Genomic DNA, 72,089 nt, shown 5'->3' with positions numbered 1-72,089 from the left:
GATCTCTAACCCTAGCCCTCAACATAACCCTAACCCTAGGTCCAATTGGAACCCTAACCGGATCTCTAACACTAGTCCTCAACCTAACCCTAACCCTAGGTCCAATCGGAACCCTAACCGGATCTGTATACGTAGCCCTCAACATAACCCTAACCCTTGGTCCAATCGGAAACCTAACCGGAACTCTAACCCTAGCCCTCAACATGACTCTAACCCTAGGTCCAATCGGAACCCTAACCGGATCTGTATACCTAGCCCTCAACATAACCCTAACCCTAGGTCCAATCGGAAACCTAACCCGATCTCTAACACTAGCCCTCAACATAACCCTAAGCTAGGTCCAATTGGAACCCTAACCTGATTTCTAACCCTAGCCCTCAAGATAACCCTAACTCTAGGTCCAATCGGAACCCTAAACGGAACTCTAACCCTAGCCCTCAACATAACCCTAACCCTAGGTCCAATCGGAACCCTAACCGGATTTCTAACCCTAGCCCTCAACACAACGCTAACCCTGGGTCCAACCGTAACCCTTACCGGATCTCTAACCCTAGTCCTCAACATAACCCTAACCCTAGGTCCAATCGGAAACCTAACCGGATCTCTAACCCAAACCCTCAACATAACCCTAACCTTAGGTCCAATCGGAACCCTAACCGGATCTCTAACCCTAGCCCTCAACCTAACCCTAACCTTAGGTCCAATCGGAAATCTAACCGGATCTGTATACCTAGCCCTCAACATAACCCTAACCCTAGGTCCAATCGGAAACGTAACCGGATCTCTAACCCTACCCCTTAACATAACCCTAACCCTAGGTCCAATCGGTACCCTAACAGGATCTCTACACCTCTTCCTCAACATAACCCTAACCCTAGGTCCAATCGGAAACCTAACCGGATCTCTAACCCTAACCCTCAACATAACCCTAACCTTAGGTCCAATCGGAACCCTAACCGGATCTCTAACCCTAGCCCTAAACCTAACCCTAACCTTAGGTCCAATCGGAAATCTAACCGGATCTGTATACCTAGCCCTCAACATAACCCTAACCCTAGGTCCAATCGGAAACGTAACCGGATCTCTAACCCTACCCCTTAACATAACCCTAACCCTAGGTCCAATCGGTACCCTAACAGGATCTCTACACCTCTTCCTCAACATAACCCTAACCCTAGGTCCAATCGGAACCCTAACCGGATCTCTAACCCCAGCCCTCAACATAACCCTAACCCTAGGTCCAATCGGAACCCTAACCGGATCTCTAACCCTTGCCCTCAACATAACCCTAAACCTAGGTCCAATCGGAACCCTAACCGGATCTCTAACCCTAGCCCTCAACATAACCCTAACCCTAGGTCAATAGGAACCCTAACCGGATCTGTATACCTAGCCCTCAACATAACCCTAACCCTAGGTCCAATCGGAACCCTAACCGGATCTCTAACCCTGCCCACAACATAACCCAAACCCTAGGTCCAATCGGAACCCTAACCGGATCTCTAACCCTAGCCCTCAACATAACCCTAACCCTAGGGCCAATCGGAACCCTAAACGGATCTCTAACCCTAGCCCTAAACATAACCCTAACCCTAGGTCCAATCGGAACCCTAAACGGAACTCTAACCCTAGCCCTCAACATAAACCTAACCCTAGGTCCAATCGTAACCCTAACAGGACCTCTACCCATCGCCCTCAACATAACCCTAACCCTAGGTCCAATCGGAACCCTAACCGGATCTCAAACCCTAGCCCTCAACATAACCCTAACCCTAGGTCCAATCGGAACCCTAACCGGATCTTAACCGTAGCCCTCAACATAACCCTAAGCCTAGGTCCAATCGGAACCCTAACAGGATCTCTAACCCTAGTCCTCAACATAACCCTAACCCTAGGTCCAATCGGAACCCTAACCGGATCTGTATACCTAGCCCTCAACATAACCCTAACCCTAGGTCCAATAAGAACCCTAACCGGATCTCTAACCCTAGCCCTCAATCTAACCCTAACCTTAGGTCCAATCGGAAACCTAACCGGATCTGTATACCTAGCCCTCAACATAACCCTAACCCTAGGTCCAATCGGAAACGTAACCGGATCTCTAACCCTAGCCCTCAACATAACCCTAACCCTAGGTCCAATCGGAACCCTAAACGGAACTCTAACCCTAGCCCTCAACATAACCATAACCCTAGGTCCAATCGGAATCCTAACCGGATCTCTAACACTAGGCCTCAACACAACGCTAACGCTGGGTCCAATCGTAACCCTTACCGGATCTCTAACCCTAGGCCTCAACATAACCCTAACCCTAGGTCCAATCGGAACCCTAACCAGGTCTGTATACCTTGCCGTCAACATAACCCTAACCCGAGGTCCAATCGGAACCCTAACCGGATCTCTAAAACTAGCCCTCAACATAACCCTAACCCTAGGACCAATCGGAATCCTACTTGGATATCTAAACCTAGCCCTCAACGTAACCCTAACCCTAGGTCCAATCGGAAACCTAACCGGATATCTAACCATAGCCCTCAACATAACCCTAACCCTAGGTCCAATCGGAACCCTAACCGGATCTTTAACCCTAGCCCTCAACATAACCCTAACCCTAGGTCCAATCGGAACCCTAACCGGATCTGTATACGTAGCCCTCAACATAACCCTAACCCTAGGTCCAATCGGAACCCTAACTGGATATCTAACCCTAGCCCTCAACATAACCCTAATCCTAGGTCCAATCGGAACCCTAACCGGATCTCTAACCCTAGCCCTCAACATAACCCTAACCCTAGGTCCAATCGGAACCCTAACCGGATCTCTAACCCTCGCCCTCAACATAACCCTAACCCTAGGTCCAATCGGAACCCTAACCGGGTCTGTATACCTAGCCTTCAATATAACCCTAACCCTGGGTCCATACGGAACCCTATCCGGATCCCTAACCCTAGCCCTCAACATAACCCTAACCCTAGGACCAATCCGAACCCTAACCGGATCTCTACCCCTCGCCCTCAACATAACCCTAACCCGAGGTCCAATCGGAACCCTAACCGGATCTGTAAATCTAGCCCTCAACATAACCCTAACCCTAGGTCCATTCGGAACCCTAACCGAAACTCTAACCCTAGCCCTCAAAATAACCCCAACCCTAGGTCCAATTCGAACCCTAACCGGAACGCTAACCCTAGCCCTCAACATAACCCTAACCCTAGGTCCAATCATAACCCTAACCGGATATCTAACCCTAGCCCTCTACATAACCCTAACCCTAGGTCCAATCGGTACCCTAACAGGATCTCTAACCCTAGCCCTCAACATAACCCTAGCCCTAAGTCCAATCGGAACCCTAACAGGATCTCTAACTCTAGCCCTCAACATAACCCTAACCCTAGGTCCAATCGGAACCCTAAATGGATATCTAACACTAGCCCTCATCGTAGCCATTAACCGTAGGTCCAATCTGAACCCTAACCGGATATCTAACCCTAGCCCTCAACATAACCCTAACCCTAGGTCCAATCGGAACCCTTACAGGATCTCTACCCCTCGTTCTCAACATAACCCTAAACCTAGGTCCAATCGGAACCCTAACCGGATCTCTAACCCTAGCCCTCAACATAACCCTAACCCTAGGTCCAATTGGAACCCTAACCGGATCTCTAACACTAGTCCTCAACCTAACCCTAACCCTAGGTCCAATCGGAACCCTAACCGGATCTGTATACGTAGCCCTCAACATAACCCTAACCCTTGGTCAAATCGGAAACCTAACCGGAACTCTAACCCTAGCCCTCAACATGACTCTAACCCTAGGTCCAATCGGAACCCTAACCGGATCTGTATACCTAGCCCTCAACATAACCCTAACCCTAGGTCCAATCGGAAACCTAACCCGATCTCTAACACTAGCCCTCAACATAACCCTAAGCTAGGTCCAATTGGAACCCTAACCTGATTTCTAACCCTAGCCCTCAAGATAACCCTAACTCTAGGTCCAATCGGAACCCTAAACGGAACTCTAACCCTAGCCCTCAACATAACCCTAACCCTAGGTCCAATCGGAACCCTAACCGGATTTCTAACCCTAGCCCTCAACACAACGCTAACCCTGGGTCCAACCGTAACCCTTACCGGATCTCTAACCCTAGCCCTCAACATAACCCTAACCCTAGGTCCAATCGGAACCCTAACCGGGTCTTTATACCTAGCCGTCAACATAACCCTAACCCTAGGTCCAATCGGAACCCTAACTGGATCCCTAACCCTAGCCCTCACCATAACCCTAACCCGAGGTCCAATCGGAACCCTAACCGGATCTCTAAACATAGCCCTCAACATAACCCTAACCCTAGGTCCAATCGGTATCCTAAGAGGATCTATACCCATCTTCTTCAACATAACCCTAACCCTAGGTCCAATCGGAACCCTAACCGGATCTCTAACCCTTGCCCTCAACATAACCCTAACCCTAGGGCCAATTGGAACACTAAATGGATATCTAACCCTAGCCCTCAACATAACCCTAACCCTAGGTACAATCGGAACTCTACCAGGATCTCCACCCCTCGCCCTCAACGTAACCCTAACACTAGGTCCAATCGGAACCCTAACCGGCTGTCTAACCGTAGCCCTCAACATAACCCTAACCCTAGGGCCAATCGGAACCCTAAACGGATCTCTAACCCTAGCCCTCAACATAACCCTAACCCTAGGTCCAATCGGAACCCTAACCGGATCTGTATACCTAGCCCTCAACATAACCCTAACCCTAGGTCCAATCGGAACCCTAACCGGATCTCTAACCCTAGCCCTCAATCTAACCCTAACCTTAGGTCCAATCGGAAACCTAACCGGATCTCTAACCCTTGCCCTCAACATAACCCTAACCCTAGGTCCAATTGGAACACTAAATGGATATCTAACCCTAGCCCTCAACATAACCCTAACCCTAGGTACAATCGGAACCCTACCAGGATCTCCACCCCTCGCCCTCAACGTAACCCTAACACTAGGTCCAATCGGAACCCTAACCGGATGTCTAACCGTAGCCCTCAACATAACCCTAACCCTAGGGCCAATCGGAACCCTAAACGGATCTCTAACCCTAGCCCTCAACATAACCCTAACCCTAGGTCCAATCGGAACCCTAACCGGATCTGTATACCTAGCCCTCAACATAACCCTAACCCTAGGTCCAATCGGAACCCTAACCGGATCTCTAACCCTAGCCCTCAATCTAACCCTAACCTTAGGTCCAATCGGAAACCTAACCGGATCTGTATACCTAGCCCTCAACATAACCCTAACCCTAGGTCCAATCGGAACCCTAAACGGAACTGTAACCCTAGCCCTCAACATAACCATAACCCTAGGTCCAATCGGAATCCTAACCGGATCTCTAACCCTAGCCCTCAACATAACCCTAACCCTAGGACCAATCCGAACCCTAACCGGATCTCTAACCCCAGCCCTCAACATAACCCTAACCCTAGGTCCAATCGGAACCCTAAACGGAACTGTAACCCTAGCCCTCAACATAACCATAACCCTAGGTCCAATCGGAATCCTAACCGGATCTCTAAACCTAGCCCTCAACATAACCCTAACCCTAGGACCAATCGGAACCCTACTTGGATATCTAAACCTAGCCCTCAACGTAACCCTAACCCTAGGTCCAATCGGAACCCTAACCGGATATCTAACCATAGTCCTCAACATAACCCTAACCCTAGGTCCAATCAGTACCCTAACAGGATCTCTACCCCTCTTCCTCAACATAACCCTAACCCTAGGTCCAATCGGAACCCTAACCGGATCTCTAACCCCAGCCCTCAACATAACCCTAACCCTAGGTCCAATCGGAACCCTAACCGGATCTCTAACCCTTGCCCTCAACATAACCCTAACCCTAGGTCCAATCGGAACCCTAACCGGATCTCTAACCCTAGCCCTCAACATAACCCTAACCCTAGGTCCAATCGGAACCCTAATCGGATCTGTATACCTAGCCCTCAACATAACCCTAACCATAGGTCCAATCGGTACCCTAACCGGAACTCTAACCCTCGCCCTCAACATAACCCAAACCCTAGGTCCAATCGGAACCCTAACCGGATCTCTAACCCTAGCCCTCAACATAACCCTAACCCTAGGGCCAATCGGAACCCTAAACGGATCTCTAACCCTAGCCCTCAACATAACCCTAACCCTAGGTCCAATCTGAACCCTAAACGGAACTCTAACCCTAGCCCTCAACATAAACCTAACCCTAGGTCCAATCGTAATCCTAACAGGACCTCTACCCATCGCCCTCAACATAACCCTAACCCTAGGTCCAATCGCAACCCTAACCGGATCTCAAAACATAGCCCTCAACATAACCCTAACCCTAGGTCCAATCAGAACCCTAACCGGATATCTAACCCTAGCCCTCTATATAACCCTAACCCTAGGTCCAATCGGTACCCTAACAGGAACTCTAACCCTAGCCCTCAACATAACCCTAACCCTAGGTCCAATTGGAACACTCAATGGATATCTAACCCTAGCCCTCAACATAACCCTAACCCTAGGTACAATCGGAACCCTACCAGGATCTCCACCCCTCGCCCTCAACGTAACCCTAACACTAGGTCCAATCGTAACCCTAACCGGATGTCTAACCCTAGCCCTCAACATAACCCTAACCCTAGGGCCAATCGGAACCCTAAACGGATCTCTAACCCTAGCCCTCAACATAACCCTAACCCTAGGTCCAATCGGAACCCTAAACGGAACTCTAACCCTAGCCCTCAACATAACCCTAACCCTAGGTCCAATCGGAACCCTAACCGGATCTCTAACCCTAGCCCTCAATCTAACCCTAACCTTAGGTCCAATCGGAAACCTAACCGGATCTGTATACCTAGCCCTCAACATAACCCTAACCCTAGGTCCAATCGGAACCCTAAACGGAACTCTAACCCTAGCCCTCAACATAACCATAACCCTAGGTCCAATCGGAATCCTAACCGGATCTCTAACCCTAGGCCTCAACACAACGCTAACGCTGGGTCCAATCGTAACCCTTACCGGATCTCTAACCCTAGCCCTCAACATAACCCTAACCCTAGGTTCAATCGGAACCCTAACCAGGTCTGTATACCTAGCCGTCAACATAACCCTAACCCTTGGTCCAATCGGAACCCTAACCGGATCCCTAACCCTAGCCCTCAACATAACCCTAACCCTAGGACCAATCCGAACCCTAACCGGATCTCTACCCCTCGCCCTCAACATAACCCTAACCCGAGGTACAATCGGAACCCTAACCGGATCTCTAAACCTAGCCCTCAACATAACCCTAACCCTAGGTCCAATCGGAACCCTAACCGGATATCTAACCATAGCCCTCAACATAACCCTAACCCTAGGTCCAATCGGTACCCTAACAGGATCTCTACCCCTCTTCCTCAACATAACCCTAACCCTAGGTCCAATCGGAACCCTAACCGGATCTCTAACCCCAGCCCTCAACATAACCCTAACCCTAGGTCCAATCGGAACCCTAACCGGATCTCTAACCCTTGCCCTCAACATAACCCTAACCCTAGGTCCAATCGGAACCCTAACCGGATCTCTAACCCTAGCCCTCAACATAACCCTAACCCTAGGTCCAATCGGAACCCTAACCGGATCTGTATACCTAGCCCTCAACATAACCCTAACCCTAGGTCCAATCGGAACCCTAACCGGATCTCTAACCCTCGCCCTCAACATAACCCTACCCTAGGTCCAATGGGATCCCTAACCGGATCTGTAACCCTAGCCCTCAACATAACCCTAAAACTAGGTACAATCGGAACCCTAACCGGATCTCTAACCCTAGTCCTCAACATAACCCTAACCCTAGGTCCAATCGGAACCCTAACCGGATCTGTATACCTAGCCCTCAACATAACCCTAACCCTAGGTCCAATCGGAAACCTAACCGGATCTCTAACCCTAACCCTCAACATAACCCTAACCCTAGGTCCAATCGGAACCCTAACCGGATCTCTAACCATAGCCCTCAACCTAACCCTAACCTTAGGTCCAATCGGAAACCTAACCGGATCTGTATACCTAGCCCTCAACATAACCCTAACCCTAGGTCCAATCGGAAACGTAACCGGATCTCTAACCCTAGCCCTCAACATAACCCTAACCCTAGGTCCAATCGGAACCCTAAACGGAACTCTAACCCTAGCCCTCAACATAACCATAACCCTAGGTCCAATCGGAATCCTAACCGGATCTCTAACCCTAGCCCTCAACACAACGCTAACCCTGGGTCCAATCGTAACCCTTACCGGATCTCTAACCCTAGCCCTCAACATAACCCCAACCCTAGGTCCAATCGGAACCCTAACCAGGTCTGTATACCTAGCCGTCAACATAACCCTCACCCTAGGTCCAATCGGAACCCTAACCGGATCCCTAACCCTAGCCCTCAACATAACCCTAACCCTAGGACCAATCCGAGCCCTAACCGGATCTCTACCCCTTGCCCTCAACATAACCCTAACCCGAGGTCCAATCGGAACCCTAACCGGATCTCAAACCTAGCCCTCAACATAACCCTAACCCTAGGACCAATCGGAACCATACATGGATATCTAAACCTAGCCCTCAATGTAACCCTAACCCTAGGTCCAATCGGAACCCTAACCGGATATCTAACCATAGCCCTCAACATAACCCTAACCCTAGGTCCAATCGGTACCCTAACAGGATCTCTACCCCTCTTCCTCAACATAACCCTAACCCTAGGTACAATCGGAACCCTAACCGGATCTCTAACCCCAGCCCTCAACATAACCCTAACCCTAGGTCCAATCGGAACCCTAACCGGATCTCTAACCCTTGCCCTCAACATAACCCTAACCCTAGGTCCAATCGGAACCCTAACCGGATCTCTAACCCTAGCCCTCAACATAACCCTAACCCTAGGTCCAATCGGATCCCTAACCGGATCTGTATACCTAGCCCTCAACATAACCCTAACCCTATGTCCAATCGGAACCCTAACCGGATCTCTAACCCTCGCCCTCAACATAACCCTAACCCTAGGTCCAATCAGAACCCTAACCGGATCTCAAACCCTAGCCCTCAACATAACCCTAACCCTAGGTCCAATCGGAACCCTAACCGGATCTCTAACCCTAGCCCTCAACATAACCCTAACCCGAGGTCCAATCGGAACCCTAACCGGATATCTAACCCTAGCCCTCAACATAACCCTAACCCTAGGGCCAATCGAAACCCCAAACGGATCTCTAACCCTAGCCCTCAACATAACCCTAACCCTAGGTCCAATCGGAACCCTAAACGGAACTCTAACCCTAGCCCTCAACATAAACCTAACCCTAGGTCCAATCGTAACCCTAACAGGACCTCTACCCATCGCCCTCAACATAACCCTAACCCTAGGTCCAATCGGAACCCTAACCGTGTCTGTATACCTAGCCCTCAACATAACCCTAAACCTAGGTCCAATCGGAACCCTAACCGGATCCCTAACCCTAGCCCTCAACATAACCCTAACCCTAGGACCAATCCGAACCCTAACCGGATCTCTACCCCTCGCCCTCAACATAACCCTAACCCGAGGTCCAATCGGAACCCTAACCGGATATCTAAACCTAGCCCTCAACATAACCCTAACCCTAGGTCCAATCGGAACCCTAACCGGATCTCTAACCCTTGCCCTCAACATAACCCTAACCCTAGGTCCAATCGGAACCCTATCCGGATCTCTAACCCTAGCCCTCAACATAACCCTAATCCTAGATCCAATCGGAACCCTAACCGGATCTGTATAACCAAGCCCTCAACATAACCCTAACCCTAGGTCCAATCGGAACCCTAACCGGATCTCTAACCCTAGCCCTCAACATAACCCTAACCCTAGGTCCAATAAGAACCCTAACGGGATCTCTAACCCTAGCCCTCAATCTAACCCTAACCTTAGGTCCAATCGGAAACCTAACCGGATCTGTATACCTAGCCCTCAACATAACCCTAACCCTAGGTCCAATCGGAACCCTAAACGGAACTCTAACCCTAGCCCTCAACATAACCATAACCCTAGGTCCAATCGGAATCCTAACCGGATCTCTAACCCTAGGCCTCAACACAACGCTAACGCTGGGTCCAATCGTAACCCTTACCAGATCTCTAACCCTAGGCCTCAACATAACCCTAACCCTAGGTCCAATCGGAACCCTAACCAGGTCTGTATACCTTTCCGTCAACATAACCCTAACCCTAGGTCCAATCGGAACCCTAACCGGATCCCTATCCCTAGCCCTCAACATAACCCTAACCCTAGGACCAATCCGAACCCTAACCGGATCTCTACCCCTCGCCCTCAACATAACCCTAACCCGAGGTCCAATCGGAACCCTAACCGGATCTCTAAACCTAGCCCTCAACATAACCCTAACCCTAGGACCAATCGGAACCCTACTTGGATATCTAAACCTAGCCCTCAACGTAACCCTAACCCTAGGTCCAATCGGAACCCTAACCGGATATCTAACCATAGCCCTCAACATAACCCTAACCCTAGGTCCAATCGGTACCCTAACAGGATCTCTACTCCTCTTCCTCAACATAACCCTAACCCTAGGTCCAATCGGAACCCTAACCGAATCTCTAACCCCAGCCCTCAACATAACCCTAACCCTAGGTGCAATCGGAACCCTAACCGGATCTTTAACCCTAGCCCTCAACATAACCCTAACCCTAGGTCCAATCGGAACCCTAACCGGATCTGTATACGTAGCCCTCAACATAACCCTAACCCTAGGTCCAATCGTAACCCTAACCGGATCTCTAACCCTAGCCCTCAACATAACCCTAACCCTAGGTCCAATCGGAACCCTAACCGGATCTGTAAATCTAGCCCTCAACATAACCCTAACCCTAGGTCCATTCGTAACCCTAACCGGAACTCTGATCCTAGCCCTCAAAATAACCCTAACCCTCGGTCCAATTCGAACCCTAACCGGAAGTCTAACCCTAGCCCTCAACATAACCCTAACCCTAGGTCCAATCGGAAACCTAACCGGATCTCTAACCCTAACCCTCAACATAACCCTAACCTTAGGTCCAATCGGAAACCTAACCGGATCTGTATACCTAGCCCTCAACATAAACCTAACCCTAGGTCCAATCGGAAACGTAACCGGATCTCTAACCCTACCCCTCAACATAACCCTAACCCTAGGTCCAATCGGACCCCTAAACGGAACTCTAACCCTAGCCCTCAACATAACCATAACCCTAGGTCCAATCGGAATCCTAACCGGATCTCTAACCCTAGCCCTCAACACAACGCTAACCCTGGGTCCAATCGTAACCCTTACCGGACCTCTAACCCTAGCCCTCAACATAACCCTAACCCTAGGTCCAATCGGAACCCTAACCGGGTTTGTATACCTAGCCCTCAACATAACCCTAACCCTAGGTCCAATCGGAACCCTAACCGGATCCCTAACCCTAGCCCTCAACATAACCCTAACCCTAGGTCCAATCGGAACCCTAACCGGGTCTGTATACCTAGCCCTCAACATAACTCTAACCCTAGGTCCAATCGTAACCCTAACCGGATCTCTAACCCTAGCCCTCAACATAACCCTAACCCTAGGTCCAATCGGAACCTTAACCGGATCTCTAACCCTCGCCCTCAACATAACCCTAACCCGAGGTCCAATCGGAACCCTAACCGGATCTGTAAATCTAGCCCTCAACATAACCCTAACCCTAGGTCCATTCGTAACCCTAACCGGAACTCTAATCCTAGCCCTCAAAATAACCCTAACCCTCGGTCCAATCCGAACCCTAACCGGAAGTCTAACCCTAGCCCTCAACATAACCCTAACCCTAGGTCCAATCGGAAACCTAACCGGATCTCTAACCCTAACCCTCAACATAACCCTAACCTTAGGTCCAATCGGAACCCTAACTGGATCTCTAACCCTAGCCCTCAACCTAACCCTAACCTTAGGTCCAATCGGAAACCTAACCGGATCTGTATACCTAGCCCTCAACATAACCCTAAACCTAGGTCCAATCGGAAACGTAACCGGATCTCTAAACCTACCCCTCAACATAACCCTAACCCTAGGTCCAATCGGACCCCTAAACGGAACTCTAACCCTAGCCCTCAACATAACCATAACCCTAGGTCCAATCGGAATCCTAACCGGATCTCTAACCCTAGCCCTCAACACAACGCTAACCCTGGGTCCAATCGTAACCCTTACCGGACCTCTAACCCTAGCCCTCAACATAACCCTAACCCTAGGTCCAATCGGAACCCTAACCGGGTCTGTATACCTAGCCCTCAACATAACCCTAACCCTAGGTCCAATCGGAACCCTAACCGGATCCCTAACCCTAGCCCTCTACATAACCCTAACCCTAGGTCCAATCGGAACCCTAACCGGATCTCTAACCCTTGCCCTCAACATAACCCTAATCCTAGGTCCAATCGGAATCCTAACCGGATCTCTAACCCTAGGCCTCAACACAACGCTAACGCTGGGTCCAATCGTAACCCTTACCAGATCTCTAACCTTAGGCCTCAACATAACCCTAACCCTAGGTCCAATCGGAACCCTAACCAGGTCTGTATACCTTTCCGTCAACATAAACCTAACCCTAGGTCCAATCGGAACCCTAACCGGATCCCTATCCCTAGCCCTCAACATAACCCTAACCCTAGGACCAATCCGAACCCTAACCGGATCTCTACCCCTCGCCCTCAACATAACCCTAACCCGAGGTCCAATCGGAACCCTAACCGGATCTCTAAACCTAGCCCTCAACATAACCCTAACCCTAGGACCAATCGGAACCCTACTTGGATATCTAAACCTAGCCCTCAACGTAACCCTAACCCTAGGTCCAATCGGAACCCTAACCGGATATCTAACCATAGCCCTCAACATAACCCTAACCCTAGGTCCAATCGGTACCCTAACAGGATCTCTACTCCTCTTCCTCAACATAACCCTAACCCTAGGTCCAATCGGAACCCTAACCGAATCTCTAACCCCAGCCCTCAACATAACCCTAACCCTAGGTCCAATCGGAACCCTAACCGGATCTTTAACCCTAGCCCTCAACATAACCCTAACCCTAGGTCCAATCGGAACCCTAACCGGATCTGTATACGTAGCCCTCAACATAACCCTAAGCCTAGGTCCAATCGTAACCCTAACCGGATCTCTAACCCTAGCCCTCAACATAACCCTAACCCTAGGTCCAATCGGAACCTTAACCGGATCTCTAACCCTCGCCCTCAACATAACCCTAACCCTAGGTCCAATCGGAACCCTAACCGGGTCTGTATACCTAGCCCTCAACATAACCCTAACCCTGGGTCCAATCGGAACCCTAACCGGATCTCTACCCCTCGCCGTCAACATAACCCTAACCCGAGGTCAAATCGGAACCCTAACCGGATCTGTAAATCTAGCCCTCAACATAACCCTAACCCTAGGTCCATTCGGAACCCTAACCGGAACTCTAACCCTAGCCCTCAACATAACCCTAACCCTAGGGCCAATCGGAACCCTAAACGGATCTCTAACCCTAGCCCTCAACATAACCCTAACCCTAGGTCCAATCGGAACCCTAAACGGAACTCTAACCCTAGCCCTCAACATAACCCTAACCCTAGGTCCAATCGGAACCCTAACCGGATATCTAACCCTAGCCCTCAATCTAACCCTAACCTTAGGTCCAATCGGAAACCTAACCGGATCTGTATACCTAGCCCTCAACATAACCCTAACCCTAGGTCCAATCGGAACCCTAAACGGAACTCTAACCCTAGCCCTCAACATAACCCTAACCCTAGGTCCAATCGGAACCCTAACCGGATCTCTAACCCTAGCCCTCAATCTAACCCTAACCTTAGGTCCAATCGGAAACCTAACCGGATCTGTATACCTAGCCCTCAACATAACCCTAACCCTAGGTCCAATCGTAACCCTTACCGGATCTCTAACCCTAGCCCTCAACATAACCCTAACCCTAGGTCCAATCGGAACCCTAACCAGGTCTGTATACCTAGCCGTCAACATAACCCTAACCCTAGGTCCAATCGGAACCCTAACCGGATCCCTAACCCTAGCCCTCAACATAACCCTAACCCTAGGACCAATCCGAACCTTAACCGGATCTCTACCCCTCGCCCTCAACATAACCCTAACCCGAGGTACAATCGGAACCCTAACCGGATCTCTAAACCTAGCCCTCAACATAACCCTAACCCTAGGTCCAATCGGAACCCTAACCGGATATCTAACCATAGCCCTCAACATAACCCTAACCCTAGGTCCAATCGGTACCCTAACAGGATCTCTACCCCTCTTCCTCAACATAACCCTAACCCTAGGTCCAATCGGAACCCTAACCGGATCTCTAACCATAGCCCTCAACCTAACCCTAACCTTAGGTCCAATCGGAAACCTAACCGGATCTGTATACCTAGCCCTCAACATAACCCTAACCCTAGGTCCAATCGGAAACGTAACCGGATCTCTAACCCTAGCCCTCAACATAACCCTAACCCTAGGTCCAATCGGAACCCTAAACGGAACTCTAACCCTAGCCCTCAACATAACCATAACCCTAGGTCCAATCGGAATCCTAACCGGATCTCTAACCCTAGCTCTCAACACAACGCTAACCCTGGGTCCAATCGTAACCCTTACCGGATCTCTAACCCTAGCCCTCAACATAACCCCAACCCTAGGTCCAATCGGAACCCTAACCAGGTCTGTATACCTAGCCGTCAACATAACCCTCACCCTAGGTCCAATCGGAACCCTAACCGGATCCCTAACCCTAGCCCTCAACATAACCCTAACCCTAGGACCAATCCGAGCCCTAACCGGATCTCTACCCCTTGCCCTCAACATAACCCTAACCCGAGGTCCAATCGGAACCCTAAACGGAACTCTAACCCTAGCCCTCAACATAACCATAACCCTAGGTCCAATCGGAATCCTAACCGGATCTCTAACCCTAGGCCTCAACACAACGCTAACGCTGGGTCCAATCGTAACCCTTTCCAGATCTCTAACCCTAGGCCTCAACATAACCCTAACCCTAGGTCCAATCGGAACCCTAACCGGATCCCTATCCCTAGCCCTCAACATAACCCTAACCCTAGGACCAATCCGAACCCTAACCGGATCTCTACCCCTCGCCCTCAACATAACCCTAACCCGAGGTCCAATCGGAACCCTAACCGGATCTCTAAACCTAGCCCTCAACATAACCCTAACCCTAGGACCAATCGGAACCCTACTTGGATATCTAAACCTAGCCCTCAACGTAACCCTAACCCTAGGTCCAATCGGAACCCTAACCGGATATCTAACCATAGCCCTCAACATAACCCTAACCCTAGGTCCAATCGGTACCCTAACAGGATCTCTACTCCTCTTCCTCAACATAACCCTAACCCTAGGTCCAATCGGAACCCTAACCGAATCTCTAACCCCAGCCCTCAACATAACCCTAACCCTAGGTCCAATCGGAACCCTAACCGGATCTTTAACCCTAGCCCTCAACATAACCCTAACCCTAGGTCCAATCGGAACCCTAACCGGATCTGTATACGTAGCCCTCAACATAACCCTAACCCTAGGTCCAATCGTAACCCTAACCGGATCTCTAACCCTAGCCCTCAACATAACCCTAACCCTAGGTCCAATCGGAACCTTAACCGGATCTCTAACCCTCGCCCTCAACATAACCCTAACCCTAGGTCCAATCGGAACCCTAACCGGGTCTGTATACCTAGCCCTCAACATAACCCTAACCCTGGGTCCAATCGGAACCCTAACCGGAACCCTAACCCTAGCCCTCAACATAACCCTAACCCTAGGACCAATCCGAACCCTAACCGGATCTCTACCCCTCGCCGTCAACATAACCCTAACCCGAGGTCCAATCGGAACCCTAACCGGATCTGTAAATCTAGCCCTCAACATAACCCTAACCCTAGGTCCATTCGTAACCCTAACCGGAACTCTAATCCTAGCCCTCAAAATAACCCTAACCCTCGGTCCAATCCGAACCCTAACCGGAAGTCTAACCCTAGCCCTCAACATAACCCTAACCCTAGGTCCAATCGGAAACCTAACCGGATCTCTAACCCTAACCCTCAACATAACCCTAACCCTAGGTCCAATCGGAACCCTAACCGGATCTCTAACCCTAGCCCTCAACCTAACCCTAACCTTAGGTCCAATCGGAAACCTAACCGGATCTGTATACCTAGCCCTCAACATAACCCTAACCCTAGGTCCAATCGGAAACGTAACCGGATCTCTAACCCTAGCCCTCAACATAACCCTAACCCTAGGTCCAATCGGAACCCTAAACGGAACTCTAACCCTAGCCCTCAACATAACCATAACCCTAGGTCCAATCGGAATCCTAACCGGATCTCTAACCCTAGCCCTCAACACAACGCTAACCCTGGGTCCAATCGTAACCCTTACCGGATCTCTAACCCTAGCCCTCAACATAACCCCAACCCTAGGTCCAATCGGAACCCTAACCAGGTCTGTATACCTAGCCGTCAACATAACCCTCACCCTAGGTCCAATCGGAACCCTAACCGGATCCCTAACCCTAGCCCTCAACATAACCCTAACCCTAGGACCAATCCGAGCCCTAACCGGATCTCTACCCCTCGCCCTCAACATAACCCTAACCCGAGGTCCAATCGGAACCCTAACCGGATCTCAAACCTAGCCCTCAACATAACCCTAACCCTAGGACCAATCGGAACCATACATGGATATCTAAACCTAGCCCTCAATGTAACCCTAAACCTAGGTCCAATCGGAACCCTAACCGGATATCTAACCATAGCCCTCAACATAACCCTAACCCTAGGTCCAATCGGTACCCTAACAGGATCTCTACCCCTCTTCCTCAACATAACCCTAACCCTAGGTACAATCGGAACCCTAACCGGATCTCTAACCCCAGCCCTCAACATAACCCTAACCCTAGGTCCAATCGGAACCCTAACCGGATCTCTAACCCTTGCCCTCAACATAACCCTAACCCTAGGTCCAATCGGAACCCTAACCGGATCTCTAACCCTAGCCCTCAACATAACCCTAACCCTAGGTCCAATTGGATCCCTAACCGGATCTGTATACCTAGCCCTCAACATAACCCTAACCCTAGGTCCAATCGGAACCCTAACCGGATCTCTAACCCTCGCCCTCAACATAACCCTAACCCTAGGTCCAATTAGAACCCTAACCGGATCTCAAACCCTAGCCCTCAACATAACCCTAACCCTAGGTCCAATCGGAACCCTAACCGGAACTCTAACCCTAGCCTTCAACATAACCATAACCCTAGGTCCAATCGGAATCCTAACCGGAACTCTAAACCTAGGCCTCAACACAACGCTAACGCTGGGTCCAATCGTAACCCTTACCAGATCTCTAACCCTAGGCCTCAACATAACCCTAACCCTAGGTCCAATCGGAACCCTAACCAGGTCTATATACCTTTCCGTCAACATAACCCTAACCCTAGGTCCAATCGGAACCCTAACCGGATCTCTATCCCTAGCCCTCAACATAACCCTAACCCTAGGACCAATCCGAACCCTAACCGGATCTCTACCCCTCGCCCTCAACATAACCCTAACCCGAGGTCCAATCGGAACCCTAACCGGATCTCTAAACCTAGCCCTCAACATAACCCTAACCCTAGGACCAATCGGAACCCTACTTGGATATCTAAACCTAGCCCTCAACGTAACCCTAACCCTAGGTCCAATCGGAACCCTAACAGGATCTCTACTCCTCTTCCTCAACATAACCCTAACCCTAGGTCCAATCGGAACCCTAACCGAATCTCTAACCCCAGCCCTCAACATAACCCTAACCCTAGGTCCAATCGGAACCCTAACCGAATCTCTAACCCCAGCCCTCAACATAACCCTAACCCTAGGTCCAATCGGAACCCTAACCGGATCTCTAACCCTTGCCCTCAACATAACCCTAACCCTGGGTCCAATCGGAACCCTAACCGGATCTGTATACGTAGCCCTCAACATAACCCTAACCCTAGGTCCAATCGTAACCCTAACCGGATCTCTAACCCTAGCCCTCAACATAACCCTAACCCTAGGTCCAATCGGAACCTTAACCGGATCTCTAACCCTCGCCCTCAACATAACCCTAACCCTAGGTCCAATCGGAACCCTAACCGGGTCTGTATACCTAGCCCTCAACATAACCCTAACCCTGGGTCCAATCGGAACCCTAACCGGATCCCTAACCCTAGCCCTCAACATAACCCTAACCCTAGGACCAATCCGAACCCTAACCGGATCTCTACCCCTCGCCCTCAACATAACCCTAACCCGAGGTCCAATCGGAACCCTAACCGGATCTGTAAATCTAGCCCTCAACATAACCCTAACCCTAGGTCCATTCGGAACCCTAACCGGAACTCTAACCCTAGCCCTCAAAATAACCCTAACCCTCGGTCCAATCGGAACCCTAACCGGATCTCTAACCCTTGCCCTCAACATAACCCTAACCCTAGGTCAAATCGGAACCCTATCCGGATCTCTAACCCTAGCCCTCAACATAACCCTAATCCTAGGTCCAATCGGAACCCTAACTGGATCTGTATACCTAGCCCTCAACATAACCCTAACCCTAGGTCCAATCGGAACCCTAACCGGATCTCTAACCCTCGCCCACAACATAACCCAAACCCTAGGTCCAATCGGAACCCTAACCGGATCTCTAACCCTAGCCCTCAACATAACCCTAACCCTAGGGCCAATCGGAACCCTAAACGGATCTCTAAGCCTAGCCCTCAACATAACCCTAACCCTAGGTCCAATCGGAACCCTAAACGGAACTCTAACCCTAGCCCTCAACATAAACCTAACCCTAGGTCCAATCCTAACCCTAACAGGACCTCTACCCATCGCCCTCAACATAACCCTAACCCTAGGTCCAATCGGAACCCTAACCGGATCTCAAACCCTAGCCCTCAACATAACCCTAACCCTAGGTCCAATCGGAACCCTAAACGGATCTCTAACCCTAGCCCTCAGCATGACCCTAAGCCTAGGTCCAATCGGAACCATAACCGGATCTCTAACCCTAGTCCTCAACATAACCCTAACCCTAGGTCCAATCGGAACCCTAACCGGATCTGTATACCTAGCCCTCAACATAACCCTAACCCTAGGTCCAATCGGAAACCTAACCGAATCTCTAACCCTAACCCTCAACATAACCCTAACCCTAGGTCCAATAATAACCCTAACCGGATCTCTAACCCTAGCCCTCAATCTAACCCTAACCTTAGGTCCAATCGGAAACCTAACCGGATCTGTATACCTAGCCCTCAACATAACCCTAACCCTAGGTCCAATCGGAAACGTAACCGGATCTCTAACCCCAGCCCTCAACATAACCCTAACCCTAGGTCCAATCGGAACCCTAACCGGATCTCTAACCCTAGCCCTCAACATAACCCTAACCCTAGGTCCAATCGGATCCCTAACCGGATCTGTATACCTAGCCCTCAACATAACCCTAACCCTAGGTCCAATCGGAACCCTAACCGGATCTCTAACCCTCGCCCTCAACATAACCCTAACCCTAGGTCCAATTAGAACCCTAACCGGATCTCAAACCCTAGCCCTCAACATAACCCTAACCCTAGGTCCAATCGGAACCCTAACCGGAACTCTAACCCTAGCCCTCAACATAACCATAACCCTAGGTCCAATCGGAATCCTAACCGGATCTCTAAACCTAGGCCTCAACACAACGCTAACGCTGGGTCCAATCGTAACCCTTACCAGATCTCTAACCCTAGGCCTCAACATAACCCTAACCCTAGGTCCAATCGGAACCCTAACCAGGTCTATATACCTTTCCGTCAACATAACCCTAACCCTAGGTCCAATCGGAACCCTAACCGGATCTCTATCCCTAGCCCTCAACATAACCCTAACCCTAGGACCAATCCGAACCCTAACCGGATCTCTACCCCTCGCCCTCAACATAACCCTAACCCGAGGTCCAATCGGAACCCTAACCGGATCTCTAAACCTAGCCCTCAACATAACCCTAACCCTAGGACCAATCGGAACCCTACTTGGATATCTAAACCTAGCCCTCAACGTAACCCTAACCCTAGGTCCAATCGGAACCCTAACAGGATCTCTACTCCTCTTCCTCAACATAACCCTAACCCTAGGTCCAATCGGAACCTTAACCGGATCTCTAACCCTCGCCCTCAACATAACCCTAACCCTAGGTCCAATCGGAACCCTAACCGGGTCTGTATACCTAGCCCTCAACATAACCCTAACCCTGGGTCCAATCGGAACCCTAACCGGATCCCTAACCCTAGCCCTCAACATAACCCTAACCCTAGGACCAATCCGAACCCTAACCGGATCTCTACCCCTCGCCCTCAACATAACCCTAACCCGAGGTCCAATCGGAACCCTAACCGGATCTGTAAATCTAGCCCTCAACATAACCCTAACCCTAGGTCCATTCGGAACCCTAACCGGAACTCTAACCCTAGCCCTCAAAATAACCCTAACCCTCGGTCCAATCCGAACCCTAACCGGAACTCTAACCCTAGCCCTCAACATAACCCTAACCCTAGGTCCAATCGGAAACCTAACCGGATCTCTAACCCTAACCCTCAACATAACCCTAAACTTAGGTCCAATCGGAACCCTAACCGGATCTCTAACCCCAGCCCTCAACATAACCCTAACCCTAGGTCCAATCGGAACCCTAACCGGATCTCTAACCCTTGCCCTCAACATAACCCTAACCCTAGGTCAAATCGGAACCCTATCCGGATCTCTAACCCTAGCCCTCAACATAACCCTAATCCTAGGTCCAATCGGAACCCTAACTGGATCTGTATACCTAGCCCTCAACATAACCCTAACCCTAGGTCCAATCGGAACCCTAACCGGATCTCTAACCCTCGCCCACAACATAACCCAAACCCTAGGTCCAATCGGAACCCTAACCGGATCTCTAACCCTAGCCCTCAACATAACCCTAACCCTAGGGCCAATCGGAACCCTAAACGGATCTCTAAGCCTAGCCCTCAACATAACCCTAACCCTAGGTCCAATCGGAACCCTAAACGGAACTCTAACCCTAGCCCTCAACATAAACCTAACCCTAGGTCCAATCCTAACCCTAACAGGACCTCTACCCATCGCCCTCAACATAACCCTAACCCTAGGTCCAATCGGAACCCTAACCGGATCTGTATACCTAGCCCTCAACATAACCCTAACCCTAGGTCCAATCGGAAACCTAACCGAATCTCTAACCCTAACCCTCAACATAACCCTAACCCTAGGTCCAATAATAACCCTAACCGGATCTCTAACCCTAGCCCTCAATCTAACCCTAACCTTAGGTCCAATCGGAAACCTAACCGGATCTGTATACCTAGCCCTCAACATAACCCTAACCCTAGGTCCAATCGGAAACGTAACCGGATCTCTAACCCTAGCCCTCAACATAACCCTAACCCTAGGTCCAATCGGAACCCTAAACGGAACTCTAACCCTAGCCCTCAACATAACCATAACCCTAGGTCCAATCGGAATCCTAACCGGATCTCTAAACCTAGGCCTCAACACAACGCTAACGCTGGGTCCAATCGTAACCCTTACCAGATCTCTAACCCTAGGCCTCAACATAACCCTAACCCTAGGTCCAATCGGAACCCTAACCAGGTCTATATACCTTTCCGTCAACATAACCCTAACCCTAGGTCCAATCGGAACCCTAACCGGATCTCTATCCCTAGCCCTCAACATAACCCTAACCCTAGGACCAATCCGAACCCTAACCGGATCTCTACCCCTCGCCCTCAACATAACCCTAACCCGAGGTCCAATCGGAACCCTAACCGGATCTCTAAACCTAGCCCTCAACATAACCCTAACCCTAGGACCAATCGGAACCCTACTTGGATATCTAAACCTAGCCCTCAACGTAACCCTAACCCTAGGTCCAATCGGAACCCTAATCGGATATCTAACCATAGCCCTCAACATAACCCTAACCCTAGGTCCAATCGGTACCCTAACAGGATCTCTACTCCTCTTCCTCAACATAACCCTAACCCTAGGTCCAATCGGAACCCTAACCGAATCTCTAACCCCAGCCCTCAACATAACCCTAACCCTAGGTCCAATCGGAACCCTAACCGGATCTCTAACCCTTGCCCTCAACATAACCCTAACCCTAGGTCCAATCGGAACCCTAACCGGATCTGTATACGTAGCCCTCAACATAACCCTAACCCTAGGTCCAATCGTAACCCTAACCGGATCTCTAACCCTAGCCCTCAACATAACCCTAACCCTAGGTCCAATCGGAACCTTAACCGGATCTCTAACCCTCGCCCTCAACATAACCCTAACCCTAGGTCCAATCGGAACCCTAACCGGGTCTGTATACCTAGCCCTCAACATAACCCTAACCCTGGGTCCAATCGGAACCCTAACCGGATCCCTAACCCTAGCCCTCAACATAACCCTAACCCTAGGACCAATCCGAACCCTAACCGGATCTCTTCCCCTCGCCCTCAACATAACCCTAACCCGAGGTCCAATCGGAACCCTAACCGGATCTGTAAATCTAGCCCTCAACATAACCCTAACCCTAGGTCCATTCGGAACCCTAACCGGAACTCTAACCCTAGCCCTCAAAATAACCCTAACCCTCGGTCCAATCCGAACCCTAACCGGAACTCTAACCCTAGCCCTCAACATAACCCTAACCCTAGGTCCAATCGGAAACCTAACCGGATCTCTAACCCTAACCCTCAACATAACCCTAACCTTAGGTCCAATCGGAACCCTAACAGGATCTCTAACCCTAGCCGTCAACATAACCCTAACCCTAGGTCCAATCGGAACCCTAACCGGATCCCTAACCCTAGCCCTCAACATAACCCTAACCCTAGGACCAATCCGAACCCTAACCGGATCTCTACCCCTCGCCCTCAACATAACCCTAACCCTAGGTACAATCGGAACCCTAACCGGATCTCTAAACCTAGCCCTCAACATAACCCTAACCCTAGGTCCAATCGGAACCCTAACCGGATATCTAACCCTAGCCCTCAACATAACCCTAACCCTAGGTCCAATCGGTGCCCTAACAGGATCTCTACCCCTCTTCCTCAAAATAACCCTAACCCTAGGTCCAATCGGAACCCTAACCGGATCTCTAACCCCAGCCCTCAACATATCCCTAACCCTAGGTCCAATCGGAACCCTAACCGGATCTCTAACCCTTGCCCTCAACATAACCCTAACCCTAGGTCCAATCGGAACCCTAACCGGATCTCTAACCCTAGCCCTCAACATAACCCTAACCCTAGGTCCAATCGGAACCCTAACCGGATCTGTATACCTAGCCCTCAACATAACCCTAACCCTAGGTCCAATCGGAACCCTAACCGGATCTCTAACCCTCGCCCTCAACATAACCCAAACCATAGGTCCAATTGGAACCCTAACCGGATCTCTAACCCTAGCCCTCAACATAACCCTAACCCTAGGGCCAATCGGAACCCTAACCGGATCTCTAACCCTAGCCCTCAACATAACCCTAACCGTAGGTCCAATCGGAACCCTAAACGGAACTCTAACCCTAGCCCTCAACATAAACCTAACCCTAGGTCCAATTGGAACCCTAAATTGATATCTAACCCTAGCCCTCAACATAAACCTAAGCCTAGGTCCAATCGGAACCCTAACAGTATCTCTACCCCTCGCCCTCAACATAACCCTACCCTTAGTCCAATGGGAACCCTAACCGGATCTGTAACCTTAGCCCTCAACATAACCCTAAAACTAGGTACAATCGGAACCCTAACCAGATCTCTAACCCTAGTCCTCAACATAACCCTAACCCTAGGTCCAATCGGAACCCTAACCGGATCTGTATACCTAGCCCTCAACATAACCCTAACCCTAGGTCCAATCGGAAACCTAACCGGATCTCTAACCCTAACCCTCAACATAACCCTAACCCTAGGTCCAATCGGAACCCTAACCGGATCTCTAACCCTAGCCCTCAACCTAACCCTAACCTTAGGTCCAATCGGAAACCTAACCGGATCTGTATACCTAGCCCTCAACATAACCCTAACCCTAGGTCCAATCGGAAACGTAACCGGATCTCTAACCCTAGCCCTCAACATAACCCTAACCCTAGGTCCAATCGGAACCCTAAACGGAACTCTAACCCTAGCCCTCAACATAACCATAACCCTAGGTCCAATCGGAATCCTAACCGGATCTCTAACCCTAGCTCTCAACACAACGCTAACCCTGGGTCCAATCGTAACCCTTACCGGATCTCTAACCCTAGCCCTCAACATAACCCCAACCCTAGGTCCAATCGGAACCCTAACCAGGTCTGTATACCTAGCCGTCAACATAACCCTCACCCTAGGTCCAATCGGAACCCTAACCGGATCCCTAACCCTAGCCCTCAACATAACCCTAACCCTAGGACCAATCCGAGCCCTAACCGGATCTCTACCCCTCGCCCTCAACATAACCCTAACCCGAGGTCCAATCGGAACCCTAACCGGATCTCAAACCTAGCCCTCAACATAACCCTAACCCTAGGACCAATCGGAACCATACATGGATATCTAAACCTAGCCCTCAATGTAACCCTAAACCTAGGTCCAATCGGAACCCTAACCGGATATCTAACCATAGCCCTCAACATAACCCTAACCCTAGGTCCAATCGGTACCCTAACAGGATCTCTACCCCTCTTCCTCAACATAACCCTAACCCTAGGTACAATCGGAACCCTAACCGGATCTCTAACCCCAGCCCTCAACATAACCCTAACCCTAGGTCCAATCGGAACCCTAACCGGATCTCTAACCCTTGCCCTCAACATAACCCTAACCCTAGGTCCAATCGGAACCCTAACCGGATCTCTAACCCTAGCCCTCAACATAACCCTAACCCTAGGTCCAATCGGATCCCTAATCGGATCTGTATACCTAGCCCTCAACATAACCCTAACCCTAGGTCCAATCGGAACCCTAACCGGATCTCTAACCCTCGCCCTCAACATAACCCTAACCCTAGGTCCAATCGGAACCCTAACCGGATCTCTAACCCTTGCCCTCAACATAACCCTAACCCTAGGTCCAATCGGAACCCTAACCGGATCTGTATACGTACCCCTCAACATAACCCTAACCCTAGGTCCAATCGTAACCCTAACCGGATCTCTAACCCTAGCCCTCAACATAACCCTAACCCTAGGTCCAATCGGAACCTTAACCGGATCTCTAACCCTCGCCCTCAACATAACCCTAACCCTAGGTCCAATCGGAACCCTAACCGGGTCTGTATACCTAGCCCTCAACATAACCCTAACCCTGGGTCCAATCGGAACCCTAACCGGATCCCTAACCCTAGCCCTCAACATAACCCTAACCCTAGGACCAATCCGAACCCTAACCGGATCTCTACCCCTCGCCCTCAACATAACCCTAACCCGAGGTCCAATCGGAACCCTAACCGGATCTGTAAATCTAGCCCTCAACATAACCCTAACCCTAGGTCCATTCGGAACCCTAACCGGAACTCTAACCCTAGCCCTCAAAATAACCCTAACCCTCGGTCCAATCCGAACCCTAACCGGAACTCTAACCCTAGCCCTCAACATAACCCTAACCCTAGGTCCAATCGGAAACCTAACCGGATCTCTAACCCTAACCCTCAACATAACCCTAACCTTAGGTCCAATCGGAACCCTAACAGGATCTCTAACCCTAGCCGTCAACATAACCCTAACCCTAGGTCCAATCGGAACCCTAACCGGATCCCTAACCCTAGCCCTCAACATAACCCTAACCCTAGGACCAATCCGAACCCTAACCGGATCTCTACCCCTCGCCCTCAACATAACCCTAACCCTAGGTACAATCGGAACCCTAACCGGATCTCTAAACCTAGCCCTCAACATAACCCTAACCCTAGGTCCAATCGGAACCCTAACCGGATCTCTAACCCCAGCCCTCAACATAACCCTAACCCTAGGTCCAATCGGAACCCTAACCGGATCTCTAACCCTTGCCCTCAACATAACCCTAACCCTAGGTCAAATCGGAACCCTATCCGGATCTCTAACCCTAGCCCTCAACATAACCCTAATCCTAGGTCCAATCGGAACCCTAACCGGATCTGTATACCTAGCCCTCAACATAACCCTAACCCTAGGTCCAATCGGAACCCTAACCGGATCTCTATCCCTCGCCCACAACATAACCCAAACCCTAGGTCCAATCGGAACCCTAACCGGATCTCTAACCCTAGCCCTCAACATAACCCTAACCCTAGGGCCAATCGGAACCCTAAACGGATCTCTAAGCCTAGCCCTCAACATAACCCTAACCCTAGGTCCAATCGGAACCCTAAACGGAACTCTAACCCTAGCCCTCAACATAAACCTAACCCTAGGTCCAATCGTAACCCTAACAGGACCTCTACCCATCGCCCTCAACATAACCCTAACCCTAGGTCCAATCGGAACCCTAACCGGATCTCAAACCCTAGCCCTCAACATAACCCTAACCCTAGGTCCAATCGGAACCCTAAACGGATCTCTAACCCTCGCCCTCAGCATGACCCTAAGCCTAGGTCCAATCGGAACCATAACCGGATCTCTAACCCTAGTCCTCAACATAACCCTAACCCTAGGTCCAATCGGAACCCTAACCGGATCTGTATACCTAGCCCTCAACATAACCCTAACCCTAGGTCCAATCGGAAACCTAACCGAATCTCTAACCCTAACCCTCAACATAACCCTACCCCTAGGTCCAATAATAACCCTAACCGGATCTCTAACCCTAGCCCTCAATCTAACCCTAACCTTAGGTCCAATCGGAAACCTAACCGGATCTGTATACCTAGCCCTCAACATAACCCTAACCCTAGGTCCAATCGGAAACGTAACCGGATCTCTAACCCTAGCCCTCAACATAACCCTAACCCTAGGTCCAATCGGAACCCTAAACGGAACTCTAACCCTAGCCCTCAACATAACCATAACCCTAGGTCCAATCGGAATCCTAACCGGATCTCTAAACCTAGGCCTCAACACAACGCTAACGCTGGGTCCAATCGTAACCCTTACCAGATCTCTAACCCTAGGCCTCAACATAACCCTAACCCTAGGTCCAATCGGAACCCTAACCAGGTCTATATACCTTTCCGTCAACATAACCCTAACCCTAGGTCCAATCGGAACCCTAACGGATCTCTATCCCTAGCCCTCAACATAACCCTAACCCTAGGACCAATCCGAACCCTAACCGGATCTCTACCCCTCGCCCTCAACATAACCCTAACGCGAGGTCCAATCGGAACCCTAACCGGATCTCTAAACCTAGCCCTCAACATAACCCTAACCCTAGGACCAATCGGAACCCTACTTGGATATCTAAACCTAGCCCTCAACGTAACCCTAACCCTAGGTCCAATCGGAACCCTAATCGGATATCTAACCATAGCCCTCAACATAACCCTAACCCTAGGTCCAATCGGTACCCTAACAGGATCTCTACTCCTCTTCCTCAACATAACCCTAACCCTAGGTCCAATCGGAACCCTAACCGAATCTCTAACCCCAGCCCTCAACATAACCCTAACCCTAGGTCCAATCGGAACCCTAACCGGATCTCTAACCCTTGCCCTCAACATAACCCTAACCCTAGGTCCAATCGGAACCCTAACCGGATCTGTATACGTAGCCCTCAACATAACCCTAACCCTAGGTCCAATCGGAACCCTAACCGGATCTCTAACCCTAGCCCTCAACATAACCCTAACCCTAGGTCCAATCGGAACCTTAACCGGATCTCTAACCCTCGCCCTCAAAATAACCCTAACCCTAGGTCCAATCGGAACCCTAACCGGGTCTGTATACCTAGCCCTCAACATAACCCTAACCCTGGGTCCAATCGGAACCCTAACCGGATCCCTAACCCTAGCCCTCAACATAACCCTAACCCTAGGACCAATCCGAACCCTAACCGGATCTCTACCCCTCCCCCTCAACATAACCCTAACCCGAGGTCCAATCGGAACCCTAACCGTATCTGTAAATCTAGCCCTCAACATAACCCTAACCCTAGGTCCATTCGGAACCCTAACCGGAACTCTAACCCTAGCCCTCAAAATAACCCTAACCCTCGGTCCAATCCGAACCCTAACCGGAACTCTAACCCTAGCCCTCAACATAACCCTAACCCTAGGTCCAATCGGAAACCTAACCGGATCTCTAACCCTAACCCTCAACATAACCCTAACCTTAGGTCCAATCGGAACCCTAACAGGATCTCTAACCCTAGCCGTCAACATAACCCTAACCCTAGGTCCAATCGGAACCCTAACCGGATCCCTAACCCTAGCCCTCAACATAACCCTAACCCTAGGACCAATCCGAACCCTAACCGGATCTCTACCCCTCGCCCTCAACATAACCCTAACCCTAGGTACAATCGGAAACCTAACCGGATCTCTAAACCTAGCCCTCAACATAACCCTAACCCTAGGTCCAATCGGAACCCTAACCGGATATCTAACCCTAGCCCTCAACATAACCCTAACCCTAGGTCCAATCGGTACCCTAACAGGATCTCTACCCCTCTTCCTCAAAATAACCCTAACCCTAGGTCCAATCGGAACCCTAACCGGATCTCTAACCCCAGCCCTCAACATAACCCTAACCCTAGGTCCAATCGGAACCCTAACCGGATCTCTAACCCTTGCCCTCAACATAACCCTAACCCTAGGTCCAATCGGAACCCTAACCGGATCTCTAACCCTAGCCCTCAACATAACCCTAACCCTAGGTCCAATCGGAACCCTAACCGGATCTGTATACCTAGCCCTCAACATAACCCTAACCCTAGGTCCAATCGGAACCCTAACCGGATCTCTAACCCTCGCCCTCAACATAACCCAAACCATAGGTCCAATCGGAACCCTAACCGGATCTCTAACCCTAGCCCTCAACATAACCCTAACCCTAGGGCCAATCGGAACCCTAACCGGATCTCTAACCCTAGCCCTCAACATAACCCTAACCCTAGGTCCAATCGGAACCCTAAACGGAACTCTAACCCTAGCCCTCAACATAAACCTAACCCTAGGTCCAATTGGAACCCTAAATTGATATCTAACCCTAGCCCTCAACATAACCCTAACCCTAGGTCCATTCGGAACCCTAACCGGAACTCTACCCCTCGCCCTCAACATAACCCTACCCTAGGTCCAATGGGAACCCTAACCGGATCTGTAACCTTAGCCCTCAACATAACCCTAAAACTAGGTACAATCGGAACCCTAACCGGATCTCTAACCCTAGTCCTCAACATAACCCTAACCCTAGGTCCAATCGGAACCCTAACCGGATCTCTAACCCTAGCCCTCAACCTAACCCTAACCTTAGGTCCAATCGGAAACCTAACCGGATCTGTATACCTAGCCCTCAACATAACCCTAACCCTAGGTCCAATCAGAAACGTAACCGGATCTCTAACCCTAGCCCTCAACATAACCCTAACCCTAGGTCCAATCGGAACCCTAAACGGAACTCTAACCCTAGCCCTCAACATAACCATAACCCTAGGTCCAATCGGAATCCTAACCGGATCTCTAACCCTAGCCCTCAACACAACGCTAACCCTGGGTCCAATCGTAACCCTTACCGGATCTCTAACCCTAGCCCTCAACATAACCCCAACCCTAGGTCCAATCGGAACCCTAACCAGGTCTGTATACCTAGCCGTCAACATAACCCTCACCCTAGGTCCAATCGGAACCCTAACCGGATCCCTAACCCTAGCCCTCAACATAACCCTAACCCTAGGTCCAATCGGAACCCTAACCGGATCTCAAACCCTAGCCCTCAACATAACCCTAACCCTAGGTCCAATCGGAACCCTAACCGGATCTCAAACCCTAGCCCTCAACATAACCCTAACCCTAGGTCCAATCGGAACCCTAAACGGATCTCTAACCCTAGCCCTCAGCATGACCCTAAGCCTAGGTCCAATCGGAACCATAACCGGATCTCTAACCCTAGTCCTCAACATAACCCTAACCCTAGGTCCAATCGGAACCCTAACCGGATCTGTATACCTAGTCCTCAACATAACCCTAACCCTAGGTCCAATCGGAAACCTAACCGAATCTCTAACCCTAACCCTCAACATAACCCTAACCCTAGGTCCAATAATAACCCTAACCGGATCTCTAACCCTAGCCCTCAATCTAACCCTAACCTTAGGTCCAATCGGAAACCTAACCGGATCTGTATACCTAGCCCTCAACATAACCCTAACCCTAGGTCCAATCGGAAACGTAACCGGATCTCTAACCCTAGCCCTCAACATAACCCTAACCCTAGGTCCAATCGGAACCCTAAACGGAACTCTAACCCTAGCCCTCAACATAACCATAACCCTAGGTCCAATCGGAATCCTAACCGGATCTCTAAACCTAGGCCTCAACACAACGCTAACGCTGGGTCCAATCGTAACCCTTACCAGATCTCTAACCCTAGGCCTCAACATAACCCTAACCCTAGGTCCAATCGGAACCCTAACCAGGTCTATATACCTTTCCGTCAACATAACCCTAACCCTAGGTCCAATCGGAACCCTAACCGGATCTCTATCCCTAGCCCTCAACATAACCCTAACCCTAGGACCAATCCGAACCCTAACCGGATCTCTACCCCTCGCCCTCAACATAACCCTAACCCGAGGTCCAATCGGAACCCTAACCGGATCTCTAAACCTAGCCCTCAACATAACCCTAACCCTAGGACCAATCGGAACCCTACTTGGATATCTAAACCTAGCCCTCAACGTAACCCTAACCCTAGGTCCAATCGGAACCCTAATCGGATATCTAACCATAGCCCTCAACATAACCCTAACCCTAGGTCCAATCGGTACCCTAACAGGATCTCTACTCCTCTTCCTCAACATAACCCTAACCCTAGGTCCAATCGGAACCCTAACCGAATCTCTAACCCCAGCCCTCAACATAACCCTAACCCTAGGTCCAATCGGAACCCTAACCGGATCTCTAACCCTTGCCCTCAACATAACCCTAACCCTAGGTCCAATCGGAACCCTAACCGGATCTGTGTACGTAGCCCTCAACATAACCCTAACCCTAGGTCCAATCGGAACCCTAACCGGATCTGTGTACGTAGCCCTCAACATAACCCTAACCCTAGGTCCAATCGGAACCTTAACCGGATCTCTAACCCTCGCCCTCAAAATAACCCTAACCCTAGGTCCAATCGGAACCCTAACCGGGTCTGTATACCTAGCCCTCAACATAACCCTAACCCTGGGTCCAATCGGAACCCTAACCGGATCCCTAACCCTAGCCCTCAACATAACCCTAACCCTAGGACCAATCCGAACCCTAACCGGATCTCTACCCCTCGCCCTCAACATAACCCTAACCCGAGGTCCAATCGGAACCCTAACCGGATCTGTAAATCTAGCCCTCAACAAAACCCTAACCCTAGGTCCATTCGGAACCCTAACCGGAACTCTAACCCTAGCCCTCAACATAACCCTAACCCTAGGTCCAATCGGAAACCTAACCGCATCTCTAACCCTAGCCCTCAACATAACCCTAACCCTAGGTCCAATCGGAAACCTAACCGGATCTCTAACCCTAACCCTCAACATAACCCTAACCTTAGGTCCAATCGGAACCCTAACAGGATCTCTAACCCTAGCCGTCAACATAACCCTAACCCTAGGTCCAATCGGAACCCTAACCGGATCCCTAACCCTAGCCCTCAACATAACCCTAACCCTAGGACCAATCCGAACCCTAACCGGATCTCTACCCCTCGCCCTCAACATAACCCTAACCCTAGGTACAATCGGAACCCTAACCGGATCTCTAAACCTAGCCCTCAACATAACCCTAACCCTAGGTCCAATCGGAACCCTAACCGGATATCTAACCCTAGCCCTCAACATAACCCTAACCCTAGGTCCAATCGGTACCCTAACAGGATCTCTACCCCTCTTCCTCAAAATAACCCTAACCCTAGGTCCAATCGGAACCCTAACCGGATCTCTAACCCCAGCCCTCAACATAACCCTAACCCTAGGTCCAATCGGAACCCTAACCGGATCTCTAACCCTTGCCCTCAACATAACCCTAACCCTAGGTCCAATCGGAACCCTAACCGGATCTCTAACCCTAGCCCTCAACATAACCCTAACCCTAGGTCCAATCGGAACCCTAACCGGATCTGTATACCTAGCCCTCAACATAACCCTAACCCTAGGTCCAATCGGAACCCTAACCGGATCTCTAACCCTCGCCCTCAACATAACCCAAACCATAGGTCCAATCGGAACCCTAAACGGAACTCTAACCCTAGCCCTCAACATAAACCTAACCCTAGGTCCAATTGGAACCCTAAATTGATATCTAACCCTAGCCTTCAACATAAACCTAAGCCTAGGTCCAATCGGAACCCTAACAGTATCTCTACCCCTCGCCCTCAACATAACCCTACCCTAGGTCCAATGGGAACCCTAACCGGATCTGTAACCCTAGCCCTCAACATAACCCTAAAACTAGGTACAATCGGAACCCTAACCGGATCTCTAACCCTAGTCCTCAACATAACCCTAACCCTAGGTCCAATCGGAACCCTAACCGGATCTCTAACCCTAGCCCTCAACCTAACCCTAACCTTAGGTCCAATCGGAAACCTAACCGGATCTGTATACCTAGCCCTCAACATAACCCTAACCCTAGGTCCAATCGGAAACGTAACCGGATCTCTAACCCTAGCCCTCAACATAACCCTAACCCTAGGTCCAATCGGAACCCTAAACGGAACTCTAACCCTAGCCCTCAACATAACCATAACCCTAGGTCCAATCGGAATCCTAACCGGATCTCTAACCCTAGCCCTCAACACAACGCTAACCCTGGGTCCAATCGTAACCCTTACCGGATCTCTAACCCTAGCCCTCAACATAACCCCAACCCTAGGTCCAATCGGAACCCTAACCAGGTCTGTATACCTAGCCGTCAACATAACCCTCACCCTAGGTCCAATCGGAACCCTAACCGGATCCCTAACCCTAGCCCTCAACATAACCCTAACCCTAGGACCAATCCGAGCCCTAACCGGATCTCTACCCCTCGCCCTCAACATAACCCTAACCCGAGGTCCAATCGGAACCCTAACCGGATCTCAAACCTAGCCCTCAACATAACCCAAACCCTAGGACCAATCGGAACCATACATGGATATCTAAACCTAGCCCTCAATGTAACCCTAAACCTAGGTCCAATCGGAACCCTAACCGGATATCTAACCATAGCCCTCAACATAACCCTAACCCTAGGTCCAATCGGTACCCTAACAGGATCTCTACCCCTCTTCCTCAACATAACCCTAACCCTAGGTACAATCGGAACCCTAACCGGATCTCTAACCCCAGCCCTCAACATAACCCTAACCCTAGGTCCAATCGGAACCCTAACCGGATCTCTAACCCTTGCCCTCAACATAACCCTAACCCTAGGTCCAATCGGAACCCTAACCGGATCTCTAACCCTAGCCCTCAACATAACCCTAACCCTAGGTCCAATCGGATCCCTAACCGGATCTGTATACCTAGCCCTCAACATAACCCTAACCCTAGGTCCAATCGGAACCCTAACCGGATCTCTAACCCTCGCCCTCAACATAACCCTAACCCTAGGTCCAATCAGAACCCTAACCGGATCTCAAACCCTAGCCCTCAACATAACCCTAACCCTAGGTCCAATCGGAACCCTAACCGGATCTCTAACCCTAGCCCTCAACATAACCCTAACCCGAGGTCCAATCGGAACCCTAACCGGATATCTAACCCTAGCCCTCAACATAACCCTAACCCTAGGGCCAATCGAAACCCCAAACGGATCTCTAACCCTAGCCCTCAACATAACCCTAACCCTAGGTCCAATCGGAACCCTAAACGGAACTCTAACCCTAGCCCTCAACATAAACCTAACCCTAGGTCCAATCGTAACCCTAACAGGACCTCTACCCATCGCCCTCAACATAACCCTAACCCTAGGTCCAATCGGAACCCTAACCGGATCTCAAACACTAGCCCTCAACATAACCCTAACCCTAGGTCCAATCGGAACCCTAACCGGATCTCTAACCCTAGCCCTCAACATAACCCTAACCCTAGGTCCAATCGGAACCCTAACCGGATCTCTAACACTCGCCCTCAACATTACCCTAACCCTAGGTCCAATCGGAACCCTAACCAGATCTCTAACCCTAGCCCTCAACATAACCCTAACCCTAGGTCCAATCGGAACCCTAACCGGGTCTGTATACCTAGCCCTCAACATAACCCTAACCCTAGGTCCAATCGGAACCCTAACCGGATCCCTAACCCTAGCCCTCAACATAACCCTAACCCTAGGACCAATCCGAACCCTAACCGGATCTCTACCCCTCGCCCTCAACATAACCCTAACCCGAGGTCCAATCGGTACCCTAACCGGATCTCTAAATCTAGCCCTCAACATAACCCTAACCCTAGGTCCATTCGGAACCCTAACCGGAACTCTAACCCTAGCCCTCAAAATAACCCTAACCCTAGTTCCAATCCGAACCCTAACCGGAACTCTAACCCTAGCCCTCAACATAACCCTAACCCTAGGTCCAATCAGAACCCTAACCGGATATCTAACCCTAGCCCTCTACATAACCCTAACCCTAGGTCCAATCGGTACCCTAACAGGATCTCTAACCCTAGCCCTCAACATAACCCTAACCCTAGGTCCAATCGGAACCCTAACCGGATCTCTAACGCTAGCCCTCCACATAACCCTAACCCTAGGTCCAATCGGAACCCTAACTGGATCTGTATACGTAGCCCTCAACATAACCCTAACCCGAGGTCCAATCGGAACCCTAACCGGATATCTAAACCTAGCCCTCAACATAACCCTAACCCTAGGTCCAATTGGAACACTAAATGGATATCTAACCCTAGCCATCAACATAACCCTAACCCTAGGTCCAATCGGAACCCTAACCGTGTCTGTATACCTAGCCCTCAACATAACCCTAAACCTAGGTCCAATCGGAACCCTAACCGGATCCCTAACCCTAGCCCTCAACATAACCCTAACCCTAGGACCAATCCGAACCCTAACCGGATCTCTACCCCTCGCCCTCAACATAACCCTAACCCGAGGTCCAATCGGAACCCTAACCGGATATCTAAACCTAGCCCTCAACATAACCCTAACCCTAGGTCCAATCGGAACCCTAACCGGATCTCTAACCCTAACCCTCAACATAACCCTAACCTTAGGTCCAATCGGAACCCTAACAGGATCTCTAACCCTAGCCCTCAACCTAACCCTAACCTTAGGTCCAATCGGAAACCTAACCGGATCTGTATACCTAGCCCTCAACATAACCCTAACCCTAGGTCCAATCGGAAACGTAACCGGATCTCTAACCCTACCCCTCAACATAACCCTAACCCTAGGTCCAATCGGACCCCTAAACGGAACTCTAACCCTAGCCCTCAACATAACCATAACCCTAGGTCCAATCGGAATCCTAACCGGATCTCTAACCCTAGCCCTCAACACAACGCTAACCCTGGGTCCAATCGTAACCCTTACCGGATCTCTAACCCTAGCCCTCAACATAACCCTAACCCTAGGTCCAATCGGAACCCTAACCGGATCCCTAACCCTAGCCCTCAACATAACCCTAACCCTAGGTCGAATCCGAGCCCTAACCGGATCCCTACCCCTCGCCCTCAACATAACCCTAACCCGAGGTCCAATCAGAACCCTAACCGGATCTCTAAACCTAGCCCTCAACATAACCCTAACCCTAGGTCCAATCGGAACCCTAACCGGATTTCTAACCATAGCCCTCAACATAACCCTAACCCTAGGTCCAGTCGGTACCCTAACAGGATCTCTACACCTCTTCCTCAACATAACCCTAACCCTAGGTCCAATCGGAACCCTAACCTGATCTCTAACCCCAGCCCTCAACATAACCCTAACCCTAGGTCCAATCGGAACCCTAACCGGATCTCTAACCCTTGCCCTCAACATAACCCTAACCCTAGGTCCAATCGGAACCCTATCCGGATCTCTAACCCTAGCCCTCAACATAACCCTAATCCTAGGTCCAATCGGAACCCTAACCGGATCTGTATACCTAGCCCTCAACATAACCCTAACCCTAGGTCCAATCGGAACCCTCACCGGATCTCTAACCCTAGCCCTCAACATAACCCTAAGCCTAGGTCCAATCGGAACCCTAACCGGATCTCTAACCCTAGTCCTCAACATAACCCTAACCCTAGGTCCAATCGGAACCCTAACCGGATCTGTATACCTAGCCCTCAACATAACCCTAACCCTAGGTCCAATCGGAAACCTAACCGAATCTCTAACCCTAACCCTCAACATAACCCTAACCCTAGCTCCAATAAGAACCCTAACCGGATCTCTAACCCTAGCCCTCAATCTAACCCTAACCTTAGGTCCAATCGGAAACCTAACCGGATCTGTATACCTAGCCCTCAACATAACCCTAACCCTAGGTCCAATCGGAAACGTAACCGGATCTCTAACCCTAGCCCTCAACATAACCCTAACCCTATGTCCAATCGGAACCCTAAACGGAACTCTAACCCTAGCCCTCAACATAACCATAACCCTAGGTCCAATCGGAATCCTAACCGGATCTCTAACCCTAGGCCTCAACACAACGCTAACGCTGGGTCCAATCGTAAACCTTACCAGATCTCTAACCCTAGGCCTCAACATAACCCTAACCCTAGGTCCAATCGGAACCCTAACCAGGTCTGTATACCTTTCCGTCAACATAACCCTAACCCTAGGTGCAATCGGAACCCTAACCGGATCCCTATCCCTAGCCCTCAACATAACCCTAACCCTAGGACCAATCCGAACCCTAACCGGATCTCTACCCCTCGCCCTCAACATAACCCTAACCCGAGGTCCAATCGGAACCCTAACCGGATCTCTAAACCTAGCCCTCAACATAACCCTAACCCTAGGACCAATCGGAACCCTACTTGGATATCTAAACCTAGCCCTCAACGTAACCCTAACCCTAGGTCCAATCGGAACCCTAACCGGATATCTAACCATAGCCCTCAACATAACCCTAACCCTAGGTCCAATCGGTACCCTAACAGGATCTCTACTCCTCTTCCTCAACATAACCCTAACCCTAGGTCCAATCGGAACCCTAAGCGAATCTCTAACCCCAGCCCTCAACATAACCCTAACCCTAGGTCCAATCGGAACCCTAACCGGATCTTTAACCCTAGCCCTCAACATAACCCTAACCCTAGGTCCAATCGGAACCCTAACCGGATCTGTATACGTAGCCCTCAACATAACCCTAACCCTAGGTCCAATCGTAACCCTAACCGGATCTCTAACCCTAGCCCTCAACATAACCCTAACCCTAGGTCCAATCGGTACCTTAACCGGATCTCTAACCCTCGCCCTCAACATAACCCTAACCCTAGGTCCAATCAGAACCCTAACCGGGTCTGTATACCTAGCCCTCAACATAACCCTAACCCTGGGTCCAATCGGAACCCTAACCGGATCCCTAACCCTAGCCCTCAACATAACCCTAACCCTAGGACCAATCCGAACCCTAACCGGATCTCTACCCCTCGCCGTCAACATAACCCTAACCCGAGGTCCAATCGGAACACTAACCGGATCTGTAAATCTAGCCCTCAACATAACCCTAACCCTAGGTCCAATCGGAACCCTAACCGGATATCTAACCATAGCCCTCAACATAACCCTAACCCTAGGTCCAGTCGGTACCCTAACAGGATCTCTACACCTCTTCCTCAACATAACCCTAACCCTAGGTCCAATCGGAACCCTAACCTGATCTCTAACCCCAGCCCTCAACATAACCCTAACCCTAGGTCCAATTGGAACCCTAAATGGATATCTAACACTAGCCCTCATCGTAGCCATTAACCCTATGTCCAATCTGAACCCTAACAGGATATCTAACCCTAGCCCTCAACATAACCCTAACCCTAGGTCCAATCGGAACCCTTACAGGATCTCTACCCCCCGTCCTCAACATAACCCTAACGCTAGGTCCAATCGGAACCCTAACCGAATCTCTAACCCTAGTCCTCAACATAACCCTAACCCTAGGTCCAATCGGAACCCTAACCGGATCTCTAACCCTAGCCCTCAATCTAACCCTAACCTTAGGTCCAATTGGAAACCTAACCGGATCTGTATACCTAGCCCTCAACATAACCCTAACCCTAGGTCCAATCGGAAACGTAACCGGATCTCTAACCCTAGCCCTCAACATAACCCTAACCCTATGTCCAATCGGAACCCTAAACGGAACTCTAACCCTAGCCCTCAACATAACCATAACCCTAGGTCCAATCGGAATCCTAACCGGATCTCTAACCCTAGGCCTCAACACAACGCTAACGCTGGGTCCAATCGTAACCCTTACCAGATCTCTAACCCTAGGCCTCAACATAACCCTAACCCTAGGTCCAATCGGAACCCTAACCAGGTCTGTATACCTTTCCGTCAACATAACCCTAACCCTAGGTCCAATCGGAACCCTAACCGGATCCCTATCCCTCGCCCTCAACATAACCCTAACCCGAGGTCCAATCGGAACCCTAACCGGATCTCTAAACCTAGCCCTGAACATAACCCTAACCCTAGGACCAATCGGAACCCTACTTGGATATCTAAACCTAGCCCTCAACGTAACCCTAACCCTAGGTCCAATCGGAACCCTAACCGGATATCTAACCATAGCCCTCAACATAACCCTAACCCTAGGTCCAATCGGTACCCTAACAGGATCTCTACTCCTCTTCCTCAACATAACCCTAACCCTAGGTCCAATCGGAACCCTAACCGAATCTCTAACCCCAGCCCTCAACATAACCCTAACCCTAGGTCCAATCGGAACCCTAACCGGATCTCTAACCCTTGCCCTCAACATAACCCTAACCCTAGGTCCAATCGGAACCCTAAACGGATCTTTAACCCTAGCCCTCAACATAACCCTAACCCTAGGTCCAATCGGAACCCTAACCGGATCTGTATACGTAGCCCTCAACATAACCCTAACCCTAGGTCCAATCGTAACCCTAACCGGATCTCTAACCCTAGCCCTCAACATAACCCTAACCCTAGGTCCAATCGGAACCTTAACGGGATCTCTAACCCTCGCCCTCAACATAACCCTAACCCTAGGTCCAATCGGAACCCTAACCGGATCCCTAACCCTAGCCCTCAACATAACCCTAACCCTAGGACCAATCCGAACCCTAACCGGATCTCTACCCCTCGCCCTCAACATAACCCTCACCCGAGGTCCAATCGGAACCCTAACCGGATCTGTAAATCTAGCCCTCAACATAACCCTAACCTTAGGTCCATTCGGAACCCTAACCGGAACTCTAACCCTAGCCCTCAAAATAACCCTAACCCTCGGTCCAATCCGAACCCTAACCGGAACTCTAACCCTAGCCCTCAACATAACCCTAACCCTAGGTCCAATCGGAAACCTAACCGGATCTCTAACCCTAACCCTCAACATAACCCTAACCTTAGGTCCAATCGGAACCCTAACAGGATCTCTAACCCTAGCCCTCAACCTAACCCTAACCTTAGGTCCAATCGGAAACCTAACCGGATCTGTATACCTAGCCTTCAACATAACCCTAACCCTAGGTCCAATCGGAAACGTAACCGGATCTCTAACCCTACCCCTCAACATAACCCTAACCCTAGGTCCAATCGGAACCCTAACCAGGTCTGTATACCTTTCCGTCAACATAACCCTAACCCTAGGTCCAATCGGAACCCTAACCGGATCCCTATCCCTAGCCCTCAACATAACCCTAACCCTAGGACCAATCCGAACCCTAACCGGATCTCTACCCCTCGCCCTCAACATAACCCTAACCCGAGGTCCAATCGGAACCCTAACCGGATCTCTAAACCTAGCCCTCAACATAACCCTAACCCTAGGACCAATCGGAACCCTACTTGGATATCTAAACCTAGCCCTCAACGTAACCCTAACCCTAGGTCCAATCGGAACCCTAACCGGATATCTAACCATAGCCCTCAACATAACCCTAACCCTAGGTCCAATCGGTACCCTAACAGGATCTCTACTCCTCTTCCTCAACATAACCCTAACCCTAGGTCCAATCGGAACCCTAACCGAATCTCTAACCCCAGCCCTCAACATAACCCTAACCCTAGGTCCAATCGGAACCCTAACCGGATCTCTAACCCTTGCCCTCAACATAACCCTAACCCTAGGTCCAATCGGAACCCTAAACGGATCTTTAACCCTAGCCCTCAACATAACCCTAACCCGAGGTCCAATCGGAACCCTAACCGGATCTGTAAATCTAGCCCTCAACATAACCCTAACCCTAGGTCCATTCGGAACCCTAACCGGAACTCTAACCCTAGCCCTCAAAATAACCCTAACCCTCGGTCCAATCCGAACCCTAACCGGAACTCTAACCCTAGCCCTCAACATAACCCTAACCCTAGGTCCAATCGGAAACCTAACCGGATCTCTAACCCTAACCCTCAACATAACCCTAACCTTAGGTCCAATCGGAACCCTAACAGGATCTCTAACCCTAGCCGTCAACATAACCCTAACCCTAGGTCCAATCGGAACCCTAACCGGATCCCTAACCCTAGCCCTCAACATAACCCTAACCCTAGGACCAATCCGAACCCTAACCGGATCTCTACCCCTCGCCCTCAACATAACCCTAACCCTAGGTACAATCGGAAACCTAACCGGATCTCTAAACCTAGCCCTCAACATAACCCTAACCCTAGGTCCAATCGGAACCCTAACCGGATATCTAACCCTAGCCCTCAACATAACCCTAACCCTAGGTCCAATCGGTACCCTAACAGGATCTCTACCCCTCTTCCTCAAAATAACCCTAACCCTAGGTCCAATCGGAACCCTAACCGGATCTCTAACCCCAGCCCTCAACATAACCCTAACCCTAGGTCCAATCGGAACCCTAACCGGATCTCTAACCCTTGCCCTCAACATAACCCTAACCCTAGGTCCAATCGGAACCCTAACCGGATCTCTAACCCTAGCCCTCAACATAACCCTAACCCTAGGTCCAATCGGAACCCTAACCGGATCTGTATACCTAGCCCTCAACATAACCCTAACCCTAGGTCCAATCGGAACCCTAACCGGATCTCTAACCCTCGCCCTCAACATAACCCAAACCATAGGTCCAATCGGAACCCTAACCGGATCTCTAACCCTAGCCCTCAACATAACCCTAACCCTAGGGCCAATCGGAACCCTAACCGGATCTCTAACCCTAGCCCTCAACATAACCCTAACCCTAGGTCCAATCGGAACCCTAAACGGAACTCTAACCCTAGCCCTCAACATAAACCTAACCCTAGGTCCAATTGGAACCCTAAATTGATATCTAACCCTAGCCCTCAACATAAACCTAAGCCTAGGTCCAATCGGAACCCTAACAGTATCTCTACCCCTCGCCCTCAACATAACCCTACCCTAGGTCCAATGGGAACCCTAACCGGATCTGTAACCCTAGCCCTCAACATAACCCTAAAACTAGGTACAATCGGAACCCTAACCGGATCTCTAACCCTAGTCCTCAACATAACCCTAACCCTAGGTCCAATCGGAACCCTAACCGGATCTCTAACCCTAGCCCTCAACCTAACCCTAACCTTAGGTCCAATCGGAAACCTAACCGGATCTGTATACCTAGCCCTCAACATAACCCTAACCCTAGGTCCAATCGGAAACGTAACCGGATCTCTAACCCTAGCCCTCAACATAACCCTAACCCTAGGTCCAATCGGAACCCTAAACGGAACTCTAACCCTAGCCCTCAACATAACCATAACCCTAGGTCCAATCGGAATCCTAACCGGATCTCTAACCCTAGCCCTCAACACAACGCTAACCCTGGGTCCAATCGTAACCCTTACCGGATCTCTAACCCTAGCCCTCAACATAACCCCAACCCTAGGTCCAATCGGAACCCTAACCAGGTCTGTATACCTAGCCGTCAACATAACCCTCACCCTAGGTCCAATCGGAACCCTAACCGGATCCCTAACCCTAGCCCTCAACATAACCCTAACCCTAGGTCCAATCGGAACCCTAACCGGATCTCAAACCCTAGCCCTCAACATAACCCTAACCCTAGGTCCAATCGGAACCCTAACCGGATCTCAAACCCTAGCCCTCAACATAACCCTAACCCTAGGTCCAATCGGAACCCTAAACGGATCTCTAACCCTAGCCCTCAGCATGACCCTAAGCCTAGGTCCAATCGGAACCATAACCGGATCTCTAACCCTAGTCCTCAACATAACCCTAACCCTAGGTCCAATCGGAACCCTAACCGGATCTGTATACCTAGTCCTCAACATAACCCTAACCCTAGGTCCAATCGGAAACCTAACCGAATCTCTAACCCTAACCCTCAACATAACCCTAACCCTAGGTCCAATAATAACCCTAACCGGATCTCTAACCCTAGCCCTCAATCTAACCCTAACCTTAGGTCCAATCGGAAACCTAACCGGATCTGTATACCTAGCCCTCAACATAACCCTAACCCTAGGTCCAATCGGAAACGTAACCGGATCTCTAACCCTAGCCCTCAACATAACCCTAACCCTAGGTCCAATCGGAACCCTAAACGGAACTCTAACCCTAGCCCTCAACATAACCATAACCCTAGGTCCAATCGGAATCCTAACCGGATCTCTAAACCTAGGCCTCAACACAACGCTAACGCTGGGTCCAATCGTAACCCTTACCAGATTTCTAACCCTAGGCCTCAACATAACCCTAACCCTAGGTCCAATCGGAACCCTAACCAGGTCTATATACCTTTCCGTCAACATAACCCTAACCCTAGGTCCAATCGGAACCCTAACCGGATCTCTATCCCTAGCCCTCAACATAACCCTAACCCTAGGACCAATCCGAACCCTAACCGGATCTCTACCCCTCGCCCTCAACATAACCCTAACCCGAGGTCCAATCGGAACCCTAACCGGATCTCTAAACCTAGCCCTCAACATAACCCTAACCCTAGGACCAATCGGAACCCTACTTGGATATCTAAACCTAGCCCTCAACGTAACCCTAACCCTAGGTCCAATCGGAACCCTAATCGGATATCTAACCATAGCCCTCAACATAACCCTAACCCTAGGTCCAATCGGTACCCTAACAGGATCTCTACTCCTCTTCCTCAACATAACCCTAACCCTAGGTCCAATCGGAACCCTAACCGAATCTCTAACCCCAGCCCTCAACATAACCCTAACCCTAGGTCCAATCGGAACCCTAACCGGATCTCTAACCCTTGCCCTCAACATAACCCTAACCCTAGGTCCAATCGGAACCCTAACCGGATCTGTGTACGTAGCCCTCAACATAACCCTAACCCTAGGTCCAATCGGAACCCTAACCGGATCTGTGTACGTAGCCCTCAACATAACCCTAACCCTAGGTCCAATCGGAACCTTAACCGGATCTCTAACCCTCGCCCTCAAAATAACCCTAACCCTAGGTCCAATCGGAACCCTAACCGGGTCTGTATACCTAGCCCTCAACATAACCCTAACCCTGGGTCCAATCGGAACCCTAACCGGATCCCTAACCCTAGCCCTCAACATAACCCTAACCCTAGGACCAATCCGAACCCTAACCGGATCTCTACCCCTCGCCCTCAACATAACCCTAACCCGAGGTCCAATCGGAACCCTAACCGGATCTGTAAATCTAGCCCTCAACATAACCCTAACCCTAGGTCCATTCGGAACCCTAACCGGAACTCTAACCCTAGCCCTCAACATAACCCTAACCCTAGGTCCAATCGGAAACCTAACCGGATCTCTAACCCTAGCCCTCAACATAACCCTAACCCTAGGTCCAATCGGAAACCTAACCGGATCTCTAACCCTAACCCTCAACATAACCCTAACCTTAGGTCCAATCGGAACCCTAACAGGATCTCTAACCCTAGCCGTCAACATAACCCTAACCCTAGGTCCAATCGGAACCCTAACCGGATCCCTAACCCTAGCCCTCAACATAACCCTAACCCTAGGACCAATCCGAACCCTAACCGGATCTCTACCCCTCGCCCTCAACATAACCCTAACCCTAGGTACAATCGGAACCCTAACCGGATCTCTAAACCTAGCCCTCAACATAACCCTAACCCTAGGTCCAATCGGAACCCTAACCGGATATCTAACCCTAGCCCTCAACATAACCCTAACCCTAGGTCCAATCGGTACCCTAACAGGATCTCTACCCCTCTTCCTCAAAATAACCCTAACCCTAGGTCCAATCGGAACCCTAACCGGATCTCTAACCCCAGCCCTCAACATAACCCTAACCCTAGGTCCAATCGGAACCCTAACCGGATCTCTAACCCTTGCCCTCAACATAACCCTAACCCTAGGTCCAATCGGAACCCTAACCGGATCTCTAACCCTAGCCCTCAACATAACCCTAACCCTAGGTCCAATCGGAACCCTAACCGGATCTGTATACCTAGCCCTCAACATAACCCTAACCCTAGGTCCAATCGGAACCCTAACCGGATCTCTAACCCTCGCCCTCAACATAACCCAAACCATAGGTCCAATCGGAACCCTAAACGGAACTCTAACCCTAGCCCTCAACATAAACCTAACCCTAGGTCCAATTGGAACCCTAAATTGATATCTAACCCTAGCCTTCAACATAAACCTAAGCCTAGGTCCAATCGGAACCCTAACAGTATCTCTACCCCTCGCCCTCAACATAACCCTACCCTAGGTCCAATGGGAACCCTAACCGGATCTGTAACCCTAGCCCTCAACATAACCCTAAAACTAGGTACAATCGGAACCCTAACCGGATCTCTAACCCTAGTCCTCAACATAACCCTAACCCTAGGTCCAATCGGAACCCTAACCGGATCTCTAACCCTAGCCCTCAACCTAACCCTAACCTTAGGTCCAATCGGAAACCTAACCGGATCTGTATACCTAGCCCTCAACATAACCCTAACCCTAGGTCCAATCGGAAACGTAACCGGATCTCTAACCCTAGCCCTCAACATAACCCTAACCCTAGGTCCAATCGGAACCCTAAACGGAACTCTAACCCTAGCCCTCAACATAACCATAACCCTAGGTCCAATCGGAATCCTAACCGGATCTCTAACCCTAGCCCTCAACACAACGCTAACCCTGGGTCCAATCGTAACCCTTACCGGATCTCTAACCCTAGCCCTCAACATAACCCCAACCCTAGGTCCAATCGGAACCCTAACCAGGTCTGTATACCTAGCCGTCAACATAACCCTCACCCTAGGTCCAATCGGAACCCTAACCGGATCCCTAACCCTAGCCCTCAACATAACCCTAACCCTAGGACCAATCCGAGCCCTAACCGGATCTCTACCCCTCGCCCTCAACATAACCCTAACCCGAGGTCCAATCGGAACCCTAACCGGATCTCAAACCTAGCCCTCAACATAACCCAAACCCTAGGACCAATCGGAACCATACATGGATATCTAAACCTAGCCCTCAATGTAACCCTAAACCTAGGTCCAATCGGAACCCTAACCGGATATCTAACCATAGCCCTCAACATAACCCTAACCCTAGGTCCAATCGGTACCCTAACAGGATCTCTACCCCTCTTCCTCAACATAACCCTAACCCTAGGTACAATCGGAACCCTAACCGGATCTCTAACCCCAGCCCTCAACATAACCCTAACCCTAGGTCCAATCGGAACCCTAACCGGATCTCTAACCCTTGCCCTCAACATAACCCTAACCCTAGGTCCAATCGGAACCCTAACCGGATCTCTAACCCTAGCCCTCAACATAACCCTAACCCTAGGTCCAATCGGATCCCTAACCGGATCTGTATACCTAGCCCTCAACATAACCCTAACCCTAGGTCCAATCGGAACCCTAACCGGATCTCTAACCCTCGCCCTCAACATAACCCTAACCCTAGGTCCAATCAGAACCCTAACCGGATCTCAAACCCTAGCCCTCAACATAACCCTAACCCTAGGTCCAATCGGAACCCTAACCGGATCTCTAACCCTAGCCCTCAACATAACCCTAACCCGAGGTCCAATCGGAACCCTAACCGGATATCTAACCCTAGCCCTCAACATAACCCTAACCCTAGGGCCAATCGAAACCCCAAACGGATCTCTAACCCTAGCCCTCAACATAACCCTAACCCTAGGTCCAATCGGAACCCTAAACGGAACTCTAACCCTAGCCCTCAACATAAACCTAACCCTAGGTCCAATCGTAACCCTAACAGGACCTCTACCCATCGCCCTCAACATAACCCTAACCCTAGGTCCAATCGGAACCCTAACCGGATCTCAAACACTAGCCCTCAACATAACCCTAACCCTAGGTCCAATCGGAACCCTAACCGGATCTCTAACCCTAGCCCTCAACATAACCCTAACCCTAGGTCCAATCGGAACCCTAACCGGATCTCTAACACTCGCCCTCAACATTACCCTAACCCTAGGTCCAATCGGAACCCTAACCAGATCTCTAACCCTAGCCCTCAACATAACCCTAACCCTAGGTCCAATCGGAACCCTAACCGGGTCTGTATACCTAGCCCTCAACATAACCCTAACCCTAGGTCCAATCGGAACCCTAACCGGATCCCTAACCCTAGCCCTCAACATAACCCTAACCCTAGGACCAATCCGAACCCTAACCGGATCTCTACCCCTCGCCCTCAACATAACCCTAACCCGAGGTCCAATCGGTACCCTAACCGGATCTCTAAATCTAGCCCTCAACATAACCCTAACCCTAGGTCCATTCGGAACCCTAACCGGAACTCTAACCCTAGCCCTCAAAATAACCCTAACCCTAGTTCCAATCCGAACCCTAACCGGAACTCTAACCCTAGCCCTCAACATAACCCTAACCCTAGGTCCAATCAGAACCCTAACCGGATATCTAACCCTAGCCCTCTACATAACCCTAACCCTAGGTCCAATCGGTACCCTAACAGGATCTCTAACCCTAGCCCTCAACATAACCCTAACCCTAGGTCCAATCGGAACCCTAACCGGATCTCTAACGCTAGCCCTCCACATAACCCTAACCCTAGGTCCAATCGGAACCCTAACTGGATCTGTATACGTAGCCCTCAACATAACCCTAACCCGAGGTCCAATCGGAACCCTAACCGGATATCTAAACCTAGCCCTCAACATAACCCTAACCCTAGGTCCAATTGGAACACTAAATGGATATCTAACCCTAGCCATCAACATAACCCTAACCCTAGGTCCAATCGGAACCCTAACCGTGTCTGTATACCTAGCCCTCAACATAACCCTAAACCTAGGTCCAATCGGAACCCTAACCGGATCCCTAACCCTAGCCCTCAACATAACCCTAACCCTAGGACCAATCCGAACCCTAACCGGATCTCTACCCCTCGCCCTCAACATAACCCTAACCCGAGGTCCAATCGGAACCCTAACCGGATATCTAAACCTAGCCCTCAACATAACCCTAACCCTAGGTCCAATCGGAACCCTAACCGGATCTCTAACCCTAACCCTCAACATAACCCTAACCTTAGGTCCAATCGGAACCCTAACAGGATCTCTAACCCTAGCCCTCAACCTAACCCTAACCTTAGGTCCAATCGGAAACCTAACCGGATCTGTATACCTAGCCCTCAACATAACCCTAACCCTAGGTCCAATCGGAAACGTAACCGGATCTCTAACCCTACCCCTCAACATAACCCTAACCCTAGGTCCAATCGGACCCCTAAACGGAACTCTAACCCTAGCCCTCAACATAACCATAACCCTAGGTCCAATCGGAATCCTAACCGGATCTCTAACCCTAGCCCTCAACACAACGCTAACCCTGGGTCCAATCGTAACCCTTACCGGATCTCTAACCCTAGCCCTCAACATAACCCTAACCCTAGGTCCAATCGGAACCCTAACCGGATCCCTAACCCTAGCCCTCAACATAACCCTAACCCTAGGTCGAATCCGAGCCCTAACCGGATCCCTACCCCTCGCCCTCAACATAACCCTAACCCGAGGTCCAATCAGAACCCTAACCGGATCTCTAAACCTAGCCCTCAACATAACCCTAACCCTAGGTCCAATCGGAACCCTAACCGGATTTCTAACCATAGCCCTCAACATAACCCTAACCCTAGGTCCAGTCGGTACCCTAACAGGATCTCTACACCTCTTCCTCAACATAACCCTAACCCTAGGTCCAATCGGAACCCTAACCTGATCTCTAACCCCAGCCCTCAACATAACCCTAACCCTAGGTCCAATCGGAACCCTAACCGGATCTCTAACCCTTGCCCTCAACATAACCCTAACCCTAGGTCCAATCGGAACCCTATCCGGATCTCTAACCCTAGCCCTCAACATAACCCTAATCCTAGGTCCAATCGGAACCCTAACCGGATCTGTATACCTAGCCCTCAACATAACCCTAACCCTAGGTCCAATCGGAACCCTCACCGGATCTCTAACCCTAGCCCTCAACATAACCCTAAGCCTAGGTCCAATCGGAACCCTAACCGGATCTCTAACCCTAGTCCTCAACATAACCCTAACCCTAGGTCCAATCGGAACCCTAACCGGATCTGTATACCTAGCCCTCAACATAACCCTAACCCTAGGTCCAATCGGAAACCTAACCGAATCTCTAACCCTAACCCTCAACATAACCCTAACCCTAGCTCCAATAAGAACCCTAACCGGATCTCTAACCCTAGCCCTCAATCTAACCCTAACCTTAGGTCCAATCGGAAACCTAACCGGATCTGTATACCTAGCCCTCAACATAACCCTAACCCTAGGTCCAATCGGAAACGTAACCGGATCTCTAACCCTAGCCCTCAACATAACCCTAACCCTATGTCCAATCGGAACCCTAAACGGAACTCTAACCCTAGCCCTCAACATAACCATAACCCTAGGTCCAATCGGAATCCTAACCGGATCTCTAACCCTAGGCCTCAACACAACGCTAACGCTGGGTCCAATCGTAAACCTTACCAGATCTCTAACCCTAGGCCTCAACATAACCCTAACCCTAGGTCCAATCGGAACCCTAACCAGGTCTGTATACCTTTCCGTCAACATAACCCTAACCCTAGGTGCAATCGGAACCCTAACCGGATCCCTATCCCTAGCCCTCAACATAACCCTAACCCTAGGACCAATCCGAACCCTAACCGGATCTCTACCCCTCGCCCTCAACATAACCCTAACCCGAGGTCCAATCGGAACCCTAACCGGATCTCTAAACCTAGCCCTCAACATAACCCTAACCCTAGGACCAATCGGAACCCTACTTGGATATCTAAACCTAGCCCTCAACGTAACCCTAACCCTAGGTCCAATCGGAACCCTAACCGGATATCTAACCATAGCCCTCAACATAACCCTAACCCTAGGTCCAATCGGTACCCTAACAGGATCTCTACTCCTCTTCCTCAACATAACCCTAACCCTAGGTCCAATCGGAACCCTAAGCGAATCTCTAACCCCAGCCCTCAACATAACCCTAACCCTAGGTCCAATCGGAACCCTAACCGGATCTTTAACCCTAGCCCTCAACATAACCCTAACCCTAGGTCCAATCGGAACCCTAACCGGATCTGTATACGTAGCCCTCAACATAACCCTAACCCTAGGTCCAATCGTAACCCTAACCGGATCTCTAACCCTAGCCCTCAACATAACCCTAACCCTAGGTCCAATCGGTACCTTAACCGGATCTCTAACCCTCGCCCTCAACATAACCCTAACCCTAGGTCCAATCAGAACCCTAACCGGGTCTGTATACCTAGCCCTCAACATAACCCTAACCCTGGGTCCAATCGGAACCCTAAGCGGATCCCTAACCCTAGCCCTCAACATAACCCTAACCCTAGGACCAATCCGAACCCTAACCGGATCTCTACCCCTCGCCGTCAACATAACCCTAACCCGAGGTCCAATCGGAACACTAACCGGATCTGTAAATCTAGCCCTCAACATAACCCTAACCCTAGGTCCAATCGGAACCCTAACCGGATATCTAACCATAGCCCTCAACATAACCCTAACCCTAGGTCCAGTCGGTACCCTAACAGGATCTCTACACCTCTTCCTCAACATAACCCTAACCCTAGGTCCAATCGGAACCCTAACCTGATCTCTAACCCCAGCCCTCAACATAACCCTAACCCTAGGTCCAATCGGAACCCTAAATGGATATCTAACACTAGCCCTCATCGTAGCCATTAACCCTATGTCCAATCTGAACCCTAACAGGATATCTAACCCTAGCCCTCAACATAACCCTAACCCTAGGTCCAATCGGAACCCTTACAGGATCTCTACCCCCCGTCCTCAACATAACCCTAACGCTAGGTCCAATCGGAACCCTACCCGAATCTCTAACCCTAGTCCTCAACATAACCCTAACCCTAGGTCCAATCGGAACCCTAACCGGATCTCTAACCCTAGCCCTCAATCTAACCCTAACCTTAGGTCCAATTGGAAACCTAACCGGATCTGTATACCTAGCCCTCAACATAACCCTAACCCTAGGTCCAATCGGAAACGTAACCGGATCTCTAACCCTAGCCCTCAACATAACCCTAACCCTATGTCCAATCGGAACCCTAAACGGAACTCTAACCCGGGCCCTCAACATAACCATAACCCTAGGTCCAATCGGAATCCTAACCGGATCTCTAACCCTAGGCCTCAACACAACGCTAACGCTGGGTCCAATCGTAACCCTTACCAGATCTCTAACCCTAGGCCTCAACATAACCCTAACCCTAGGTCCAATCGGAACCCTAACCAGGTCTGTATACCTTTCCGTCAACATAACCCTAACCCTAGGTCCAATCGGAACCCTAACCGGATCCCTATCCCTCGCCCTCAACATAACCCTAACCCGAGGTCCAATCGGAACCCTAACCGGATCTCTAAACCTAGCCCTCAACATAACCCTAACCCTAGGACCAATCGGAACCCTACTTGGATATCTAAACCTAGCCCTCAACGTAACCCTAACCCTAGGTCCAATCGGAACCCTAACCGGATATCTAACCATAGCCCTCAACATAACCCTAACCCTAGGTCCAATCGGTACCCTAACAGGATCTCTACTCCTCTTCCTCAACATAACCCTAACCCTAGGTCCAATCGGAACCCTAACCGAATCTCTAACCCCAGCCCTCAACATAACCCTAACCCTAGGTCCAATCGGAACCCTAACCGGATCTCTAACCCTTGCCCTCAACATAACCCTAACCCTAGGTCCAATCGGAACCCTAAACGGATCTTTAACCCTAGCCCTCAACATAACCCTAACCCTAGGTCCAATCGGAACCCTAACCGGATCTGTATACGTAGCCCTCAACATAACCCTAACCCTAGGTCCAATCGTAACCCTAACCGGATCTCTAACCCTAGCCCTCAACATAACCCTAACCCTAGGTCCAATCGGAACCTTAACGGGATCTCTAACCCTCGCCCTCAACATAACCCTAACCCTAGGTCCAATCGGAACCCTAACCGGATCCCTAACCCTAGCCCTCAACATAACCCTAACCCTAGGACCAATCCGAACCCTAACCGGATCTCTACCCCTCGCCCTCAACATAACCCTCACCCGAGGTCCAATCGGAACCCTAACCGGATCTGTAAATCTAGCCCTCAACATAACCCTAACCTTAGGTCCATTCGGAACCCTAACCGGAACTCTAACCCTACCCCTCAACATAACCCTAACCCTAGGTCCAATCGGAACCCTAACCAGGTCTGTATACCTTTCCGTCAACATAACCCTAACCCTAGGTCCAATCGGAACCCTAACCGGATCCCTATCCCTAGCCCTCAACATAACCCTAACCCTAGGACCAATCCGAACCCTAACCGGATCTCTACCCCTCGCCCTCAACATAACCCTAACCCGAGGTCCAATCGGAACCCTAACCGGATCTCTAAACCTAGCCCTCAACATAACCCTAACCCTAGGACCAATCGGAACCCTACTTGGATATCTAAACCTAGCCCTCAACGTAACCCTAACCCTAGGTCCAATCGGAACCCTAACCGGATATCTAACCATAGCCCTCAACATAACCCTAACCCTAGGTCCAATCGGTACCCTAACAGGATCTCTACTCCTCTTCCTCAACATAACCCTAACCCTAGGTCCAATCGGAACCCTAACCGAATCTCTAACCCCAGCCCTCAACATAACCCTAACCCTAGGTCCAATCGGAACCCTAACCGGATCTCTAACCCTTGCCCTCAACATAACCCTAACCCTAGGTCCAATCGGAACCCTAAACGGATCTTTAACCCTAGCCCTCAACATAACCCTAACCCTAGGTCCAATCGGAAACCTAACCGGATCTGTATACCTAGCCCTCAACGTAACCCTAACCCTAGGTCCAATCAGAACCCTAACCGGAACTCTAACCCTAGCCCTCAAAATAACCCTAACCCTAGGTCCAATCCGAACCCTAACCGGAACTCTAACCCTAGCCCTCAACATAACCCTAACCCTAGGTCCAATCAGAACCCTAACCGGATATCTAACCCTAGCCCTCTACATAACCCTAACCCTAGGTCCAATCGGTACCCTAACAGGATCTCTAACCCTAGCCCTCAACATAACCCTAACCCTAAGTCCAATCGGAACCCTAACAGGATCTCTAACCCTAGCCCTCAACATAACCCTAACCCTAGGTCCAATCGGAACCCTAAATGGATATCTAACACTAGCCCTCATCGTAGCCATTAACCCTACGTCCAATCTGAACCCTAACAGGATATCTAACCCTAGCCCTCAACATAACCCTAACCCTAGGTCCAATCGGAACCCTTACAGGATCTCTACCCCTCGTCCTCAACATAACCCTAACCCTAGGTCCAATCGGAACCCTAACCGAATCTCTAACCCTAGTCCTCAACATAACCCTAACCCTAGGTCCAATCGGAACCCTAACCGGATCTCTAACCCTAGCCCTCAATCTAACCCTAACCTTAGGTCCAATTGGAAACCTAACCGGATCTGTATACCTAGCCCTCAACATAACCCTAACCCTAGGTCCAATCGGAAACGTAACCGGATCTCTAACCCTAGCCCTCAACATAACCCTAACCCTAGGTCCAATCGGAACCCTAAACGGAACTCTAACCCTAGCCCTCAACATAACCATAACCCTAGGTCCAATCGGAATCCTAACCGGATCTCTAACCCTAGGCCTCAACACAACGCTAACGCTGGGTCCAATCGTAACCCTTACCAGATCTCTAACCCTAGGCCTCAACATAACCCTAACCCTAGGTCCAATCGGAACCCTAACCAGGTCTGTATACCTTTCCGTCAACATAACCCAAACCCTAGGTCCAATCGGAACCCTAACCGAATCCCTATCCCTAGCCCTCAACATAACCCTAACCCTAGGACCAATCCGAACCCTAACCGGATCTCTACCCCTCGCCCTCAACATAACCCTAACCCGAGGTCCAATCGGAACCCTAACCGGATCTCTAAACCTAGCCCTCAACATAACCCTAACCCTAGGACCAATCGGAACCCTACTTGGATATCTAAACCTAGCCCTCAACGTAACCCTAACCCTAGGTCCAATCGGAACCCTAACCGGATATCTAACCATAGCCCTCAACATAACCCTAACCCTAGGTCCAATCGGTACCCTAACAGGATCTCTACTCCTCTTCCTCAACATAACCCTAACCCTAGGTCCAATCGGAACCCTAACCGAATCTCTAACCCCAGCCCTCAACATAACCCTAACCCTAGGTCCAATCGGAACCCTAACCGGATCTCTAACCCTTGCCCTCAACATAACCCTAACCCTAGGTCCAATCGGAACCCCAAACGGATATTTAACCCAAGCCCCCAACATAACCCTAACCCTAGGTCCAATCGGAACCCTAACCGGATCTGTATACGTAGCCCTCAACATAACCCTAACCCTAGGTCCAATCGGAACCCTAACAGGATATCTAACCCTAGCCCTCAACATAACCCTAACCCTAGGTCCAATCGGAACCCTAACCGGATCTCTAACCCTAGCCCTCAACATAACCCTAACCCTAGGTCCAATCGGAACCCTAACCGGATCTCTAAACCTCGCCCTCAACATAACCCTAACCCTAGGTCCAATCGGAACCCTAACCGGATCCCTAACCCTAGCCCTCAACATATCCCTAACCCTAGGACCAATCCGAACCCTAACCGGATCTCTACCCCTCGCCCTCAACATAACCCTAACCCGAGGTCCAATCGGAACCCTAACCGGATCTGTAAATCTAGCCCTAAACATAACCCTAACCCTAGGTCCAATCCGAACCCTAACCGGAACTCTAACCCTAGCCCTCAACATAACCCTAACCCTAGGTCCAATCAGAACCCTAACCGGAACTCTAACCCTAGCCCTCAAAATAACCCTAACCCTAGGTCCAATCCGAACCCTAACCGGAACTCTAACCCTAGCCCTCAACATAACCCTAACCCTAGGTCCAATCAGAACCCTAACCGGATATCTAACCCTAGCCCTCTACATAACCCTAACCCTAGGTCCAATCGGTACCCTAACAGGATCTCTAACCCTAGCCCTCAACATAACCCTAACCCTAAGTCCAATCGGAACCCTAACAGGATCTCTAACCCTAGCCCTCAACATAACCCTAACCCTAGGTCCAATCGGAACCCTAAATGGATATCTAACACTAGCCCTCATCGTAGCCATTAACCCTACGTCCAATCTGAACCCTAACAGGATATCTAACCCTAGCCCTCAACATAACCCTAACCCTAGGTCCAATCGGAACCCTTACAGGATCTCTACCCCTCGTCCTCAACATAACCCTAACCCTAGGTCCAATCGGAACCCTAACCGAATCTCTAACCCTAGTCCTCAACATAACCCTAACCCTAGGTCCAATCGGAACCCTAACCGGATCTCTAACCCTAGCCCTCAACATAACCCTAACCCTAGGTCCAATTGGAACCCTAACCGGATCTCTAACACTAGTCCTCAACCTAACCCTAACCCTAGGTCCAATCGGAACCCTAACCGGATCTGTATACCTAGCCCTCAACATAACCCTAACCCTTGGTCCAATCGGAAACCTAACAGGAACGCGAACCCTAGCCCTCAACATAACCCTAACCCTAGGTCCAATCGGAACCCTAACCGGATCTGTATACCTAGCCCTCAACATAACCCTAACCCTAGGTCCAATCGGAAACCTGACCCGATCTCTAACACTAGCCCTCAACATAACCCTAACCCTAGGTCCAATTGGAATCCTAACCTGATTTCTAACCCTAGCCCTCAAGATAACCCTAACCCTAGGTCCAATCGGAACCCTAAACGGAACTCTAACCCTAGCCCTCAACATAACCCTAACCCTAGGTCCAATCGGAACCCTAACCGGATTTATAACCCTAGCCCTCAACACAACGCTAACCCTGGGTCCAACCGTAACCCTTACCGGATCTCTAACCCTAGCCCTCAACATAACCCTAACCCTAGGTCCAATCGGAACCCTATCCGGGTCTGTATACCTAGCCGTCAACATAACCCTAACCCTAGGTCCAATCGGAAACCTAACTGGATCCCTAACCCTAGCCCTCACCATAACCCTAACCCGAGGTCCAATCGGAACCCTAACCGGATCTCTCAACATAGCCCTCAACATAACCCTAACCCTAGGGCCAATCGGAACCCTAAACGGATCTCTAACCCTAGCCCTCAACATAACCCTAACCCTAGGTCCAATCGGAACCCTAACCGGATCTGTATACGTAGCCCTCCACATAAACCTAACCTTAGGTCCAATCGTAACCCTAACCGGATCTCTAACCCTAGCCCTCAACATAACCCTAACCCTAGGTCCAATCGGTACCCTAACAGGATCTCTACTCCTCTTCCTCAACATAACCCTAACCCTAGGTCCAATCGGAACCCTAACCGAATCTCTAACCCCAGCCCTCAACATAACCCTAACCCTAGGTCCAATCGGAACCCTAACCGAATCTCTAACCCCAGCCCTCAACATAACCCTAACCCTAGGTCCAATCGGAACCCTAACCGGATCTCTAACCCTTGCCCTCAACATAACCCTAACCCTGGGTCCAATCGGAACACTAAACGGATCTTTAACCCTAGCCCTCAGCATAACCCTAACCCTAGGTCCAATCGGAACCCTAACCGGATCTGTATACGTAGCCCTCAACATAACCCTAACCCTAGGTCCAATCGTAACCCTAACCGGATCTCTAACCCTAGCCCTCAACATAACCCTAACCCTAGGACCAATCCGAACCCTAACCGGATCTCTACCCCTCGCCCTCAACATAACCCTAACCCGAGGTCCAATCGGAACCCTAACCGGATCTGTAAATCTAGCCCTCAACATAACCCTAACCTTGGTCCATTCGGAACCCTAACCGGAACTCTAACCCTAGCCCTCAAAATAACCCTAACCCTCGGTCCAATCCGAACCCTAACCGGAACTCTACCCTAGCCCTCAACATAACCCTAACCCTAGGTCCAATCGGAAACCTAACCGGATCTCTAACCCTAACCCTCAACATAACCCTAACCTTAGGTCCAATCGGAACCCTAAGAGGATCTCTAACCCTAGCCCTCAACCTAACCCTAACCTTAGGTCCAATCGGAAACCTAACCGGATCTGTATACCTAGCCCTCAACATAACCCTAACCCTAGGTCCAATCGGAAACGTAACCGGATCTCTAACCCTACCCCTCAACATAACCCTAACCCTAGGTCCAATCGGACCCCTAAACGGAACTCTAACCCTAGCCCTCAACATAACCATAACCCTAGGTCCAATCGGAATCCTAACCGGATCTCTAACCCTAGCCCTCAACACAACGCTAACCCTGGGTCCAATCGTAACCCTTACCGGATCTCTAACCCTAGCCCTCAACATAACCCTAACCCTAGGTCCAATCGGAACCCTAACCGGGTCTGTATACCTAGCCCTCAACATAACCCTAACCCTAGGTCCAATCGGAACCCTAACCGGATCCCTAACCCTAGCCCTCAACATAACCCTAACCCTAGGACCAATCCGAACCCTAACCGGATCTCTACCCCTCGCGCTCAACATAACCCTAACCCGAGGTCCAATCGGAACCCTAACCGGATATCTAAACCTAGCCCTCAACATAACCCTAACCCTAGGTCCAATCGGAACCCTAACCGGATCTCTAACCCTAACCCTCAACATAACCCTAACCTTAGGTCCAATCGGAACCCTAACCGCATCTCTAACCCTAGCCCTCAACCTAACCCTAACCTTAGGTCCAATGGGAAACCTAACCGGATCTGTATACCTAGCCCTCAACATAACCCTAACCCTAGGTCCAATCGGAAACGTAACTGGATCTCTAACCCTACCCCTCAACATAACGCTAACCCTAGGTCCAATCGGACCCCTAAACGGAACTCTAACCCTAGCCCTCAACATAACCATAACCCTAGGTCCAATCGGAATCCTAACCGGATCTCTAACCCTAGCCCTCAACACAACGCTAACCCTGGGTCCAATCGTAACCCTTACCGGATCTCTAAGCCTAGCCCTCAACATAACCCTAACCCTAGGTCCAATCGGAACCCTAACCGGGTCTGTATACCTAGCCCTCAACATAACCCTAGCCCTAGGTCCAATCGGAACCCTAACCGGATCCCTAACCCTAGCCCTCAACATAACCCTAACCCTAGGTCCAATCCGAGCCCTAACCGGATCCCTACCCCTCGCCCTCAACATAACCCTAACCCGAGGTCCAATCGGAACCCTAACCGGATCTCTAAACCTAGCCCTCAACATAACCCTAACCCTAGGACCAATCGGAACCCTACATGGATATCTAAACCTAGCCCTCAACGTAACCCTAACCCTAGGTCCAATCGGAACCCTAACCGTATATCTAACCATAGCCCTCAACATAACCCTAACCCTAGGTCCAATCGGTACCCTAACAGGATCTCTACACCTCTTCCTCAACATAACCCTAACCCTAGGTCCAATCGGAACCCTAACCAGATCTCTAACCCCAGCCCTCAACATAACCCTTACCCTAGGTCCAATCGGAACCCTATCCGGATCTCTAACCCTAGCCCTCAACATAACCCTAATCCTAGGTCCAATCGGAACCCTAACCGGATCTGTATACCTAGCCCTCAACATAACCCTAACCCTAGATCCAATCGGAACCCTAACCGGATCTCTAACCCTCGCCCACAACATAACCCAAACCCTAGGTCCAATCGGAACCCTAACCGGATCTCTAACCCTAGCCCTCAACATAACCCTAACCCTAGGGCCAATCGGAACCCTAAAGGGATCTCTAACCCTAGCCCTGAACATAACCCTAACCCTAGGTCCGATCGGAACCCTAAACGGAACTCTAACCCTAGCCCTCAACATAAACCTAACCCTAGGTCCAATCGTAACCCTAACAGGACCTCTACCCATCGCCCTCAACATAACCCTAACCCTAGGTCCAATCGGAACCCTAACCGGATCTCAAACCCTAGCCCTCAACATAACCCTAACCCTAGGTCCAATCGGAACCCTAACCGGATCTCTAACCCTAGCCCTCAACATAACCCTAAGCCTAGGTCCAATCGGAACCCTAACCGGATCTCTAACCCTAGTCCTCAACATAACCCTAACCCTAGGTCCAATCGGAACCCTAACCGGATCTGTATACCTAGCCCTCAACATAACCCTAACCCTAGGGCCAATCGGAACCCTAAAGGGATCTCTAACCCTAGCCCTGAACATAACCCTAACCCTAGGTCCGATCGGAACCCTAAACGGAACTCTAACCCTAGCCCTCAACATAAACCTAACCCTAGGTCCAATCGTAACCCTAACAGGACCTCTACCCATCGCCCTCAACATAACCCTAACCCTAGGTCCAATCGGAACCCTAACCGGATCTCAAACCCTAGCCCTCAACATAACCCTAACCCTAGGTCCAATCGGAACCCTAACCGGATCTCTAACCCTAGCCCTCAACATAACCCTAAGCCTAGGTCCAATCGGAACCCTAACCGGATCTCTAACCCTAGTCCTCAACATAACCCTAACCCTAGGTCCAATCGGAACCCTAACCGGATCTGTATACCTAGCCCTCAACATAACCCTAACCCTAGGTCCAATCGGAAACCTAACCGGATCTCTAACCCTAACCCTCAACATAACCCAAACCCTAGGTCCAATAAGAACCCTAACCGGATCTCTAACCCTAGCCCTCAATCTAACCCTAACCTTAGGTCCAATCGGAAACCTAACCGGATCTGTATACCTAGCCCTCAACATAACCCTAACCCTAGCTCCAATCGGAAACGTAACCGGATCTCTAACCCTAGCCCTCAACATAACCCTAACCCTAGGTCCAATCGGAACCCTAAACGGAACTCTAACCCTAGCCCTCAACATAACCATAACCCTAGGTCCAATCGGAATCCTAACCGGATCTCTAACCCTAGGCCTCAACACAACGCTAACGCTGGGTCCAATCGTAACCCTTACCAGATCTCTAACCCTAGGCCTCAACATAACCCTAACCCTAGGTCCAATCGGAACCCTAACCAGGTCTGTATACCTTTCCGTCAACATAACCCTAACCCTAGGTCCAATCGGAACCCTAACCGGATCCCTATCCCTAGCCCTCAACATAACCCTAACCCTAGGACCAATCCGAACCCTAACCGGATCTCTACCCCTCGCCCTCAACATAACCCTAACCCGAGGTCCAATCGGAACCCTAACCGGATCTCTAAACCTAGCCCTCAACATAACCCTAACCCTAGGACCAATCGGAACCCTACTTGGATATCTAAACCTAGCCCTCAACGTAACCCTAACCATAGGTCCAATCGGAACCCTAACCGGATATCTAACCATAGCCCTCAACATAACCCTAACCCTAGGTCCAATCGGTACCCTAACAGGATCTCTACTCCTCTTCCTCAACATAACCCTAACCCTAGGTCCAATCGGAACCCTAACCGAATCTCTAACCCCAGCCCTCAACATAACCCTAACCCTAGGTCCAATCTGAACCCTAACCGGATCTCTAACCCTTGCCCTCAACATAACCCTAACCCTAGGTCCAATCGGAACCCTAACCGGATCTCTAACCCTAGCCCTCAACATAACCCTAACCCTAGGTCCAATCGGAACCCTAACCGGATCTCTAACCCTCGCCCACAACATAACCCAAACCCTAGGTCCAATCGGAACCCTAACCGGATCTCTAACCCTAGCCCTCAACATAACCCTAACCCTAGGGCCAATCGGAACCCTAAAGGGATCTCTAACCCTAGCCCTGAACATAACCCTAACCCTAGGTCCGATCGGAACCCTAAACGGAACTCTAACCATAGCCCTCAACATAAACCTAACCCTAGGTCCAATCGTAACCCTAACAGGACCTCTACCCATCGCCCTCAACATAACCCTAACCCTAGGTCCAATCGGAACCCTAACCGGATCTCAAACCCTAGCCCTCAACATAACCCTAACCCTAGGTCCAATCGGAACCCTAACCGGATCTCTAACCCTAGCCCTCAACATAACCCTAAGCCTAGGTCCAATCGGAACCCTAACCGGATCTCTAACCCTAGTCCTCAACATAACCCTAACCCTAGGTCCAATCGGAACCCTAACCGGATCTCTAACCCTAGCCCTCAACATAACCCTAACCCTAGGTCCAATCGGAACCCTAACCGGATCTCTAAACCTCGCCCTCAACATAACCCTAACCCTAGGTCCAATCGGAACCCTAACCGGATCCCTAACCCTAGCCCTCAACATATCCCTAACCCTAGGACCAATCCGAACCCTAACCGGATCTCTACCCCTCGCCCTCAACATAACCCTAACCCGAGGTCCAATCGGAACCCTAACCGGATCTGTAAATCTAGCCCTCAACATAACCCTAACCCTAGGTCCATTCGGAACCCTAACCGGAACTCTAACCCTAGCCCTCAAAATAACCCTAACCCTAGGTCCAATCCGAACCCTAACCGGAACTCTAACCCTAGCCCTCAACATAACCCTAACCCTAGGTCCAATCAGAACCCTAACCGGATATCTAACCCTAGCCCTCTACATAACCCTAACCCTAGGTCCAATCGGCACCCTAACAGGATCTCTAACCCTAGCCCTCAACATAACCCTAACCCCAAGTCCAATCGGAACCCTAACAGGATCTCTAACCCTAGCCCTCAACATAACCCTAACCCTAGGTCCAATCGGAACCCTAAATGGATATCTAACACTAGCCCTCATCGTAGCCATTAACCCTACGTCCAATCTGAACCCTAACAGGATATCTAACCCTAGCCCTCAACATAACCCTAACCCTAGGTCCAATCGGAACCCTTACAGGATCTCTACCCCTCGTCCTCAACATAACCCTAACCCTAGGTCCAATCGGAACCCTAACCGGAACTCTAACCCTAGTCCTCAACATAACCCTAACCCTAGGTCCAATCGGAACCCTAACCGGATCTCTAACCCTAGCCCTCAACATAACCCTAACCCTAGGTCCAATTGGAACCCTAACCGGATCTCTAACACTAGTCCTCAACCTAACCCTAACCCTAGGTCCAATCGGAACCCTAACCGGATCTGTATACCTAGCCCTCAACATAACCCTAACCCTTGGTCCAATCGGAAACCTAACAGGAACTCTAACCCTAGCCCTCAACATAACCCTAACCCTAGGTCCAATCGGAACCCTAACCGGATCTGTATACCTAGGCCTCAACATAACCCTAACCCTAGGTCCAATCGGAAACCTGACCCGATCTCTAACTCTAGCCCTCAACATAACCCTAACCCTAGGTCCAATTGGAACCCTAACCTGATTTCTAACCCTAGCCCTCAAGATAACCCTAACCCTAGGTCCAATCGGAACCCTAAACGGAACTCTAACCCTAGCCCTCAACATAACCCTAACCCTAGGTCCAATCGGAACCCTAACCGGATTTATAACCCTAGCCCTCAACACAACGCTAACCCTGGGTCCAACCGTAACCCTTACCGGATCTCTAACCCTAGCCCTCAACATAACCCTAACCCTAGGTCCAATCGGAACCCTAACTGGGTCTGTATACCTAGCCGTCAACATAACCCTAACCCTAGGTCCAATCGGAAACCTAACTGGATCCCTAACCCTAGCCCTCACCATAACCCTAACCCGAGGTCCAATCGGAACCCTAACCGGATCTCTCAAAATAGCCCTCAACATAACCCTAACCCTAGGACCAATCGGAACCCTACATGGATATCTAAACCTAGCCCTCAACGTAACCCTAACCCTAGGTTCGATCGGAACCCTAACCGGATATCTAAACATAGCCTTCAACATAACCCTAACCCTAGGTCCAATCGGTATCCTAACAGGATCTATACCCATCTTCCTCAACATAACCCTAACACTAGGTCCAATCGGAACCCTAACCGGATGACTAACCCTAGCCCTCAACATAACCCTAACCCTAGGGCCAATCGGAACCCTAAACGGATCTCTAACCCTAGCCCTCAACATAACCCTAACCCTAGGTCCAATCGGAACCCTAACCGGATCTGTATACGTAGCCCTCAACATAACCCTAACCCTAGGTCCAATCGTAACCCTAACCGGATCTCTAACCCTAGCCCTCAACATAACCCTAACCCTAGGTCCAATCGGAACCTTAACCGGATCTCTAACCCTCGCCCTCAACATAACCCTAACCCTAGGTTCAATCGGAACCCTAACCGGGTCTGTATACCTAGCCCTCAACATAACCCTAACCCTGGGTCCAATCAGAACCCTAACCGGATCCCTAACCCTAGTCCTCAACATAACCCTAACCCTAGGACCAATCCGAACCCTAACCGGATCTCTACCCCTCGCCCTCAACATAACCCTAACCCGAGGTCCAATCGGAACCCTAACCGGATCTGTAAATCTAGCCCTCAACATAACCCTAACCCTAGGTCCATTCGGAACCTTAACCGGAACTCTAACCCAAGCCCTCAAAATAACCCTAACCCTCGGTCCAATCCGAACCCTAACCGGAACTCTAACCCTAGCCCTCAACATAACCCTAACCCTAGGTCCAATCGGAAACCTAACCGGATCTCTAACCCTAACCCTCAACATAACCCTAACCTTAGGTCCAATCGGAACCCTAACCGGATCTCTAACCCTAGCCCTCAACCTAACCCTAACCTTAGGTCCAATCGGAAACCTAACCGGATCTGTATACCTAGCCCTCAACATAACCCTAACCCTAGGTCCAATCGGAAACGTAACCGGATATCTAACCCTACCCCTCAACATAACCCTAACCCTAGGTCCAATCGGACCCCTAAACGGAACTCTAACCCTAGCCCTCAACATAACCATAACCCTAGGTCCAATCGGAATCCTAACCGGATCTCTAACCCTAGCCCTCAACACAACGCTAACCCTGGGTCCAATCGTAACCCTTACCGGATCTCTAACCCTAGCCCTCAACATAACCCTAACCCTAGGTCCAATCAGAACCCTAACCGGGTCTGTATACCTAGCCCTCAACATAACCCTAACCCTAGGTCCAATCGGAACCCTAACCGGATCCCTAACCCTAGCCCTCAACATAACCCTAACCCTAGGACCAATCCGAACCCTAACCGGATCTCTACCCCTCGCCCTCAACATAACCCTAACCCGAGGTCCAATCGGAACCCTAACCGGATATCTAAACCTAGCCCTCAACATAACCCTAACACTAGGTCCAATCGGAACCCTAACCGGATCTCTAACCCTAACCCTCAACATAACCCTAACCTTAGGTCCAATCGGAACCCTAACCGGATCTCTAACCCCAGCCGTCAACATAACCCTAACCCTAGGTCCAACCGGAACCCTAACCGGATCTCTAACCCTTGCCCTCAACATAACCCTAACCCTAGGTCCAATCGGAACCCTATCCGGATCTCTAACCCTAGCCCTCAACATAACCCTAACCCTAGGTCCAATCGGTACCCTAACAGGATCTCTACTCCTCTTCCTCAACATAACCCTAACCCTAGGTCCAATCGGAACCCTAACCGGATATCTAACCATAGCCCTCAACATAACCCTAACCCTAGGTCCAATCGGTACCCTAACAGGATCTCTACTCCTCTTCCTCAACATAACCCTAACCCTAGGTCCAATCGGAACCCTAACCGAATCTCTAACCCCAGCCCTCAACATAACCCTAACCCTAGGTCCAATCGGAACCCTAACCGGATCTCTAACCCTTGCCCTCAACATAACCCTAACCCTAGGTCCAATCGGAACCCCAAACGGATATTTAACCCAAGCCCCCAACATAACCCTAACCCTAGGTCCAATCGGAACCCTAACCGGATCTGTATACGTAGCCCTCAACATAACCCTAACCCTAGGTCCAATCGGAACCCTAACAGGATATCTAACCCTAGCCCTCAACATAACCCTAACCCTAGGTCCAATCGGAACCCTAACCGGATCTCTAACCCTAGCCCTCAACATAACCCTAACCCTAGGTCCAATCGGAACCCTAACCGGATCTCTAAACCTCGCCCTCAACATAACCCTAACCCTAGGTCCAATCGGAACCCTAACCGGATCCCTAACCCTAGCCCTCAACATATCCCTAACCCTAGGACCAATCCGAACCCTAACCGGATCTCTACCCCTCGCCCTCAACATAACCCTAACCCGAGGTCCAATCGGAACCCTAACCGGATCTGTAAATCTAGCCCTAAACATAACCCTAACCCTAGGTCCAATCCGAACCCTAACCGGAACTCTAACCCTAGCCCTCAACATAACCCTAACCCTAGGTCCAATCAGAACCCTAACCGGAACTCTAACCCTAGCCCTCAAAATAACCCTAACCCTAGGTCCAATCCGAACCCTAACCGGAACTCTAACCCTAGCCCTCAACATAACCCTAACCCTAGGTCCAATCAGAACCCTAACCGGATATCTAACCCTAGCCCTCTACATAACCCTAACCCTAGGTCCAATCGGTACCCTAACAGGATCTCTAACCCTAGCCCTCAACATAACCCTAACCCTAAGTCCAATCGGAACCCTAACAGGATCTCTAACCCTAGCCCTCAACATAACCCTAACCCTAGGTCCAATCGGAACCCTAAATGGATATCTAACACTAGCCCTCATCGTAGCCATTAACCCTACGTCCAATCTGAACCCTAACAGGATATCTAACCCTAGCCCTCAACATAACCCTAACCCTAGGTCCAATCGGAACCCTTACAGGATCTCTACCCCTCGTCCTCAACATAACCCTAACCCTAGGTCCAATCGGAACCCTAACCGAATCTCTAACCCTAGTCCTCAACATAACCCTAACCCTAGGTCCAATCGGAACCCTAACCGGATCTCTAACCCTAGCCCTCAACATAACCCTAACCCTAGGTCCAATTGGAACCCTAACCGGATCTCTAACACTAGTCCTCAACCTAACCCTAACCCTAGGTCCAATCGGAACCCTAACCGGATCTGTATACCTAGCCCTCAACATAACCCTAACCCTTGGTCCAATCGGAAACCTAACAGGAACGCGAACCCTAGCCCTCAACATAACCCTAACCCTAGGTCCAATCGGAACCCTAACCGGATCTGTATACCTAGCCCTCAACATAACCCTAACCCTAGGTCCAATCGGAAACCTGACCCGATCTCTAACACTAGCCCTCAACATAACCCTAACCCTAGGTCCAATTGGAATCCTAACCTGATTTCTAACCCTAGCCCTCAAGATAACCCTAACCCTAGGTCCAATCGGAACCCTAAACGGAACTCTAACCCTAGCCCTCAACATAACCCTAACCCTAGGTCCAATCGGAACCCTAACCGGATTTATAACCCTAGCCCTCAACACAACGCTAACCCTGGGTCCAACCGTAACCCTTACCGGATCTCTAACCCTAGCCCTCAACATAACCCTAACCCTAGGTCCAATCGGAACCCTATCCGGGTCTGTATACCTAGCCGTCAACATAACCCTAACCCTAGGTCCAATCGGAAACCTAACTGGATCCCTAACCCTAGCCCTCACCATAACCCTAACCCGAGGTCCAATCGGAACCCTAACCGGATCTCTCAACATAGCCCTCAACATAACCCTAACCCTAGGGCCAATCGGAACCCTAAACGGATCTCTAACCCTAGCCCTCAACATAACCCTAACCCTAGGTCCAATCGGAACCCTAACCGGATCTGTATACGTAGCCCTCCACATAAACCTAACCTTAGGTCCAATCGTAACCCTAACCGGATCTCTAACCCTAGCCCTCAACATAACCCTAACCCTAGGTCCAATCGGTACCCTAACAGGATCTCTACTCCTCTTCCTCAACATAACCCTAACCCTAGGTCCAATCGGAACCCTAACCGAATCTCTAACCCCAGCCCTCAACATAACCCTAACCCTAGGTCCAATCGGAACCCTAACCGAATCTCTAACCCCAGCCCTCAACATAACCCTAACCCTAGGTCCAATCGGAACCCTAACCGGATCTCTAACCCTTGCCCTCAACATAACCCTAACCCTGGGTCCAATCGGAACACTAAACGGATCTTTAACCCTAGCCCTCAGCATAACCCTAACCCTAGGTCCAATCGGAACCCTAACCGGATCTGTATACGTAGCCCTCAACATAACCCTAACCCTAGGTCCAATCGTAACCCTAACCGGATCTCTAACCCTAGCCCTCAACATAACCCTAACCCTAGGACCAATCCGAACCCTAACCGGATCTCTACCCCTCGCCCTCAACATAACCCTAACCCGAGGTCCAATCGGAACCCTAACCGGATCTGTAAATCTAGCCCTCAACATAACCCTAACCTTGGTCCATTCGGAACCCTAACCGGAACTCTAACCCTAGCCCTCAAAATAACCCTAACCCTCGGTCCAATCCGAACCCTAACCGGAACTCTACCCTAGCCCTCAACATAACCCTAACCCTAGGTCCAATCGGAAACCTAACCGGATCTCTAACCCTAACCCTCAACATAACCCTAACCTTAGGTCCAATCGGAACCCTAAGAGGATCTCTAACCCTAGCCCTCAACCTAACCCTAACCTTAGGTCCAATCGGAAACCTAACCGGATCTGTATACCTAGCCCTCAACATAACCCTAACCCTAGGTCCAATCGGAAACGTAACCGGATCTCTAACCCTACCCCTCAACATAACCCTAACCCTAGGTCCAATCGGACCCCTAAACGGAACTCTAACCCTAGCCCTCAACATAACCATAACCCTAGGTCCAATCGGAATCCTAACCGGATCTCTAACCCTAGCCCTCAACACAACGCTAACCCTGGGTCCAATCGTAACCCTTACCGGATCTCTAACCCTAGCCCTCAACATAACCCTAACCCTAGGTCCAATCGGAACCCTAACCGGGTCTGTATACCTAGCCCTCAACATAACCCTAACCCTAGGTCCAATCGGAACCCTAACCGGATCCCTAACCCTAGCCCTCAACATAACCCTAACCCTAGGACCAATCCGAACCCTAACCGGATCTCTACCCCTCGCGCTCAACATAACCCTAACCCGAGGTCCAATCGGAACCCTAACCGGATATCTAAACCTAGCCCTCAACATAACCCTAACCCTAGGTCCAATCGGAACCCTAACCGGATCTCTAACCCTAACCCTCAACATAACCCTAACCTTAGGTCCAATCGGAACCCTAACCGCATCTCTAACCCTAGCCCTCAACCTAACCCTAACCTTAGGTCCAATGGGAAACCTAACCGGATCTGTATACCTAGCCCTCAACATAACCCTAACCCTAGGTCCAATCGGAAACGTAACTGGATCTCTAACCCTACCCCTCAACATAACGCTAACCCTAGGTCCAATCGGACCCCTAAACGGAACTCTAACCCTAGCCCTCAACATAACCATAACCCTAGGTCCAATCGGAATCCTAACCGGATCTCTAACCCTAGCCCTCAACACAACGCTAACCCTGGGTCCAATCGTAACCCTTACCGGATCTCTAAGCCTAGCCCTCAACATAACCCTAACCCTAGGTCCAATCGGAACCCTAACCGGGTCTGTATACCTAGCCCTCAACATAACCCTAGCCCTAGGTCCAATCGGAACCCTAACCGGATCCCTAACCCTAGCCCTCAACATAACCCTAACCCTAGGTCCAATCCGAGCCCTAACCGGATCCCTACCCCTCGCCCTCAACATAACCCTAACCCGAGGTCCAATCGGAACCCTAACCGGATCTCTAAACCTAGCCCTCAACATAACCCTAACCCTAGGACCAATCGGAACCCTACATGGATATCTAAACCTAGCCCTCAACGTAACCCTAACCCTAGGTCCAATCGGAACCCTAACCGTATATCTAACCATAGCCCTCAACATAACCCTAACCCTAGGTCCAATCGGTACCCTAACAGGATCTCTACACCTCTTCCTCAACATAACCCTAACCCTAGGTCCAATCGGAACCCTAACCAGATCTCTAACCCCAGCCCTCAACATAACCCTTACCCTAGGTCCAATCGGAACCCTATCCGGATCTCTAACCCTAGCCCTCAACATAACCCTAATCCTAGGTCCAATCGGAACCCTAACCGGATCTGTATACCTAGCCCTCAACATAACCCTAACCCTAGATCCAATCGGAACCCTAACCGGATCTCTAACCCTCGCCCACAACATAACCCAAACCCTAGGTCCAATCGGAACCCTAACCGGATCTCTAACCCTAGCCCTCAACATAACCCTAACCCTAGGGCCAATCGGAACCCTAAAGGGATCTCTAACCCTAGCCCTGAACATAACCCTAACCCTAGGTCCGATCGGAACCCTAAACGGAACTCTAACCCTAGCCCTCAACATAAACCTAACCCTAGGTCCAATCGTAACCCTAACAGGACCTCTACCCATCGCCCTCAACATAACCCTAACCCTAGGTCCAATCGGAACCCTAACCGGATCTCAAACCCTAGCCCTCAACATAACCCTAACCCTAGGTCCAATCGGAACCCTAACCGGATCTCTAACCCTAGCCCTCAACATAACCCTAAGCCTAGGTCCAATCGGAACCCTAACCGGATCTCTAACCCTAGTCCTCAACATAACCCTAACCCTAGGTCCAATCGGAACCCTAACCGGATCTGTATACCTAGCCCTCAACATAACCCTAACCCTAGGGCCAATCGGAACCCTAAAGGGATCTCTAACCCTAGCCCTGAACATAACCCTAACCCTAGGTCCGATCGGAACCCTAAACGGAACTCTAACCCTAGCCCTCAACATAAACCTAACCCTAGGTCCAATCGTAACCCTAACAGGACCTCTACCCATCGCCCTCAACATAACCCTAACCCTAGGTCCAATCGGAACCCTAACCGGATCTCAAACCCTAGCCCTCAACATAACCCTAACCCTAGGTCCAATCGGAACCCTAACCGGATCTCTAACCCTAGCCCTCAACATAACCCTAAGCCTAGGTCCAATCGGAACCCTAACCGGATCTCTAACCCTAGTCCTCAACATAACCCTAACCCTAGGTCCAATCGGAACCCTAACCGGATCTGTATACCTAGCCCTCAACATAACCCTAACCCTAGGTCCAATCGGAAACCTAACCGGATCTCTAACCCTAACCCTCAACATAACCCAAACCCTAGGTCCAATAAGAACCCTAACCGGATCTCTAACCCTAGCCCTCAATCTAACCCTAACCTTAGGTCCAATCGGAAACCTAACCGGATCTGTATACCTAGCCCTCAACATAACCCTAACCCTAGCTCCAATCGGAAACGTAACCGGATCTCTAACCCTAGCCCTCAACATAACCCTAACCCTAGGTCCAATCGGAACCCTAAACGGAACTCTAACCCTAGCCCTCAACATAACCATAACCCTAGGTCCAATCGGAATCCTAACCGGATCTCTAACCCTAGGCCTCAACACAACGCTAACGCTGGGTCCAATCGTAACCCTTACCAGATCTCTAACCCTAGGCCTCAACATAACCCTAACCCTAGGTCCAATCGGAACCCTAACCAGGTCTGTATACCTTTCCGTCAACATAACCCTAACCCTAGGTCCAATCGGAACCCTAACCGGATCCCTATCCCTAGCCCTCAACATAACCCTAACCCTAGGACCAATCCGAACCCTAACCGGATCTCTACCCCTCGCCCTCAACATAACCCTAACCCGAGGTCCAATCGGAACCCTAACCGGATCTCTAAACCTAGCCCTCAACATAACCCTAACCCTAGGACCAATCGGAACCCTACTTGGATATCTAAACCTAGCCCTCAACGTAACCCTAACCATAGGTCCAATCGGAACCCTAACCGGATATCTAACCATAGCCCTCAACATAACCCTAACCCTAGGTCCAATCGGTACCCTAACAGGATCTCTACTCCTCTTCCTCAACATAACCCTAACCCTAGGTCCAATCGGAACCCTAACCGAATCTCTAACCCCAGCCCTCAACATAACCCTAACCCTAGGTCCAATCTGAACCCTAACCGGATCTCTAACCCTTGCCCTCAACATAACCCTAACCCTAGGTCCAATCGGAACCCTAACCGGATCTCTAACCCTAGCCCTCAACATAACCCTAACCCTAGGTCCAATCGGAACCCTAACCGGATCTCTAACCCTCGCCCACAACATAACCCAAACCCTAGGTCCAATCGGAACCCTAACCGGATCTCTAACCCTAGCCCTCAACATAACCCTAACCCTAGGGCCAATCGGAACCCTAAAGGGATCTCTAACCCTAGCCCTGAACATAACCCTAACCCTAGGTCCGATCGGAACCCTAAACGGAACTCTAACCATAGCCCTCAACATAAACCTAACCCTAGGTCCAATCGTAACCCTAACAGGACCTCTACCCATCGCCCTCAACATAACCCTAACCCTAGGTCCAATCGGAACCCTAACCGGATCTCAAACCCTAGCCCTCAACATAACCCTAACCCTAGGTCCAATCGGAACCCTAACCGGATCTCTAACCCTAGCCCTCAACATAACCCTAAGCCTAGGTCCAATCGGAACCCTAACCGGATCTCTAACCCTAGTCCTCAACATAACCCTAACCCTAGGTCCAATCGGAACCCTAACCGGATCTCTAACCCTAGCCCTCAACATAACCCTAACCCTAGGTCCAATCGGAACCCTAACCGGATCTCTAAACCTCGCCCTCAACATAACCCTAACCCTAGGTCCAATCGGAACCCTAACCGGATCCCTAACCCTAGCCCTCAACATATCCCTAACCCTAGGACCAATCCGAACCCTAACCGGATCTCTACCCCTCGCCCTCAACATAACCCTAACCCGAGGTCCAATCGGAACCCTAACCGGATCTGTAAATCTAGCCCTCAACATAACCCTAACCCTAGGTCCATTCGGAACCCTAACCGGAACTCTAACCCTAGCCCTCAAAATAACCCTAACCCTAGGTCCAATCCGAACCCTAACCGGAACTCTAACCCTAGCCCTCAACATAACCCTAACCCTAGGTCCAATCAGAACCCTAACCGGATATCTAACCCTAGCCCTCTACATAACCCTAACCCTAGGTC

This window comes from Miniopterus natalensis, chromosome 7, assembly GCF_054644295.1.
Source record: "Miniopterus natalensis isolate mMinNat1 chromosome 7, mMinNat1.hap1, whole genome shotgun sequence".
NCBI classification, from domain to species: Eukaryota; Metazoa; Chordata; class Mammalia; order Chiroptera; family Miniopteridae; genus Miniopterus; species Miniopterus natalensis.
The sequence above is the reverse complement of the archived record's forward strand: the minus strand, read 5'-3'. Positions refer to the sequence as shown.